General features: G+C 42.3%; 1 protein-coding gene across 5 annotated transcripts; it reads right to left on the reverse strand.

Annotated features, from left to right (window-relative positions):
* Positions 1-3396: 3396 nt before the first annotated feature.
* On the reverse strand, positions 3397-39648 carry MAG (myelin associated glycoprotein). 5 transcript variants are annotated; one of them, XM_087970950.1, is made up of 11 exons: positions 39220-39648; positions 21089-21170; positions 19456-19824; positions 17145-17441; positions 13451-13708; positions 12453-12713; positions 11155-11442; positions 8771-8867; positions 7702-7798; positions 6717-6758; positions 3397-5064 (listed from the first exon to the last, which is right to left on the reverse strand). In XM_087970950.1, the coding sequence occupies exons 2-10, from the start codon at positions 21135-21137 to the stop codon at positions 6726-6728; spliced, it is 1749 nt and encodes a 582-aa protein (XP_087827076.1). In that variant the 5' UTR covers positions 21138-21170; positions 39220-39648; the 3' UTR covers positions 3397-5064; positions 6717-6725. The 5 variants fall into 5 exon arrangements, with proteins under 5 accessions (XP_087827076.1, XP_087827075.1, XP_087827077.1 ...); XM_087970949.1 differs by having other exon boundaries at positions 3397-4852; positions 39220-39639; XM_087970951.1 differs by lacking the exon at positions 6717-6758 and having other exon boundaries at positions 39220-39639.
* Positions 39649-61999: the final 22351 nt, after the last annotated feature.

The following is a 61999-nucleotide window of genomic DNA, read 5'->3' on the forward strand; positions in this document are numbered from 1 at the left end:
TGGAGGAGGAGTCAGTGAGTGGGGAACAGCCTGGAATTTTGCACGCTTACTTATCTCTTGTAGTAAAAAGGAAGGCAAACGGGGCTTTCCCGAGCTTCTGTTCCTGGTGGAAAACTTCTAAGGATTTTAAAATTCACAACAATTTCAACCAATTCCAACTGCATCTTAAAAGTAGATCAGCAGCTGACTTTGGTCATTTTGGGGGGAAAAATCTGACTGGTTTCTATGAGAGGGATCTATATAACTGGCAAACCACCGTTCCCCTTTAAGGACCATGAACATTCAGACTATAAACAACAGCTGAAGGTAGAATGAGACATTCTCCCAGTAAGAAAGCAAGCCACTCACAAGCTCTGTGGGGCTTCAGTCTCACAAAAGGAAAGGTTTATTTGTTCATTGATTTACTGTTTGCATGTTTGGGATACAGCTCAGCTGCTGACTGCAGACAACAGCATGAGAATATTAAGATCTGGGTTGATTTGGGAGCAGTGTAAAGACCCTGTTTCAGAAGTGCTTTAATGAGAGATTAAATTTCTCTTTCTGATACCCAAAAAATTCAGTTTCAAAACATTACGAAAGCTTATGATCTGAAGCATTTCCTGGTGCAGAAAAAAAAATCCTTTTGCCAGGCAAAGATAGGAAAGCCGCGGGGAAAGGAATCCCATGTGCAGACATATATTTTTTAAAAAATCTAAATGGCCATTTTAGCCTGTTGTTCCCCAGAAGCAATGAAATACAACCCCCCAAGCCTGTTTAAAGAGGCTGTTACTGATTGGGGATGATGGCTGTTTTAATTCAGCATATTTGATCCAAGATTTCCAGAATTTGAGAAAAACAAGATCTAAAAGTTGGATAAATGCAGGTGTCCTCTAGGCTTGGTTGCATCCTAAGAAGCAAAAGATGCAATGGTTGAAACTGTTTAGAGCAGATTTTTTCTCAATCTTAGCAAGATGTGTGGATTCAGAAAGCTGGCTGAGGAATTCTGGGAGTTGAAGTCCACACATTTTAGAATTGCCAGTTGAGAAATGCTGCCTTAAAAAAAAAAAGATACCTATGAAGTATGAAAGGATGAACAGGATAGATCTTTCTCCTTATCTATAATACTAGAACTAGAGGTTACTAGCAAAATAATTAACATTGATCAGAGGACTACCGATGTTATAAACCTTGGGAATATGCTGCCAGAAAATGTGATCTTAGCGACTAGTTTGTAAGGCTTTGAAAGGATGCTAGACTAATTCTTAGATCAACGGCCTTGATGCTGCTTTCAGACATGGAACAATCTGTCTCCACATGCTACATGCCCAGGAGCAGTAGTGGGAGAGAAGGCCTACTTCGACTTCTCATCCATGGGTTTCCTAGATGCATCTGGTGGATCAAATGAGACTTGAATGCTGATCGGCCTAAGCATGATCCAGCAGGAATATTTTCATATTTTCATGACTGAATGCAGGGTTTATACCCAGGAACCAGAGGGAGAAATTCTTTTTTCCAATACTACTTTAAGGAAAGCAATCTTAATCTTTGCTAAAATTGCACTGGTACAAAGGATTTCAGATACCAAGATAGAGAGTCATTTTCAGATACTTTATTCTGCTCTTGCCTTTGAGAAGAAGATTCACCAGAGGTCCAAAACGCTGCCAAATCTGCTTGATCAGAAGTGAAAAAGGTCTTCCAGCCAGATCAACAGTTCTTGCTTCAATCATTTACCCTAAGGTATTTGGGTGGCTGCTCTGTCTTACTCATGGGAAGATTGTTAGAGTGTTTTACTTCTATTGGACTTAAAGATATACTTCCACCACTAATACAACTGATCCGTTTGCAAATACCTCACCAATAGAATTCTACCCCTTTTTCTAAATAAGGACCATTCTGTTCAATGAGACTTATTCTTAATTGTTCTCCTGAGCTGCATTCCAAACATAGTTACAAGGACAGTTTATTACTCTCCAAAATATTTATAGATATCAACTCCCATCATTTTTGACCACCAGCTGTAGCAACTGTAGCTGATGGGTATAATCTAACTGTGGAGTGCTATAGGTTTCCTAATGCTTGATTTAATGTGTAACTTTCACTGAGTTCAGCTGAATGGATCCTTGACAAAACAGCCAGATCTTTAGATCATGTTATCAGATTCCAACTATTTACCCCTACAACTGCAGCTTCTAACTAAAGCGTTTGTTTTGTTTTTGTTTTTGAAAAAGGTGCTTTTTCAATAAATAGAAACATGCTTTTGCCTGAAATGTTAGATATTAATCTTGTTAGGAGACTGGAATTAGCTTGCCAGCTGAGAATTACAGCTTTTCTTCACAAACACCAATTGGAACGCCATCTCATTAACTCAGTGATGGAGGGTTCCTTCCCAGCTGGGTTTCATGAATTCCCAACTTTGACAACTTTTTAAAACAATGATTCAGCTATTGCTTAATCAGCAAAATACAGTATCTTTTTCTGTACAGTACAAAAAACACAGGATATGTGTGTGTGTGTTGGAACAGATGGGGATTTGGGAGGAGTCATGATTTAAAAACCAAACCAAAGGTGGAATTTGATTCTGTAAACATTACTCCAATGCAACAATAGACCTAGAGGCTTTCCAAGCAGTAAAAGCTTTTCCTGAGATTATTTTTTAAAAACACAAAAAGCTTCAGATGCTTGAAATCCTAGTTGTTTTGCCCTTTTTCATTGACAGTTGTTGCTAAACTCCTGATGTAAAGAAAGGAATGGGGAAATTAAAAGGAATAATGATTACTAGATTCTTTTGACTTCATCTTCCGGCTGATAACTGTCTGTTTCTTCAGAAAGAAAAAAAACACTAACAACAATACTTTTATAAGGATTTACCAAACTGTGACCATTTTGAGTAGGTTTTGAATGCTGAAGCTTTTGTCACAGGCTTAAAAGCTTTGGAGAACTTAATATATTCATGCCTATAACATGTAACAGTCACACTTGGGTGGCTGTTAACTAAACTATTTCCTTATTGTAATTTTGAGAGAAGTTTTTTAGCTTTTCCATTTCTCCTTATCCCAAGTGGATGTCTAATCAATATTGGTCATAACATCATGGAGTTAGAAGAGGCCAATTAAAACCCCCAAATTCAACCACTTGCTCACTGCAGGTTTTCAAATTAAATGCTCCCCAAATGATGGTTATCTCGCCCCATCATTTTTGCATTTAAAACTGCTTTATGATTGGAAGGATTTGCTATATGACCACGAGGATGAACAGTCAAGGTTTTCAGTATAATCATAGGTCTTCAGCAAATAACGAAGGATCCGAGATATTTCTTCTATAGCGTTCCAGTGTCATCAAAATCAATGGGATTCGTGATGGGTTTAAAACATCAGCCTTCTGTCTTCCTGAGGTTGAACAAGCAGAGGAAAGAGAAGATATTTTGCCCAACAAATTTACTTATTGAAAAGGGCACTTTTTCTCAAAAGGCAAAGCGACAGAATTGATGGATGCTACAGAATACAATATCCAGTTGCTCAGCAAAACACACAGCACTTTCATTAGTCATGCTAACAACAACAGGAATGTATCATTGGGAACTATTATGGGGTGCAGAAGGAAATCCTTGATGAAACAGAACATACATTCTAGGAAACAGAAGTTAGTCTTTCTACTTAACAGATATACATAATGTAAAATTGGATCTAAGCATATCTGGTAAAAATGGCTTGACAATGAAGGTCATTTCCATGCTAGCAATTCATAGCATCTTCTAGAGTCACCCAACCATTGCTATGTCAAAAGGACAGTAGCTGGGCAAGCTTTATATTTCTTCAACCATAGCTGGTGGGTGCCCTGGAGACGCTAGAATTCACTAGGTGATGTTTTCGGTCATCTCATCACTTTGTTTCTTTTTAACCTGAAAACTATGATGCTGGAATCAAAACAGGGTGGTAAAATGTCCACTGTCTTATACATGGAGAAATAAATGATATGCCTAAATGTGCCCTGCTTTCTTTATTTTGTTAAAGACAGAAATGTAGAGAATAACTCTACATGTGAGCTGGAATTTGATTTTTTTTCCAGCTTGAATCTGGAATGTGAATCTGGAATCTGAATCTGGAATGTGGAATGTGAAGTGAACGTTGGACAGATAGAGAGCCAACTCTACTGCTTATGATCATCAGCCTTGATGAGATGGATCAAGACTCTTGGGCATTGTGGTGAAAACCAATCCATTCAATTTCTCCTAGAAACACAACTTCTTTCATGAAACCCTGTCAGATGGGGGATACCCATTAGATCACAGCTGTTCTGGATTTGTCAATTTGATCCTTACGATAATGATCTGGAATCTTGTTCTACTTTGATCGTTTGCTAGCAAATTAGACTAGGTACCCAAGATTTAGCAATTTACCACAGCAGAAGCAGAAAGAGCTACCCTCTCACCATTCTGTAACTATAACCTGTTGGCTGGCCAAAAGGACCAGTGTTTACTTGTGGGGTTTGTGTGTGTGAGAGAAAAGGGGAACCCTAATCTGTGTTAGTTGACCTTCAGTATGTACTCTCCAGGAAATGAAAATGCACCCCGTATTTTGGAGTGCGAACATCAGGATATCAAAAACAGTGGATAATGTGGAGTCCCCCTGAGAGATGATGGATGCCCAGCCCAGGAATGGTGACGGCTTGGGGTCTCGTTCAACTACTATAGTTCCAGTCGGAAGGAAGGCCTTGGTGAGAAGAGGCCTCACTTGACTCGGATTTCAGCATATTCAGCCAACTCCTCGGTCAGGGTATAGCTGTCCTTGGTGGACAATTTGGTGAAGTCTATGTTGGCATAATCAATCCCCAGGTCCTCACGCTTGTTCAACAGCCGTTTGTCACAGCGCCCATACTGGAGGAGGAGGTGAGCAGACAAACAAGAGCAGGTTATTGCTTGCGCCAACTCACTCTCTGAGTTATATCATTTGGTTCATTCCCGTAGAATCAAAGTAGGATTCCAGATATTGCTGAGGACACACTCAGTAGTCCTGGCCATCAGGATCAATGCTAAGGGATATTAGGAAGTGTAGTTCAGCAACATCTGAGGCGGGGAGACAAGTTGAACTGCAAGACATGAGGTGGTAGAAATAAGGGACAGGATGCTATGTATATAGACCACAAATGGAAAGTGTCCACTTAACATGCAAACATTTAACCAAGATGCACTGACAGACGCAACATAATTTTCACCAGGAAGGTTACGACGACAGACACCACAGAAACTTGACAGAAACTATCTTCCTGGGTTTTTCAAAAATATCTGAGTATTTCAGATGTTCAGACACAAGGCACAATATTTGACACAAACATATTGTCACACAAACACATTCAGAAGCTGCTTTTGGAACTGTGTGCAGACATGACAACTGTTAATGCAAGACAGGCCATGTCAAAAAGGGTGATTTTTTTTTTCAAGTTGGAAATATGCTTAGCCAAGATAGAATTTGTTTTCAAATAACAGACGTGGGAAATGCATGCAAAATAAAAAATAAAAAAAAATAAAAAATCAAATTGAAGTGCTATTCGCTGCGAAGATTCTATTTGTGAAGCAGAGCAATACGACAAGCAAAATAGCTAGGTTAAGCCTTTAACAGACTTAACACGTCTATTTTCCTCTGAAAAAACATCTCCCCCTCAAAAGTGAAAAAGCAGAGCAGAAAAAAATCTGGCTGTGCCTTCTTCAGAGATGTTACTACCATATGCCTGGCAGTTGTTTGAACTAAAAATAATAACGTGGACAAAAAATGTGGCCTCCCATGGCAAAAAAAAAAAAAAAGTTAGTCAGACTTTACTGTGATAGAACCTTTTTTCTAAACACCCAAAATGAAAGTCACGGACCAGTTTCCATGAAAGTGGCTCTACTCTGCTTCAATCTTGAGAGGGCATGCCAAGAGTAAAGATGAAGGGGAAATTAAATAATAATAATAATAGAAGAATTGTGATGAGAAAAAAAATCAGTTTCTTTTCCACAGGTTGTGATTCTTCCTCTGAATTCTCTTATTAATTTCTCCCTAGGCTTTGTTTCTAACCAGGATTTTAAAAAAGACCTTGTTATGTATTTCAGTATGTTCTCAGCTTCCTGAAGTTCTTTTTTTTTTTTGAAGGTAACATCTCCTTTGCATCCACCTTGAATTCCTGGTGACTTCATGGAAGTGTCCATACTGTTTCCTTGTCACCAGGTCAGAAAGGGTTTTTCTGTGTCTTCTGAGGTGTTTTTCAACTCTCTAATCAAGCCTACAGCCCTGGAATTCCCTGGAGATGTCCCTTCCAAGTTCATAACCCAGCCCAACCTTGCTTAGCTTCTTACCCCAGACAAGACATTTAGATTCCTACCAGTGGTTGTATGCTACCAGTTTGGCATGGTTCACATGAACCGGTAGTAAAAATCACTACCAGTTGGCCAACCAGGTAGTAAAAAACAGCCTCCAATCATCTGAGAGGAGGAAAAAAAGCCTTCGACAATCAGATGAGAGAATAAAAGCCCGAGGGTCGCTCCTAGCTTTTCGTTTCTTCATCCCGCTTGTTAGGCAAGCGTGCGCGCACACACACGATCACCCACCAAACTGATAGCGACTAAGGTAGGATCCCACTACTGATTCCTACCACGAAGGGACATACAAGCCCATAAAAACATGCATGGATTCATTTGTGGGAAAGGAGGATAGGGCAATGGGATGATGACAATGTTACACATGGACAGGGAAGTCCATACTTACTTGGCCAGGTCAGTGACTTTCCAGGGAGCAGATCTCTTTAGACTATTAGAAAAGGAAGAGTAGTCACTAATGACTCCAAGGGAGAAAGGACAGCTTGGGCAAACTCAACCCTGCCATGAAATGAGTTTGGGGCACCATGAATTATAGTTAAGTCAGGGAGAGAGATTGAAACCGTGGATCTCTGTGGCATAGGTCATGGCCGTGAGACAATGATGTAGGGTAGAATGTCCACCTGAGCTTCTCATGTCTTGTTCTGTCAAGGTCATATCAGGGGTCCACACTTGCTTTTTCTCTGTGCTGAAATCAATAGGTCAGCAAAGCCCAAGTAAGGAAACCATTCTTAGACACGAGTAGTTATGCTACCAGGAAGCACGAAGGAGCACAGTGGCTCGAGTGGTTGGAACGCTGGGCAGGAGGTTAGCAAGCCCGCGTTCGAGACCCGAGAGCTGTTGTGGGGCAGGGTTGAGCTCCCGTCCTTTACTCCAGCTCCTGATGGGGACAAGAAAAGAGCCCAAATTGGGCATCCCCAGGACAATGGTGATGTCACCAGCTAATCCTTTCAACAGGAAGCGGTGCTTCTGAATTGAGCGCAAAAAAACCAGGAAGAAAAAGTACCCCCACTCTGACCATTTCCAAAACAAACATCCATTGGAAGGGCACTTCCCATGGATGGCACTATGGGCAATTGCCTCTACTGCCCCCCACTCCAAAAAAAGGCGTATTGAGAAATTATCCACCCTGCTCCTCTAAATAAGCTTTCCGGTTAGCCTTCTTCTAAAATACTGAGCTGACAGGAGCATACTAGTCCTCCCCTTCCAAAAGATGGGAATGGATTCAGCCTATAAGGCAGAAGCAACTTACAGAAGTTGTGGCCAGGCAACGAAAGAGAGGCAGAGGAGAGATTGTGTGAGAGTGGTGTGTATTGCAGGGAGGGGACCCATCAACGTAGTTCTACCAAGAGCAACTTAACTACAGTTATTGGTACCTCTGATTTTTCCAGATTGCCTGGAGTCCTGTAATCTCCGCTGTAGACAACAGGAGGGTTTTCTGTTTGCCCAAAGCCAGGATTTTCATTGTTTTTTCTGGGGAAACGGAGATAATCACAATAACAATATTAACTGCCCCAATAACGTAAGACTTAGAACAACATAAAACAGGTAGTCTTCAATTTATGACTGGTTGCTTAGTGATTGTTTGAAGTTACAACATATCCTGAAAATGGGACTTACAACTCAGATTCAAAGTACTGATGTTTGTCTCCCACCCACCATGGTCACACAATCACATTTTGGGCATTTGGCCTGTGCATTTATGACAATTTGCAGTATCCTGCATCACACAATGGTGATTTGTGATGTGTTTGCTGAAAACCAGTGTTTACTTTCAGTTCCTGGCCAAAAAAAAAACCCCCTTCCAATAGCAAACGACATGTTCACTTAATGACCATGGTGTTTGTTTTACAACTGCCCCCCAAAAGGGCATAACATTGGATGCAGTCACAAGGAGACCTACTTTATGACCATCACAACTTATGCTCAAAATTGTAAGTTGTAAGTCAAGATTCTGAATTGGCTCTTCTGGAAATTAGTATGGGCTCCTCATTAAGGATAGGTATCATATATAGGTAGATATTGCATATATGTATCACTTTGATTCAGATAATACACCAAAATGTAGTTAAAAGAAGCATTAACTATGGCTTAATACAGTGTTTCTCAACATTAGCAACTTAAAAGATATGTGGACTTCAACTCCCAGAATTCCCCAGGCAGCTTCAACTCCATTCTGGGAGTTGAAGTCCACATATCTTTTAAGTTGCCAAGGTTGGGAGACACTGACTTTAATGCAAAGCTGAGCAATGATGAGTGTGTGTATACAGTGGATTACAAGCCCTCTCCCTCTTGATTTAGTGTGCCAACAAATCCCAATTGGTGATCCACTACCCTGGAAACCCCGCTGTGTGTTTGGATCTCAAAGCCATAAGAAAAACCATTTTCAGTTGGGTGTAAATCAAAGAAAGTTGGGTTTGGATTTCCCTTCTCCCCAAAACTTACTTTTTTCTGGCCTGGCTGACATAGCACACCACAGCTATGAGTATGGCAAAGGCCACAACAGCTCCCACCGGTCCAACCTTTGCCCACATCAGACTGTCTGGAAGAAAGGAAGACACGGGTCAACAGACAGGTTTAAAAATGAATGCAAAGAGAACCCATATAAAGCAAAGTCCTTCAAACTTGGCAAGTTTAAGACTTGTGGACTTCAACTCCCAGAATTCCTGAGCTAATATGACTGTAGGAAGAATTCTGGGAGTTGAAGTCCACAAGTCTTAAAGCTGTCAAGTTTGAAGACCCGTGATATAAAGAGACAAGATGGTGGCGGAAAATAACCCAGGAATATGGGAACAAAGGTTGGGTCATACATGGCACCAACACAAGTTTGTTTTAATGGTGATTGTTGAGTAAACTACAGCTGGATCATGTTAAACAGATCTCACTGTTGCAAAAAATAAACAAGACATCAGTCAATGGAAATTGGACCTCCTGAACTAAAGAGAGGAGCCCCAGAAGTTGGAATTGGAAGAGGATCAAAGGCATTTAATACAGGTAGTCCTTGGTTAATGAGTAGTCAATTAACAACTATTTAAAGCTCTGGCAGAAAAGGCTACTTATAGCAATAGCACTTAAGACTTTGATACCATTTCACAGTGCTTTACAACCTTCTCTAAGCGGTTTTCCAGAGTCAGCCTATTGCCCCCAACAATCTGGGTCCTCATTTTACCCACCTCAGAAGGATGGAAGGCTGAGTCAACCCTGAGCCTGGGGAGATTCGATCTGCCAAATTGAAGGCAGACAGCAGTCAGCAGAAGTAGCCTGCAGTACTGCATTCTAACCACTGCGCCTCATTATAGCAATAGCACTTATATACCACTCCACAGTGCTTTCCAGCCCTCTCTATGTGGTTTACAGAGTCAGCCTATGCCCCCTAACAATCTGGATCCTCATTTTACCCACCTCGGAAGGATGGAAGGCCGAATCAACCTTGAGCCTGGTGGGATTTGAACTGCCAAATTGTAGGCAGCTGGCTGCAGAAGCAGCTTGCACTCTAACCACTGCGCCACAGAGGCTCCTTATGATTATGATTCATCCTTGTAACTGCACCCTACAGTCACATGATCACATTTTAGTGCTTGGGAACAACTAGCTCGCATTTTTGTCTGGTTGCAGTGTCCTGCAGTCACATGACAGCGATCTACAACTTTTTTTTTTGCAGTTTTCCATTTCTCCTCTCTGTCCCACTCTGCTAGTTCATACTCTTTACTCAATAAGGAGTATATTACAGTATATAATCAATACAGTATAACACAAGTATTTTTGGCTTGGAATTTAGGCTGTCTGGAGTCAGAGATAACCAAGTTTGGTCTCTCATTTATATGTGACAGCCCAGCTGATATTTGAAAACTTCTGACACATAATCTTTTGATAGCTTATTTTCCAGGCTAACGTTGGTCAATTAGTTCAACTTCTTTTCAACACTTTGCCTTCTAATGTTATTAATTCATATTCTTGCCCAGGGCGAGACAGCAAGGTATGCAAAAGCTGTGGTTCTTTGTAGCAGTCATTGCCTTCTCACTTGAAGAAGGCAATTGAACAGGAAAGAGCACCACCAAGGGGGAGGGAGACCCAGCATGATCCAGGGGCTGCTGGCTTTTCAGTGGGCCAGTAGCTGATGTATCAGCCTTCTCAGACAACTAGTGAGGCTGTCCCTTGATGGAAGCTCTGGAGCGGCTATCATGGAGGGTGTTGTGTTGGCCACTGGCCCCTCCAGCAGCTGAATCAGATGAGGTGGTGTGGGAGTCAGGGCCATCATCAAGGCCACCTGAGAGCCCCAAGGGAGAAGAGGGAATGGAGCTGTCAGAGATAGAGACAGAGGTGGAGCCTAGGCCGTCCATCAGCTGTCAGATGGAAAGCCAATAGCCCCCAAGCCTGGAGGTGGCTGATGAGGAAGAGGAGGAACAGCTGGGGTTCAGTGCCTGATGTGTGGTTGCACAGAAGGCCGAGGAGAGGAGAGGAGTGGAAATCTATGGGCCGGTCCTTGGGAAGGAAGAGCCACTGCTGCTAGCGAAGCCCCACCCTACCTCTGGGGATAAAAGTCAGGGGTGGAGATGAATAGATGTGGCAGACAACTATTCATCTCCCTGCTGGACAGACTTGTTAGTCTGCTGTGTGTGTGAGAGAGAGAGAGGGGGGGAGGGAGAGGGGGGAAAGGGTGAGAGAGAGAGACTTTTTGCCGTAGCTGCTGGTGCTCCTAATAAAAGGAACCTTTAGTTAACTACAGAGGGTTTGTTGTGTTTGGGAGCCGAATCAGAACAGATGGTCCAATAGACTGAGGAAGAGGACCAGAGGGATCAGAGGTGATGTTTGCCTGCAGGGACTCTCACTGGAGTGATGGAACTGGAGCTGCTGGTTCTTGGTGCCGTAGACATTCCTGGCAGAGCAGACTATGTAGAGCTGAGAATCAACCTCCCTCTGAACAGTCAGGATGCTGGTGACAATGTAGCCTGTTTTCTGGGAGTACACAAACTCCCGGTCAGTCTCATTGACCGTCACGTTGCGGGTGGGCAACTCAAAGGTGATCATAGCTTCTGGGTTGGCTTTGGCTGCACAGATGCATTTTACTGTATCCCGAGCGGCTGTGCACTTGGAGTCCGGAAGAATACGGGGAGCAACTATGGAGAAAAAATAAAGAGACTGAAGTGCAATTCGGGATGAACTAATAGCAATAGCACTTATATACCGCTTCACAGTGCTTTGCAGCCTTCTCTAAGCATTTTAAAAATGTCAGCATACTGCCCCCAACAATCTGGGTCCTCATTTTACCAACTTCGGAAGGAATGGAAGGCTGAGTCAGCTGGTTAGGATCCAACTCCTGGCAGTGAGCAGAGTTAGTCTGCAATACTGCGTTCTAACCATTGTGCCACCATGGCTCTAATAGCTTTCTTGGACTGTAGAAGTCCTCTATGGGAGCTCCTCCATTTATGGAAAGCCATACAACAAGGTTGGTCCACACTCTTGAGATGTCTACTTCCAACAAATACATCGGGGGAAAGAGAATAAATGGGGAGAGGCATAGCTCCAGGTCTACAATAACATAGAGGAGGAATTCGCTAGTTCCTTTTCTCCAGCTTTATCCAAATTTACTGCCAACCGTTCCTCAAAACTTTAGGAACAGATCTTTCCCGGAAATGCCAGAGCTCATAGCTGAGCCTTCTGCATTCAAAGCACTTGATCTACCACCCAGTGGTGGGATTCAAATTTTTTTTACTATCGGTTCTGTGGGCATGGCTTGGTAGGCGTGGCTTGGGCATGGCAGAGGAAGGATACTGTAAAATTTCCATTCCCACCCCACTCTAGGGGAAGGTTACTGCAAAATCCCGTTCCGTCCCCCACCCCACTAACCTGCTTTCCAGCTCCATTCTCCTCTGCAGGCAACCAAAGAAGACCCAGCCGATCAGCTGGGACTCAGTGGGAGGCAGAGAAGAGATGGGGGCAGGGCCAGTCAGAGGCGATATTTGCCGGTTCTCTGAACTACTCAAAATTTCCGCTACTGGTTCTCCAGAACTAGTCAGAACCTGCTGAATACCACCTCTACTACCACCACACTCTACCCAATTCCAAAACACACTTGAGATATTTAGAACTAAAAAAAGGGCTCTCGGGGCACAAAGCCAGTGCTTACATTCAACGGTAAGGTTGAAAGCAGTGCTGCTCTGGCCAAACTGGTTCTCTGCTGTGCACCAGTATTCACCGTCATCTTCGTGCGACACGGATTCGAACTCCAGCTCCACCTGGCTTTGGTAGACCCCCATGGCTAATGGCTTCTTGTCCTTGAAGATGGTGACCGTTGGGTCAGGGCTGCTCTGTGAGCTGCAGGAGATAGTGACAGGCTCTCCTTCAACGGCCACCAATGATCTGTTGACGACTGGTTTCCAAGGAGCATCTGCACAGGGAGACGAAGTCAAGAAGAACATGCATTTCATTTTAAGCAAAACATGGTACAAAATGGTCACCCCCAGCTAAGAACAGATTCCTCCTCCCAGAATGGTTCCAATGACATTCTTTCAAAGATTTAGCAATGTTGAAACTTGACTTACATCAAGTTATTCTTTCTTCAAACTTAGCAATAACTAAACAGATACTGCATGGATAGCCAATGGTCTGCGGCTAACGTGTGACCCTCAGATCTTTTTCTCTGGTCTCCAGGAAAAAAGAAATCTGTTTAAATTCTGTTTCTCATGCTTTTGACATCTTGCCACCACTCCCCAAACTGCTGGTATGTTTCCTCTTTGCATTGGGTAGACGGGGCTGAAGTTACATTGGCCTGATCTTTCCTCTTCGCACAAGGTAGACCGGACCGAAGCTTCGCTGGCCTGATCTTTCCTCTCTGCATTGGGTAGACCAGGCCGAAGTGATGGGGGTAGATTGGGACCGCCCCATGGGCCAGATCCAACCATATCGCAGCCCGAATCTGGCCCGTGCATTAACACGACTCAAGGCTTCCACACATTTTAAACGACGTTATAGAAACCTTGGGTAGGAGTAATGGGTTTCAGGTTATCCTGAAACTAGAGCTGTTGGACACGAGATGGGTGGCAAATAAATTTGATAAATAAATAAAATGAATAGGCTTTATCCCAGAATGGTGAATGCATTCCAGAGCCCCAGATTAGCACTCACACAGCACAGACAAGGCAAGGGAGTGGTTGTCTTTGCCATAGATGTTCTCCGCCACACAAGTGTAGAGGCCATCCTGCAGGTGAGTTACATTGTCGAGGTAGAGTGTGAGGTTCCCAGCCAAGTCCTCATGGAGAATTTCATTTTCTCGGAGCCAGGAAATCATGGCTGTTGGACTGCTGTCCACAATACACATCAAGAACACGTGAGTGCCATGGAGGACTTCCGTGGAGGAGTTGACTTGCAGGATGCGGGGTGGGTCTGCAAAGGAGAGATAAAGAGGTCACCTTTGAGGTGCATATCCAGTTTTCTTTCTGCAGCAGATAAAGGTAGTAAGAAAGGTATCGGCCAGGTATGGTCAAAAAAGTCAGGATGGCAGTCATGTTAGGGCAACCAGGACTTTTGTTGTTGTCTTTTATGGGCATTGCATCCTCATCCTCATCATTATCATCATGACTCTCGTGGTGGCACAATGGTTAGAAAGCACTACTGTAGGCTAACTCTGCACACAGCCTGGAGTTCGATCCTGACCAGCTCAAGGTTGACTCGGTCTTCCATCTTCCATGAGTCAGTAAAATAAGGACCCAGATTGATCGATTTTTTTTTAAAAAAAACCTTTTTTGGATTTTTATTTTTAAATGTACATCAATATCAATACCTGAACAGTGTGGCTTCTGGGTATAATTCATTTTTATACAAGTAGCAATAATAATAATATTAAGAATATTTATTACATTAAACAAATTTATGTAATCCTAATATTCATCTCAGAAATAGCTCTTGTGGTGCAGTGGTGGGAATGCAGCATTGCAGGCTAACTCTGCCCACTGCCAGGAGTTCGATATTCAAAGGCTCAAGGTTGACTCGACCTTCCATCCTTCCGAGGTGGGTAAAATGAGGACCCAGATTGTTGGGGGCAAGATGCTGACTCTGTAAGCCGCTTAGAGAGGGCTGTAAAGCACTGTGAAGCAGTATATAAGTCTAAGTGCTGTTGCTATCTTGACTTTCTTGGTCACATCCCGCTTAGTACTTTTCCCCCTTTGTTCCCTATGTGAACAAAAGCAGAGTTGGACCTATTTTATTCCATTAAATGGTGAGATCGCAAGGCTTGATGTCTAATTAAAAAAAAAAAAAACTTTTCCTTATGTTTGTGTGTAACTTTTCCCTGTCTACCTCAGCTTTTTTGTTAGTTTGTGAACCAAAAGCAGTTTCAGAATTTAAGAGGGAAGATGACAATGGGTGAGAAGCTGTGATTAGCATGTTAGCTCATTTTTCATTTAAACTCATATATTCCCAGTTACTTGTTTTCCCATGGAAGAGAAAGTGACATTGATTAGAGATGAAGGAAGTCTCATGAGAAATGAAATATGCATGTTTGAGGAATGTGACTTGCAAAACAGGTCATCTTTGACAATAAAAAAGGAAAAAGAATACATTAAAATTAAACCGGGAACAAAAAAAATCTGCTTTTCACATGGCTCAGGGGCCAGGAATCCATTAATTACCACATAATTAAGTGCTAAACTGACTGCTAATCCCTTCCACTCAGCAATTTTCTATGACAGAAGCTTGAGCCATCTAATTAAGATGATGGACTTTTAACATTAGAAAATGTTAAATGTTTCTTTTACTATAGTTATTTTATGGAAGGCACAGTTGTGGTCCTGATGTTGGGCATTTCCAGATACTACAGGTAGTCCTTGACTTATGATCTCACAATCAAACCCAAATTTCTGTTGCTAAGTGAGTTCTGCCCATTTTATGATCTTTCTTGCCCCAGTTGAATCACTGCAATTATTAAGCTAGTAACATGGCTGTTAAGTAAATCTAATTTCCCCCACTGACTTTACTAGTCAGAAAGTCGCAAAAGGTGATCACATGATCCCAACACACTGCAACCGTCGTAAATACAGGCCAGTTGCCAAACATCCAAATTTTGATCATGTGACCCTGGGGATGCTTGTAAGTGTGAAAAATGGTCATAAGTCATATTTTGGACACCATTTTGACTTTGAACAATGACTAAGCAAATGGTTGTAAGTCGAGGGCTATCTTTATAATAATAAATATAATTGATTAAATGTTGAACCATGGTTTTAATTCTGCTTTTAGATGGTTGCAGAAAAGCAATACCACAGCAGAATGTGTCATAGTAGGGAGGTAATTCAATAGCCCGAGTCCATCAAGTCTTGTTGCAGAAACTGTCAGCCTCCAAGAATCCTTCTTCTGCTTATCTTTCCAGCTGCCATAGAAGGTGGGGGGGGAGAATAATTGGACTTTGTGGGGGGAAGAGTGCTGGAGGTTTGAGTTGGTGAAATGTAAACATTGGGATGTTTTCTTGACTAGGCTTACTTGCTTACTGCGCAGATGTAGCCTCTTATCTGTCTAAGCCAAGGTCAACCGTCTTGGCATACCAGATATCTGAAACACCACCTGAAGATACCCCACATGACATTATACACATCTCAGATTGGATGGCCAGTTTGAACTATTGTGGGTGGGAACATGGGATAACTTTGCATATGTGATCTTCGCGCCAATTGCCTCAGATCTTGTATTCTTATGATGCTACCACTTCAATTTTCAGTAAAAGTCCTTTTCTCTATAACAGTGGAGTCTAAGGTTTTCTTTCTCGGATTTTGAACAGAGCCTCACCTGACAGAAACCCTCCAGTGTTCTCCAAGATTAAGATGACAGGTGTCCACTTACACGCAATATTAAAAATGTAAAATATAAAAGTTAATATATTTCTATGAAAGTTTTATTGATATACAAGTTAACATATTTATGTTTCAATATAAAAATATATAAAAGCTTCCAATATTTGAGGGGCTCCTACAAAGAAGAGGAGGTCAAACTATTTTCCAGAGCAGCAAAAAGCAAGACAACAAACAATGGTTGGAAACTAACCGAGAGAAGAAATCTAGAACTAAGGAGAAATTTCCTAACAGCAAGAACAATGAACCAGTGGAACCATTTGCCTTCAGAAATTGTGGGTGCTCCATCACTGAAGGCTTTCAAAAAGAGGAAAGAAATGAGATAGGATCAGGGGTGGGCTGCTGGGGGCTTGCAGGGGCTCGAGAAAGCCCCTAGCTAAGACTCTGCGGGGCTCGGAGAGCCCCCCAAAAGCCTCAGAAAGAGAAGCAGCAAGGGAAAGCTCTTAATAGGCTTAATTGAACTTCTGGGCATTCAGCCAAGAGCAGTTCACACCTCGTAAAAGTGTTGCAAGCTAGATAAACAATCCACTCAGTGCTTGCAAGGGAGAGCCATTGAGAAAATCAGATAACATAGCCATGAGCCTCCAAGGGGATGAATTCCCAAATAATAAGAATCATGTAACTGTCTAGAAACTCCACTAAGACTCCAAGATCCCTCTCACAGTCATTGCTATAAAGCCTGGTTTCACCCAGTCTTTTATTTAAGTATTAAATGCATGAAATAATAAACAACTTTTTAGTATATTATCTTTTTTTAGGTAATTAGGGCAAAGAAGCGATGTCGAGTTGGCCACACCCACCCAGTCATATGCCCACCCAGCCATGCCCACCCAGCCAGCCATTAGGGCAGAGAGCCCCTTGCTGAAAAATTTGAAGCCCACCCCTGGATAGGATCTTGTGCTCACGCAGGGGGGTTGACTAGAAGACCTCCAATATTCCAACTTTATTGTTCTGTTATATATACTACTTATCCAACTCACATTTGACGTCCAGAGTCGAGAAGCCTTCAAACTCAAAAGTGGTGTTGGGGTAGCTGACTTTGCAGCCCACCTCATGTCCGTGGTTCTCACGCAATGGTAGGAACTTCAGGATGGAGATGAGTGACCAAGTGCTACCTTCTTCCTCTATCTGTGCGTAGACGGAATGCTCAGCCAAATTCTCATGGTTCATCCATGTGATGACAGGTTTCATGTCTGGGCAATTGTCGGGCACCTCGCAGCGCAGCTCTGCATCTGAACCCTCCACCACTTCTGGAGGATTCAAAATGGTGGGCTTGTCTACGGAGTAGAAAGAGACAGAGAATATGGAGAAAACGGAAACTCCCCTTTTCCTGTCTTCTCCTTCAATTGAGAGGGTACTAAAGAAGCCGTTGACCGGTTGTGTCCTCCTTTGGGAGAAAGGTAGATGCAGTCTGATGTGACCAGAATGAACCTTACATTTTAGGTTACATTCTTTTAAAATGCCAAAGCCAAATAGTCCTGTGAGCATCTAGTTTGCAGTAGTGGTGAATATCTGTAGCTCGGGTGTAGGATGAGGGTGAAGGTTCGTTCTCCTACTAACCACACGAAGCCCTTATAAACAGAGGAACACAGACAGTGACATCCCTAAACTCCGCTGAAGATGTTACCTAGCCTGGTCACGAAATGTTTGGAAACCAAGCCACAAACTCGGAGAATGAACCTTCACCCCCATCTAGTAAAGCAGGGGCATCAAACACAATTTCCATTGAGGGTCGCATCAGGGTTGTGTTTGAACTTGGGGGAGGGGGCTGGATGGGTGTGGGCAGCCTGAGGTCACCATGATGGCCTCCTACATCCCAGTGCCAGCGAGAATGGAGCCTGGGGAGGCCATGTATGGTTCCGTTTTCAGCCCTAATGGCCTCCTGCAGCCCTCTGCCAGCGAAAATGGAGCTTGGGAGGGCTGTGTGCAGCCTGCCCAGGCTCCATTTTAACTACGATGGCCTCCTGCAGCCCTCTGCCAGCAAGAACAGAGCTTGGGTGGGCCTCCCCAGGCAGGCCTCCCTGGCTCCATTTTCACTGGCAGAGGGCTGCAGGAGGCCGTTGTAGTCAAAAATGAAGCCTGGGGGGGCCGCACACAGCCCTCCGAAGCTCCATTTTCTCTGGCAGAGGCACCGTAGGCCAGTCCTTTGCTATTTCCATGGCTGCCCCGCAGACCAGATCTAAGCACTCTAAGCCTTGAGTCTGACATCCCTGTAGTAGATTATATATCATAAATAGAAAAATAACTGTAAGCTGCAAGCAAATTTCAATAACGAATCAATATTTACTTACCTAAACAAATAAAGGAGGAAGGACTGTAGGAAGGCAAAAACAACAACAACAACAACCCAGTGGGAGCAACTTTTGACTTCCTGCCGGCTTCCCCATTGACTTTGCTTATGGGAAGCTAACAGAGAGTGATGAAAATCCCAGGAACACTGCAATGGCCGCAACTTTATGAACAAATCTGATCACCATGAGAATTTCAGCACCACAGAAGTAATGGGTCCCAGATTTTTTTTATACACATTCTTTAAGTTAGCCAAATTTAAATAGCTGGATTAAAAAAAATAGTTGCAATAAAATTCAAAGTTTGTGCAACATATACATATAGGGTACATATACACAATACAATGAGAGTTTTAGCAGTATTAACAGTATTTAGCAGTAGTAACTACTATTAAATCAAATCCACGTACTAGGAACTGATACTGTAAGTTAGTGGAACTCTGGATATATAAGAGGTTAGCTTCTTTGGAGAATACTAAAAATAATCCTTTTGAGCTAAGATTGTGCCATTGTGGAGAAGAATTTATCAAATCCAGGTCCTGTTACTGTACCTCCTCTGTAAGGAGCTAGGGCTCACTGTATAATTCTGGCCAAATACCTAGGCAATTCTGATTTATTTTATCTATGTTTATTCTTACCAAACTAGTGTGATTTTGTTTCTTGAAAGCAGATAGCTGTGGAATTGCTTCTGTTTGAGTTTGCAAACTCAAACAAAACAATGCATCATGTTTTATATTGTATGTATGCTGAGAGCTTATGCACCGGAGACAAATTGCCTTTTTGTCCAATCACACTTGACCAATAAAGAGTTCTGTTCTGCTCTGCCCTTCTCTGCCCTGCCCTGCCCTACCCTACCCTACCCTACCCTACTCTACGGAAGCCTCCTACATCCTTTAATTGTTGCTGATTCCCATACTATTTGAAAGGGCTCACCAGCTTAGACCCGACTCTTTATAAGCAAGTTGGAATTGGTATTTCCCACCACCATTTGCCTGATACTCACTGATGACCTCAAGGTTAGTGTGCTCCGGATAGGTGTATTGATTGTAGCCACCGAGGTCTCCCCGAAAGTAATACTTCCCTGAGAGTTCAGGGCTGAGACGGGAGATCTGGAGGGTGCAGTTGCGGAAATTCAGCTCTCCCAGCAGTCTACTGCGTCCAACGTAGCTCTCGTGGATAATGTTGGTGCGGGATTTGTAAACCACTGGCGGATAATTCTTGGGGTAAGGGCTGTTGAAGTACCAGATGCCATGGATGGTTGGTGGACGCAGCTCTTCTGGGTAGCTGAAGCGACAGGGGATAACCACACAGGTGCCCTCAAACGCAGTGATGTGTTCGGGCATCCAGGCGCTCCACGGTCCAGCCAAGACCCCTTTGGAAGGAGGCAGAAGAGAATCACAATGAGAGAAACCCAGGTTGCGTGGTGGGCGATGGTCCATTTCGGTGGGTGGGGCTGTCTTTTTGCCGGTTGGTGGGGGGGGTGGGCGTGGTGGGTGTGGCCTAGTCAGCCTCCTGCACCACAGTGTGTGTGGGGGGGTGCGTTTTTGCACTCCCCGGGCTCCGGAGGCTTTCCTGAAGCCTCCGGGAGGGTGAAAATGGCCTCCCCAGGCTCCGGAGGCTCTCTGGAAGCTGGAAATGGGCCCATTTCTGGCCTTCCCGAACTTCCGGGAGGCCCATTATTCACCCTTCCTGAGGCTCCGCACACGACCTCCACTTACCTGCATCCAAAACAGGCCGCATGGGGACTTCTGGGAGGGGCAGGGTGGGCGGGGCCAGCCAGAAGTGGGATTTGGGGTGGTTCTCTGAACTGCACAGAATCTTAGCTAGGGCTCTCCCAAATCCCTGAGAACCCCCATATTGGGTATGATGAATAGATAGTCTTGAGGTCCCTTTCAGGTCCCTCCCTCGGAGATGTGTTACCTGTGGCTCACCTGTCTTTGAATCAGCAGGAAAGGCCATGGAGATCATTTATCTCCATGGCTGAAAGCATCTCAGCAGTGAGACTTGAATAGTGTTGCTAGCTCTACAGATTTAATGGGAGACAGTTTCAGGGTGGAGACTGGGGAATTCATGATTTCCTTCCCCTGAGACTGCCATCACTTACTGGAAGGAAAAAACGGTTGCCACCAATTGTTGTCCATAATGAACAACCAGGCAGGGTTGGGGGACTCTTAAGTCATCCACATATTTTCTTTGGGGGAGGGGAGAATACCCTATTTATGCCAAACCACATACTTCCTCCACCAGATCTCTCCGATGATCCAAACCCATGCCTCCCTGCCTTGCTCTTTGTATTCCTGTTCCTTCCACTACTGAAAAAAAGCACTAAAGGGAATAACAAAGGTGTTATCTACTCTATAGCAGTGTGAATTTTTCAGCCTTAGCAAGTTTCAAGATGTATGGATTTCAACTTCTAGAATTCTGGGAGTTGACTTCCACACATCTTAAAGTTGACAAGCTTGATAACTAACTCTTAATAGTTAATTCAGTGAAAAATAGGAGCCCCAAGATGCACATCGTACCGTCGTGACGTCAGCCCCTCCCTCCCCACTTCTTGGGTTTTTGATGGGTCATCGCCATGTAATTTGGGAGGATGTTACCAAGACAGAACTCTCTTTTTTTTGGTCCAAAAGTACCTTCAGATAGGACCCAGAAGGCCAGCAACGTCTTGCAGAAGAATTTCATGTTGTTTATTTTTGAAGAAATGTGTAGGTCAACCTAGAGGAAAGAAGGAGAAGTAGGATGACATTGATAGTAAGAGGACAATTGTTTGGTGTAATAGAACATTCCCTGGAGCAGTGTTGCCCAAACTTACCAACTTTAAGTTGTGTGTATGTCAATTCTGAAAATTTGGGGAATTGAAGTCCACACATCTTAAGATTGTCAAGATTGAGAATCCTTGCCTTACTGATCCCTTCCATTGTGATTTCTCTTCCATAGAGAGACCTCCTACAAAAGAAAATTGCTAGCTAGACCTCAGGCATGTACAGCATCAGACCATCAGTAAGGAGAAACTGGATTTGTGCCAGTACAGCAGAAGTTGTTTCCTGTTTGCATTCCATAACTAGGTCAGTTACAGCTAATATGCAGATCGTATGCATTCGCTGTGCATTCATGCAAAGACCATATTCAGGCAACTAAAGGGTTTAAACAGTGTTTTTCAACCTTAGTTATTTTGTGTTGATTTCATTTCTCTGAATATCCACCCATTTTCAAATGACCAAGATTGAGGTTTAAGACTACTGAATGCAACCTGAACCTGAGGATGCTCAGAAGGAAAATTGGTTCATCCATGTGTTGATGTTTTATACAATCTTGGTGAGAATTCATACACAAACCTCCTCCTGCATACATGTTCAGTGCTGGAAGTTGAACAGGGGCTGTCGTAATCACACTGTATTCATACATTGCCTAAGCTGTAATTTATTTATTTTTATTTATTTATTTATTTGATTTGCCAATTGTTTACAAGATAATAAGTATAAGTGTATACATGGTTGTGAATACATGAAATGGGTACATATAAGAAAAATAAAAGAATAAGAGAAACAATAGGACAGGGACGGTAGGCACGTTGGTGCGCTTATGCACGCCCCTACAGGCCTCTTAGGAAAGGGGTGAGGTCAATAGTAGACAGTCTAAGGTTAAAGTTTTTGGGGTTTGGGGAAGAAACCACAGAGTCAGGTAGAGTATTCCAGACATTGACCACTCTATTGCTGAAGTCGTATTTCCTGCAATCAAGTTTGGTGCGGTTAACCTTGAGTTTGTATCTATTGTGTGCTCTTGTGTTGTTATGGTTGAAGCTGAAGTATTCATTGACAGGTAGGACATTGCAATGTATGATTTTATATACCATGCTTAAGTCAGACCGAAGACGGCGTAATTCAAGGTTTTCAAGTTCTAGAATTTCAAGTCTGGTGGCATAAGGTATTCTACAACGAGTAGAGGAGTGGAGAACTCTTCTTGTGAAATATTTCTGGACTTTCTCAATTGTGCTAATATCAGATACGTAGTGTGGGTTCCAGACTGATGAACTGTATTCGAGTATTGGTCTAGCAAATGTTTTGTATGCTCTGGTTAGTAGTGTGATATTACCAGAGAAAAAGCTACGTAGGATTAGGTTAACAACTCTTAATGCCTTTTGGCTATGTAGTTGCAGTGGGCTATAGCAATTAGATCATTAGAGGTGAGTATTCCAAGGTCCTTTACAGAGCTTGAGTCATCAACAAGATCTTGACTATTCAGCTTGTATTTTATTTTCTGATTTTTTTGCCAATATGTAAGACAGAGCATTTATTTGTTGAGATTTGAAGTTGCCATTTGTTTGACCACTCTGATACATAGTCAAGATCTTTTTGTAGGGTAGCAGTATTGTCTGTGGTATTGAACAGCTTTACATCATCAGCGAAGAGAACGCAATTGCTCTTAATATGATCACAGAGGTCGTTTATGTAGAGTATGAAGAGAGTTGGTCCTAGAACACTGCCCTGGGGGACACCACTATTGACAGGTACTGGATTTGATAGTACGCTCCCGATTTTGACCATTTGTTGTCTGTTTGACAGGAATGCTTCTATCCAGTTATTCAGTTGTCCAGAGATACCATAGGATTTTATTTTTAGGAGTAGTTTGTCGTGTACCACTGAATCAAAGGCTTTACAGAAGTCTATGTAGATTGCGTCTATTGCTTTGCCCTGGTCGAGTTGTGTCGTCCATATGTTTTTGCAGTGTAAGAGTTGCAGATTACAGGATAGTTTTTTTCTGAAACCAAATTGTTTATTGGAGAGTAGGTTATTTGTCTCTAAGTGAAGGATGATGGATTGGTTAATAATTGATTCCATGACTTTACAGGTGACGCAGCATAAGGAGATTGGCCTGTAATTTTCAACTAGGCTTGGGTCTCCCTTTTTGAAGATGGGGATGACTGTGGCTTGTGACCATAGGTTAGGCAAGGAGCTGGTTCTGAAAGATTTTTCAAAGATTATGCTTAGAGGTTTGGCTATGGCAGTGGATAGCTTTCTTAAGAAGTAGGCACATATTCCATCCGGTCCAATAGATAGAGATGGTTTTAGGTTGCGTAGTGCTTTTTCAACATTGTCTTCTGTGAAATCGATATGTATTAGATCATTGTTGTTATCTGTGGTACGGCTATATTATCTTGTGTAAAGCCAGCCTACTTGTAGCTTATGCAGAGAACTGTGGTTAAAGAAATACTGGCTCTTGGTGTGATGGGTGAACCCTATCATAGAGAAATGAACAATGTTATCCAAGGTATTTTTGTTGGATGTTTATCCTGTACAGTAATATCGATTTCTTTTTAAGTTTTGCAAAGCCAACTTGGGAGAGATGTTCTCCTGGAAGTTGGAATGTACTGTAATGCTTATATAACAATATTTTTTCTTTAAAAGAAAAATCAAGACATTGTTTTACTTTGTTCGCTCTATTGTGCCACCAGAGGGAAGCAGTACTTCATATATTCTCCATTGCCTGATCGTGCTCTTAGGGCAAGTGTGCAGAGAACTGTGGCAGCTTTGAAATCTGATTTCCATCCTTCAGCCCAACTGTTGGAAGACTCTTTGTGCATCAAGGAGAAATGTTTTCCAGTATGAAAGTAAAAATATTTAAAAAGTCCTGTTTGGGGTGGGGTAGGGAAGAGAAACTGGCTGGGCTCCAGTTTTGCTAACCCATCTGACATACACTCCTAGTGCAACAGCAACCTAAGAATTGATAATCCCAGACTATTGGTCATGGATCCTGGACTGTTGCTAGCAATGCAAGGTAATCCAGATTACCTTGCAAGGTAATCCAGAAGCACAACCAGGAGTACCAACTCTGTCTTTACTATAAGGTTACATTAACAAAATCTTGGAAGACTGAAAGTTTTTTCCCTTCTTTCCTATTACTCTCTGGAAAACTGGGGAGGAGCCCTTCTGAAATGAATAACAGTAACAGACTTAGAAGGGACCTTGGAGGTCTTCTAGTCCAACCCCTAGCTCAAGCAAGAGACCCTATACCAGTGGTGGGATTCAATTTTTTTAATACCGGTTCTGTGGGTGTGGCTTGGCTTGGTGGGCATGACTTGGTGGGTGTGGTAGGGGAAGGATACTGTAAACTCTCCATTCCCTCCCACCCCACTAACCTGCTTTCCAGCTCTGTTTTCCTGTGCAGGGCAACAAAAGGAGACCCAGCCAATCAGCTGGGACTCAATGGGTGGCAGAGAATAGATGGGGGTGGGGCCAGTCAGAGGTGGGATTTGCCGGTTCTCCAAACTACTCAAAATTTCCGCTACCGGTTTTCCAGAACTGGTCAGAACCTGCTGAATAGACCTGGTATTGACCTCTGCCTTTAAGACTGACTTCAACTCCCAGAACCTGAGCTAACATGACTGGAGGAGAATTCTGCCCTATACCATTTCAGACAAGTGGCTGTCCAGTCTCTTCTTTAAAAACTTCCAGTGATGAAGCACCCACAACTTCCAAAGACAAGCCGATCCACTGGTTGATTGTCCTCACTGTTAGGAGGTTTCTTCTTAATTCCAAAGGTTGCTTCTCTCCTTGATTAGTTTCCATCCATTGTTTCTTGTCCTGCCTTCTGGTGCTTTGGAAAATAAGTTGACTGCCTCTTATTTGTGGCAGCCTCTCAAATACTGGAAGACTGCTATCCTGCCACCCCTAGTCCTTCTTTTCAATGCTTCACACATGCCCTTCCTCTTTCTGGAGGCTGAGGTTACCTCTTGAATGGTTTTACAAACTGTGGTTCTCCCTCCTGCCTCCCAAAAAAATTCCCACGTATCATTACAATCCTTGGGAGAAGATTGGCAAACCGCCATATTTCTCTTCCCTCGACTGGCTGATGGAAATTTGCACACCACCCAAGCAGAGGCTGAAATTTCAGGAATATCTTGAATTTGAACACACAGTTCCCGGGGAGGGATCACACCTTGTATTAAACCCCATTTTGCTTATTGAACAGAAATGCGCTGCTTTGGCCCAGCGAGTTACAACGCTCAATCGTTGGGATTCACCAGTCAGACAAACAAGGCCTGGGAGGTAATGATAGGAGCTGAGCTGGAGTTGCCCAGGGAAAGAAGGCTGAGAATATCAGCAATGAACTGTCACTAAGTTGAGAAGTACCGGGATGCCGGTGGGGGAGAGATAAAAAAAAAGTCAAGAACAGAATAACAGAGTTGGAAGGGACCCTGAAGGTCGTCTAGTCCAACCCCTTGCTCAAGCAGGAGACCCTACACCATTCCAGGCAGAGTGGCCGCCCAGCCTCTTTTTAAAAGCCTCCAGTGATGGAGCATCTACAATTTCTGGAAGCAAGACGTTCCACTGGTTAGTTTTCTCACTGTTAGGAAATGTCTCTTTAGTTCTAGGTTGCTTCTCTCCTGGATTAGTTTCCATCCATTGTTTCTTGTCTTACCTTCTTTGGGGCTTTGGAAAAATAGGTTGATGCCCTCTTTTGTGTAGGGCAGCCCCTCCAATATTGGCTCACTGCTGCTGTCACGTCATCCCTAGTCCTTCTTTTCACATTCAAAGATGTTGATGGGAGCTACACTACATCTTTGTGCTCAAAGCGCAACGCCTTTCATGGTACACATCATTAAAAAGGAAGGAGATCTGAGCACAGGGTTGTGGCCTCCAAATAGACATTTTTGGCCCCTCTCCAGCAGAGTATAAAGTGAATATTTTGGCCCCCCTCCTGAAAGTGTGATGACCCAGGGTCAAACACAGTCACAGAAAACAGATGAAGTCCCTTTTATTCCTTCACTTTGCTTCCAAGCTCCGAATGTCCTTGACGGAAGACAAAAAAACTCCCACAAACAGTTACAAGAAGGAGGAAAAAAGCAACACAAACCAGGCAAGATAAGGGCTGGAGGACGTCCACAGATAACACACACTGGGAAGGACGCCAAACTCAGAGAGGAACCATAAACTAGAGATATTTCCACGCTTTGTTTCCAGCGCTTGCCCGTATGCATGTCCGTCCTCTTATTCAGTTGTCACAGCTGCAGCCCATGAAGAGGATCAAGGCCCTTTCCTTCCGAGTAGACCACGTCTCTCCCTTATCCTCTCCTCCCTGCGTGTCCTAGGATGGGGAGGGGATGGGCCTGGGTCCTCCTCTGACTGCCCAGCTGGACTCTGCCATTCCATAACCTCCTCCACAACCTCCGGAGCCACACCTCCACTCCCTGTCGGCTGTTCCTCCTCTCCCTCAGAGTCAGTCTCCACCAGGGACATGACAGAAAGTATAAAGTGAACCACGGAAGAGGAAGCTAGAGAAGTCCACGAATTAACAAAAGGTTCACACGAAGGAGTTGCATTATTTACAGTGGCAAATAATCCGCTGTCTTTCTGCTTGACTTTTAAACATATAATTTTACACAGTTAGAAAGAAGCACCAAGGAAGAAACAATGCTTCTTCCAATACTGGCAGGGTAAGATACGGAGAGTAACTTACCTCGACTTACGGCAATTGGGACTAGAATCTTCACTGAGGAGCAAGGCGGTTGTAAAGTCAGTCATGCCCTGATTTTACGATCTTTTTTTTTTTTTGCCACAGTGAAGTGAATCGCTGAGGTTGTTATGTGAATCATGCAGGCCATTAAGTCAACCCAATTCCCCCATTGACTTTGCTCGTTGGAATTCAATTGGGAAGATTGCAAATGGCAATCATATGACCTTGGGAAGTTGCAACCATTATAAATACAGTATATGCTGGTTGCCAAGCACCCAAGTTTTGACCATGTGACCGTAGAGATGCTATGACAATTGTTAAGTGCAGGGACTGGTACTGTACTAAGCCACTTTTTTCAGAGCCCTTGTAACTTCCGATGGCTGCTAAACGAATGCTTTTAAGTTGAGGACTGTCTGTATATAAACAGGCAGCAAATCACATACTCCCTCGAGAAGTTGGGTATTGAAATGTCTGCAAGCAAACAGCCAAGCCCAGGGAGCTCCAAGAACCTCACAATATTATTTATGTGTTCAATCAATATATTGGGATTTAATAAAGATTCATGACCAGCTAAATGATCTCTAGTGTTGGGAAAGATTGAAAGAAAGAAGAGAATGCTCAGCGGTAAGTCAGTATAGACTCAGATACAGCACTGATGGAAGAGCTGAAGGACCAGATCTTCCTGAAGAAAAATATGTGTGCTTGATAAGAATCAACATCATTTCCGTGGCACACAATCAATTAAAATTTTCAATGCTCTGCACGAAGTCCTTAAAGAATCCAAAATTATGCCCACACAAAGAAATCCCATTGCGGGATTTAATGTTTAGTGCTGAGGGAAACGCATGCTTTCAAATTGTAACAACACTACATTGAAATAATATATTATCCCCACAAGGGTATCTGTATTGCCAGATGGAATAAACAATATCAGATGTGCAAAATCCCTCCAGTTGTGTGTCTCCGGAACCAATGACAAATCGAAATGTCTTTGTAGCTAAGGCAACTGATTATTCACCTCCAACTTCTGTTTCTTTGTCCTCAGATCTCCTGGCAGCTTCCTTTTCTGCCCCATCACAATTATAGTTAAGCATCCTGCAGGGAACATCATGTTTTCATTTTTTAAAATATATATATATAAGGAGCATGTTTCTAGTCCTTATGTTCCAGGAGGAAATAGATTTACAATTTAACACTGATGTCTCTTTAAATCTTAGGAAATGAAATGGCTGCCCTGGTATGATTCACAGATCCTTTCCCTGTGGGCTCAGATTATAATTAATTAGTGATGTTCTTGTACTTGGAAGCGAAATAGATATATTTCCAAGCAAATAAGCAGAAGGCAAGAAGGTGAAGTGTCAACCAATACCTTTTTTTGCAAGAGAAGAATGTCACAAATAGATCACTTGCTAGATAGTTCAAAGATTTATAGGTCAGGCTATTGAAGGTAGCCAATCAGTAAACTCTGAAATCACCAGGATTTCTTTTATGAGTTTTTATGAGCCTCAGTGATGTGCTGAGAAAAAAGGGAAAGATAATCAGAAGACTTATCAAAGAAAATAACGTGGAACCTGGCGTGATCTAAATACTGCTGGTACTCAATTTCCTGCTGAAAAAAAAAATCATTTGGGGAAGAAGGGATGACAAAGAGAAATGGATTTTTTTGTGGATGTTCAGTAACAAATTCAGCTCAGTTCTGACAATCGGAACCAGACTCTAATTGAACTAGGGATTCTTGAAACTTGGTCTATACTTATTTGATTTACTTGGAAAGTCTACAGTGTAAAGTTTTTTTAAAAAAAATTATACATTTTTGGTTAACATATATAAGTGCTTAATAAGCCATGTATTCTTTGAGTCAATTTACAAATATACAGTATTGTGATAACAGTAATAGCATTCTTTCCTTATATATAATGATACTCTTCCAATTTCTAATTTCTACCTTTCTTATCTAATCAATGGTAAAACAATTCCCAAGTTAAAAAGTATTCTGTGTCTTCTTTGTCCTTTATCTTTAATGTTAACCTATCCATTTCTGCACAGTCTAATATTTTTCTGATTATATTTTCCTCTGCAAGGGTTTCCTCATTTTTTCCAATGCTGTACAATTCTCACTGCTGTCAAGACATGTAATATTAAATATACCTTCCCTTTGTCATATTTTTCTGGCAGCATACCTAACAAAAACATTTTTGGTTTTAGGTCTATATATTGTTTTATCATTTTCTCTAGCCAAGTATGTATTTTCGTCCAAATTTTTGGATGAAAATACAATGTAAAAGCTTGATCTCCTCATCTTTAGACTATTCTGGGGCATGCTTATCTGAACTTCGGAGCAGAAACACAGCTTCCAGGGGCAACCATACACCGGCACTATTTTGTTAGAGTCCCACTCTAACAAAATTTTATTTGGCAGGCTGATTTGACAGCTCCTGGTTCTTCCTCTGATAAGAAAGGGCACTGGCTTAGAGCAGAACAGCTGCTTTGTCTCCAAAGCACATGGACTCCATTTTTTCCCACCTCCAGTTGAGACTCTAAAATCTCTCCAGGAGCTTCTGCAAAGCAGGTTAATTGTAGTCATTGAGTAGACTTAGGAAGTACGTAGTGGGGCGGAAAAATGCCTCCAGGCTAAAGGGAATGTAAATGGGGGGAAACAGATGCACTCAAGAGCAGATTTGGCATTTTTCGTTCTTCCTGTCTTGATTTGGACTCCTTAAAGAAGATGGGAAATGCGCAGCCAAGACTGAGAAAGCCAGGCCTGCTGATCATAGCAGTAGGACTTAGACTTATATACAGCTTCACAGGGCTTTACAGCCCTCTCTAAGCAGTTTACAGAGTTGCCCCCAACAATCTGGGTACTCAATGAGGGAAGGCTGAGTCAACCTTGAGCCGGTGGGGATCAAACTCCTGGCAGGGAGCTGAATTAGCCTACAATACAGAAGCGTTCTTTTTTTATTTTTATTTGTAGCATTACATTAATTTTGCTTCAAGGAACAAAACAAGTTCACAATTATTTATGTAATACTTTTTTTTAAATGCATGGGATAAGGCTTTAATAAAGTTAATTCTCTTAAACCTGAGAATTGAGGAAAATGAGATTTATTTATTTTTATTTTATAAAATGTTTTTGTAGTCCCTGGGAATGTTAGCAAATGAAAGAAACACATAGGACACAATAGTGCCAATGTTTTTTTCTATATGCCTTACAATATATAGTCCCTTAATACACTATGGCTACCATGGCTCATGGTTCAAGAGCAGTTTTGGTGCATCGACTAGGGTACAGCTGGGTCACTTTCAATTCTAGCTCTAAGGCTTTCGTATCCTGATGGGTAGACCTTTCCTTCAAAATGGGGGCAGACTGTTCTGGCTGCATTTTGGTCTCCTGTTCCCCTTCCCCACTACTCCGCCCTCCCGGGTTCCAGCTGCTTGCCCTAAACCTACCGCTGTGCCCCCCTTCTCTGATCACCCGCAAGGCCCCATATGATCTTCAGCCCCAGGGAACATATTCCCAAAGGGGGCCAGCAGCAAAAGGAAGAGCTGCTTAGGGAAGAACAAACAGACACACATTGTTGTTTGCCTGCCAGTAACACCCGCTTGCCAGTGTCTTTCACAGCCTCGGGCACAAGGGGTGCTTTGATCCTGGTGGGGTGGGGCCCTTAACAAAAGGCAACCTGTGTGGGTCTCTCAATGCCCCTCTTGTCCCAGGCCTCTTCCCTTTCTCCCTGCCAGCAGCCCCCATCTCTGCAAAATCCACTTGATTTCACCTCCACCCAGCTTCAGGATCAAGGGCCCACCGCTTTCCAAGGATGCACAGTGGCCTGGGATAGAAAACCCACTATTTCAGAAGAGTTCCTGAGCAATCTCCTCCCTTGAAGACAAACTCTGGGTAGCTTACCTTCTGTTGAGCCTCCCTCCTCTGTCCCAGCAGCTCCGATGCAGTGACACTTAATAAGAGACACTGAGACTGCTGTAACACATAATCCAGGGGAGTGGAGGGCTAATGATCACTAAAGAGTTGGCTCTTCGCACCAGGGATCTAATAAGTTAATACAACTTTATAATGTTTTGATAAGACCACACTTGGAATACTGCATCCAGCTTTGGTCACCACAATGTAAAAAAAAAAAAGAGGTTGAGACTCTGGAAAGAGTGCAGAGAAGAGCAACAAAGATGATTAGGGGACCGAAGGCTAAAACAGATGAAGAACCATTGCAGGAATTGGATATGTCTAGTTTGGGTGTCAACAACCCACGGCTCTGGAGCTACATGTGGCTCTTTGGGCCCTCTGCAGTGGCTCCCTATTGGGTGATCCCATCACTGGTGGGCCCCGCCCCTCACCCTCCCTTCCCATTCACTCCTCGCCTGGCCTGAGAAGTTAAACACAAAAAACCAAAATGAGAGAGAGAGAGAGAGAGAGAGAGAGAGAGAGAGAGAGACCCATTTCCCACAGAAAACACCGGGAGCCATAAAACCTGGGTAAGTGTGGCGGGGTATGTGTGTGTCATGTGACTGGGTGGGAGTGTTGTTGGGTTGGCCACACCCACCCAGGTTTTTAGGCTCCCGGTGTTTTGTTTTCTGTGGGAAACGGGTCCAAATGGCTCTTTGAGTGTTTAAGGTTGCAGACCCCTAGTCTAGTTTAATGAAAAGGACGAGGAGTGATATGATAGCAGTGTTCCAATATCTAAGGGGTTGCCACAAAGATGAGGGAGTCAAGCTATTTTCCAAAGCACCTGAGGGTAGGACAAGAAGCAACGGATGGGAACTAATCCAGGAGAGAAGCAACCTAGAATTAAGGAGAAATTGCCTGACAGCTAGAACAATTAACCAGTGGAACTGCTTGCCTCCAGAAATTGTAAATGCTCCAACACTGGAAGTTTTTGAGAAGAAATTGGACAATCATTTGTCTGAAATGGTATAGGGTTTCCTGCCTAAGCAGGGGGTTGGACTAGAAGACCTCCAAGGTCCCTTCCAACTCTGTTATTCTGTTAAGGCAAATTAGCCACCTCTGAAAACTGAGGTCACTCCATGGGATTAAAAAGTCAAGATGGCAGCCGCAAGATGTGAATGAATGTCAGGCTAGAGTTGCCACTATGTCCCTTTTTTACATCTTTGTATGAGCTCAAATAAAAAAAGGGTTGACGCTTTGGTTGCATCATTATGGCCGCCATCTTGACTTTTTCAACCTCTTTCTCTCTATACAGGATGCTGCCTTCTTACTCCCCTTGGTAGAATCCTGGAGCTGGATTTGAGAGTTGCCACTTTAATTTCTGACAATGGTATCAATTCGGGCAATTCCAGCAACGAGAAATTTTGTTCGCCTTCAACAAGGTATCTCACAGCAGCTTAGCATGCTCCATCCCTCACCAGGGTGTGCAGATCTCTGTGGTCTGTTTACAGTTCAAAGAACACCCAAATCCAGAAAATGGGGTAAATGCCATAAACTGTGGTTAAAAACTGTGGATAAATATGTTGCAGGCTCACAGCTGGAGAGAACAGCTTGTTTTCTCCATTCCCTCCAGGTAAACATCTGTAACTCTATAGAAGTAGGAAATCGTTTTGGTTGAGGATGTCCTCAAATAAAGAACCAATTCTGTCTGGGTTTGTGTAATTTGTGTGCAATTGCTACTCATCCAGAATTAAAGCTAAGTTTGTTTCCTTGTACATGTTGTTAACCAGAAAGTCATAACTCCACAAACAGGGCACCTTCCAGGATTTCTAGTTACTCCTGATGCAATAGATATGTTTTCTTATCAGCTTGGCTTGAACATACAGGCAATTTCTGCCCTGCTGTGCCCACCTCCCTAAGCCTAATAAAGCTGCCAATTTTCCTCAGCCCAGCACCATTCATTTCCTGGCCTTGTGCACATGCCAGGAGGCTGAAGCTCGCTTGGCAAGGCGGTTGGGCTGTGGGTGTCCGTTCTTTTAACTCCTGCTCTTTCAAAGCTCTGCAGATTTTGCCCAGGTTACCTACACAGCAAGGTCTTTATAACAACGGTGTCAACGAGACTGGCACGGAGCTGAAGACCAATCAGGGCTATGCCCGTTCGGGAAGGGGTGCAGAATAAAGAACCAGAGGTTTGTTATTTGTCAAAGATCCCTGCTTTTTTATGGTGATTCTTATCAAGTCAGTTTTTGACTCCTTTCTAAGACTGAGGGGATATAATAACACTCAGCTGACTTTGTACCGAAGACAGGACTGGAATTCCTGGTCTCATGGTTCCTAGCTTGATGCCTTAGCCACTACAACCAACTGGATCTCTCTCTTTTTAAGTTTTAATTGTTTTTATTTTGTTCTTTATTATCTCATTTTAGCCTGGGCTGTCTGTTTAATTTAACGCTTTTAGCTGTTTTTAGCTTTCTCCCCCCCTACCCCCACCTCCAACCCCAGTTTTGTATGTTGCCCAGAATCCATTGTAGCTGAGTGGCTAATACATTTAAATAAATAAAATAAAAATAAAACAAAAAAGGAGGATTGAGAGAAGTTGGGAAAGCAGGCAGAATAAAAAATTGCATTTTGGTCCAATGGTTAAAGATGCTGAATTAAAAGCTAAGATCTTAAGTTCCAATCCCATTTAGGCCTGGAAGCTGATTGGGTGGTTTTTGAGCCAATCAATCTCTTATCTCAATCCTAGGGGCAAGATCATTGGCAGGTCACTTCTGAAAACTTGGCAGGAAAACTGGAGGGAGTAGCCAGGGATCATGGTTGACTTCATGAATGGAACAAACAAAATGCAACTTCTAAGCAGATCTAAGATAAAGAGGGACTTACTGTCTGAAAAAAACAGGCAAGAAAATAATTTTAGACATTTTTTCCACAATTGGTCTGTGTCTATGGTTATTTTCACTGAAAACATGCCACAGCCTGTTCATGGAAGTGCTTTCTTTTTTTCTGTTGACATTTTCACCTAAACCTTTGACCCTGAAGATGGATAATAGATGTTTTTCTTCAATCTGCTTCCATTGCTCTTGTCCCACTGGATTACTTTAGGACAGTTCGAAATCATTTAGGACAGTGCTAAATCATTATTAAAAGCACAGCTTGAAAAGCACAAAGGATGGGTGTTTTTGCTGGTATGAAGCACATGCCCAGGTCAGTTCTTAGATGTGAGAGACTAACCTCTGCAGTGCACAAACCACGTTGAATTTCATAAGCTTGCTAACGTTTTAGCTGCCTTTACAACAGACGTAACAAAATCTTGCAAATCGTGTTATAAAAAATCACCATGCTAAGACCCCAAGGTGCTTTTTCAAGAGGCAACTGGACCTTCTTGTTTTTTTCTTTTGAAGACATTTAGCTTCTTATCCAAGAAGCTTCTTCAGCTGTGACAGGATAGTGGGGAATGAAAGAATTTATATTCCTTGCAGACAGCTGGTCGGTTGCAATCTTTTAGGATGCAGAAAATCCAGTCACCTCTTGAAAAAGCACCTTTGGGACAATTTCTAAAATGACCTGGATGACTGAGAATCTCTACAATACTAAGACATGTTTTAAAAACAAAAAGATGTGAGGGAAAGGCTTTAACCCAATATTTCTCAAACTTGGCTCCTTTAAGACGTGTGGAGATCGGCTCCCAGAATTCCCCAGCCAGCATGCATTGACTGGGGAATTCTGGGAGTTGAAGTCCAATGGATCTTAAAGTTTGGGAAATACTGCTTTAAGAGAAGCTGCTGCCCTTGAGTGTGTTTGAGTGTTCCTCTCTCAACCCATCCTTACAGGGCTATTGTGGTATGAGTAAGACGAAGCAAGGAAAAGGCACAATATGTGTTCAAGGAAATAAATACAATTATTTTCTACCTTTGTTACGCTAAATCAGATTGCTTTTTAGCTATAGCTTGTTAATGAAAGGTAGATTGGCAGCATTCACACAATACATTAAGGCATAAGCTGAGATTTATAAACCCTAACAGTTGAATCTGACCATGTGCTAAATCCGAACTAAGCAAATATCATCTGGGTTAGCAGAATGTACAAATCCAGTCTCCACATCTCACCTGAAAGCATGGAAAAGAGACCAATGCCTGAAGAAGAAAAAAATGACACAGGCTGGTTGAGTGAAGTGGTTTTCCTCATCTGATTCCCACATGAGTTAACTGGATTTAAAGTACTATAAGTCAGGGGTCGCCAACCTTTTGGACCTCAGGGACCACCAAACTCATAATTTTAAACCCCGTGGACCAGAGACCCTAGGAAAATCCCCCCAAAAAGTCTGCAGGAAAATTACCCACCCCGTTTTCCTACCGATCAATCATTCTTTATTTAGGATCACAGGATACCGCCTCCAGCTCCATTCTCGGGAGGGGGAGAGAGACTTTAGGCTTCATGCAAGGAAAGCAGCAGAAGCAGCAGAAATCTTTCTTTATCTCCCTCAAACTCTGCCAGTAATGAATCTTTGCCGGCACAGCCTCTTGGAGCAGGAGGCCTTGCAGGGTCCCAAAGACTCGTTTCTGGCAGAGTTTGGGGGAGACAAAGAAAGGCTTGCTGTGTGCAGCCAAAAGCAGAAGAAGAAAGAAGTGGAAAGAAGCAGCCCAGTGCCCAGGCGAGGCACGTGGGGCAAGTGGGGCAAGTTCCCCCACTCCACCCTTCCCGCCCCCCTCACTACCTTGTGTTGTTCGCAATGCAAGGGACGCAAGCCTTGTGTTCCCACAGGCCATGTGGGCGGCGCAGCCTTGTATTCCCGTGCAGCCTGGATTAATTGCTTTGGGGGTGCTTTGGGAGTGACATTTCTCTGCAGACCAGCAAATTTTTCTCACGGACCACCGGTGGTCCCCGGCCCACTGATTGGCGATCACTGCTATAATTGATATGAATAGAGTCACTGCAACTGGAATGGGCAAACAGTAGATGGCAGCAAACAGTCAAGGGCTTCAGAATCTCTTTTGCTGCCATCTGCTGGTTTACCCAGATATGACAAAATCTAAATATGGCTCACATAATTCTGTTCTCCAGCACTGTTCTGTGCTTTCCCACTCCATCTGCTGCCAAGGCAGCTGTCTCATTTTCCTTAATTATAGAGCTGGCCCAGAGCTCTTGCTTGTCAATCTCACATAAAATTATTCTCTTAAAGTATCCTCCATTCAGCATGCTATACCCATTTATCCAAAACCCTTATGAATTCAACAGACTGTCTTCTGAACAGACCAGCACAGAATGGCATGATTAATGACAATGACTAAAAACCAGTTCAGGAAACCTGAGTCCCCCCAGTTCCTACATCAACCAGATGAAATATTTCAGCTACTTTTAATTCTAGATTTCCATTTTAAGACCAGTCATTTGTCCAGAGTTGAAATAATTATTGTCAGATTTTTAAAAAGTCATGCAGTAAATACTTTAGAAATATCCTATGCATTAATCATAGCTGAACTCCTGAGTGCATTAATTAGGGCATGTTATCTTGAACAAAATAGAGCTTATTTCTGAGTAGATGCAGACTGGCTTGTACTATGATCTAGCATTTCTTTTCAAGGTTCTTATCTCCACGCTTAAGTCAAGCCCATTTAGCTGTCTCCACCCTACTTTCTGCCTGTCCATCTGCTCCTGTCCCACCATCAATATAAAGGTGATGAAAAGATGGCTTATATCTTTAAGGTGGGATGCCCATAGCCAAACAAAACTGCTAGCCCTGAGGAAATGCAAGAGATATGGGTGATTCTTGAAAGAACAATTCACTGAAAACATTTATAGAAAAACCTCTGAGGGCTCAGCCATTCCTGTAATCTTTTCCAACCTCCTGTTCATCCATCAGGATGGACTACAATGCCCGTCACTCTTCCCAGGAGCTGTGGATAATGCCTGTTTCTAGCCCAACATGCCAGGCAACACTAACACAGGGAAGGCTGCTTCAATCTTTGTTCCCAGGACATAAGGAAACAGACTTAAAGGCGTTTCAGATTATTTCCCCACGATTTCACTTGCTATGCCTGTTGAAGTCTTGGGTAAAGGTATTTTCTCAGCGCCTGTTTCTCTGGTCCTTTTCATTAGAGCAGTGTTTCTCAACCTTAGCAACTTTAAGATGTGCGTGGACGTCAGCTCCTAGAATTCTCCAGCCAGCAGGGATTGTTTGTTTGCAAAGTAAATATGGATTTATTTATTTTTGTTGGCAAAGTAAATATTGCTGCTATAGAGCTCAAGTCCACCTTTCACGTATAGTGTACGGACAAGGCAGAGATAAGGGACCAGCTCAAGCAACGTTGCTATCTCAGAATCAGCATAGAGCTGGAAGGGACCTTGGAGGTCTTCTAGTCCATCCCTCTGCTCAAGCAGGAGATCTCAAATAAGAAGTGGCCCCTTGCTCTTCCCTCTCTCCCTCTGGGGACTTTTTCCAGCTATATCCTCTTCTCCCAGATCCCTCCAAAGGAACGGGCAATTCTGTTTGTGCCATCAGCTGGCCCGAAGCAAGGGAATCTGGAGCTGCCTTTTGACGGGAATCCGTACTTCAGATCCTAGGGTCTCAAAGGCAGCGAGGGACTCAGGCTAAGTCTCGAAGGAAAGGGAAGGCCTCTGCATCCCCCCCTTCCCCAAATTTTCCAATTGCTCCAAGGCCCCCTGGGGAATGGCAATCGCAAAGGGATGATTTCTGCTGGCAAAGAGGTTAAGCTGACTCAAGGTCTCAGCAGCCCCGTTCTCTGGAACCTGATGGGACCCAATCACGGATAAGATTCCTCCATAACCTGGCCAACTGCTTCCGAATTGGATGCTTTAGTTTGCAGAAAACTGCCAAAGCTAGAGACAGCTTTCAGTTGGAAGGAGAAAACAAGTGAGAGAGAGGGGGGGAGAGGGGGGAAAGAGAGGGGAAAAAAGAGAGGCATAGGGAGAGGGAGAAAGGGGGGAGAGAGAGGGGAGAGGAAGGGGGAAGAGGGAGAGAGAGGGAAAGAGGGAGAGAGGGGGAAAGGGGGGAGAGGGGAGAGAGACAGAGGGAAAGGAGGGTAGGGAGAGGCAGAGAGAGAGGGAGAGAGGGGAGAGTGAGTGGGAGAGAGAGGGAGAGAGAGAGGGGAGAGAGAGAAAGGGGGAGAGAGAGGGAGAAGAGAGAGAGAGGGAAAGAGAGGGGAGGGGGGAAAGGGGGAGAGACGGGGAGAGAGACAGAGGGAAAGGAGGGTAGGGAGAGGCAGAGAGGGGAGAGAGAGGGGGAGAGGGAGAGGAGAGAGAGAGAGAGAGAGAGAGGAGAGAGAGAGGAGAGAGAGAAGGGGAGAGAGGGAGAGAGAGAGGAGAGAGAGAGGGAGAGAGAGAGGGGGAGGGGGGAAAGGGGGAGAGAGGAGGGAGAGAGAGAGGGGAAAGGAGGGGAGGGAGAGGCAGAGAGGGGGAGAGAGAGGGAGAGAGGGGGAGAGGGGGAGAGGGAGTGGGAGAGGGGGAGAGAGGGAGAGGGAGAAAGGGGGGAGAGAGGGGAGAGAGAGGGGAGAGGGAGAGAGAGAGGAGAGAGAGAGAGGGAGAGGGGAGAGAAGGAGAGAGAGGGAGAGAAAGGGGAGAGAGGAGAGAGAGAGAGAGGGGAGAGGGAGAGAGGGAGAGGGAGAAGGGAGAGGGAGAGAGGGGAGAGAGGGGGAGGGGAGAGGGAGAGAGGGAGAGGGGGAGAGAGGGAGAGGGGAGAGGGAGGGGGAGAGGGAGGGAGAGAGGAGGGAGAGGGGGAGGAGAGAGGGAGAGAGAGGGAGAGAGAGAGAGGGAGAGAGAGGGAGAGAGGGAGAGAGGGAGAGAGGGAGAGAGGGGGAGAGAGAGAGAAGGGGAGAGGAGGGAGAGAGGGGAGAGAGGGGGAGAGAGAGAGGGAGAGGGAGAGAGAAGGGGGAGAGGGAGAGAGAGGGGGAGAGGGAGAGGGGGGGAGAGGGAGGAGGGAGAGAGGGAGAGAGGGAGAGAGGGAGAGGGGGAGAGAGGGAGAGAGAGGGAGAGAGAGAGAGGGAGAGAGAGGGGGAGGAGAGAGAGGGAGAGAGAGAGAGAGGGGGGAGGGGGAGAGAGAGGAGAGAGAGGGAGAGAGAGGGGAGAGAGGGAGAGGGAGAGAGGGGGAGAGGAGAGAGGGAGAGAGGAGAGGAGAGAGGAGAGAGAGGAGAGAGAGAGAGAGGAGAGAGGGGAGAGAGAGGGGAGAGGGGGAGAGGGAGAGAGGGAGAGAGGGGGAGAGGGGGGAGAGGGAGAGAGAGAGAGAGAGGAGAGAGAGAGAGGCGAGAGGGGAGCGAGAGGGAGATGGGGGGAGCATTTAGAATAAATTAGGCAGCCTTTTTGTCATTGATAAACAGGTTGGGATGAAGCTAGGGACAAACTCTTGCGCTGGAAGTACAAGAGGAACCCTCTGGATGCATCCATACCACTTTTGACCCGCCTTACCTTTCAACCTTCTACGGCTGTCCTTGCCCATTCATGCCTTCCACTCTGAATTCCCCAGGCCGGGTGGGTGGGTAGGGTGGGTGGGGAGAGGAGATCTGGAATGGCAAGAGCCACGTCTGAATGCCTTGCAGGTAGGAGAGCCCGAGGTTGCCGTCCAGGGGAGCCACCACCGGAAACAAAGCCCAACTGCAAGGAGCTTCTTAGGGAGACTGAAGACTCGGCCTCGAGGGAGGAGGCAGCCTTGAACGATGTCCAAGTCTAGCCCGTGACCTTAGTTTGCAGTCCTTGTCAGTTCTGTCCTCCTGGGATTAAATCCTGGTTTCCCCAAAACGGGGTAAGTGAGAGCATCCACACTTAGTATCTGGGCAAAGCTGGCAGCATCTTCCCAGGAGCCACGAGTATTGGTGGGTGCCCAATTATGTTAGCTCTGCATTTCAGCAAGCAGAGCCCACACACAAATTCCACTGGCTGTGTGCTTGGTGTGTGTGTGTGGGGGGGGGGAAAGAGTGAAGACAGGCTGCTGCAGGAGTGGGGGGAATGTTTGGCTTAGTACATTGGTTGCCTCTCTCGCAGCACATCTCGCTCTTGTGGGTGGTTACGTTTGAAGCTGGCCCTGGTGCTCCCGAAAAGGAGCAGATTATTCTTTTCCCTCCTCACCGGCTCTCTTGGACTGTACCATTATCCGCAGCCCTCGGTTAAATAAGGGTTCGCTGGGAACAGACTGCTTGTCTGACACCGACGACACCGTTAGCAGGCGAGCCTTAATTTCCAATCTCGGTTCTGCGAGAGAGGGACAGCCGCGGATGGAGAGGCGAAGGGAGCATCAGCTCTTTTGTCTGTCAAGGCCAGCGCTCCCTGACCAAGCCTTGCATCTTCCCATCACCTGGCTAGTAGTACCTGACTAGTCCTCATCTCCTGGAGCACCGAGGCATGCAGTGCGGTTGCTCTCTGGTGCCCCAAAGAAAGATACAGGGAGTGAGGACACAGTCTTAGCATCATCATTTACCGCTTTTATTCATTCACCTTAGCTGTGCCACCAAATGCTGTACTGATTCCTGCGGGTCAGTCATGTTGTTTTTGTTTTGCAGGTGGGGTTAGGAGCTGGCTGTTTTAAACGCCACTTTGTGTTTAAGAGGAAAATTGCTCCATTCCATTTGCCTAGCCACAAGGCATTGCATCCAGGTGATTGGACAGCATGCCACCCAAACAAAGGAGAGGGCTGGCTGGGAAGAGACAGAGATGCTCTATTCCTCCTATGCATGGTAGAGGAATCGGGTTTTCAGAACTCGCTAGGATTTTCTCCCCTTTGTAGAGTTTATCTCCTCTGCTTAGCTATTATACTGAACACTTGGGATTTTATGCATAGAAGTATGGACTTCATAAGCAACTGTATTTAAACCCAGAGGCAGAGGAATAAGGAGGGCACTGCACTAAACTGTTGCAGTGCAACCTTGATGTATATGTCTGGCTGATGGTGTGAATGTGCTATGTCCTATTCAAGTCCTGGTCACTGGTATAATGCAGGGATGATATTTGTTTATCACATGGAACACAGATGATGCTCTTGAAATTGTTTTCCACAGGCTCTGTGTGTATTTGTTGGTGTGTGTGTGTGTGTGTGTGTGTGTGTGTGTGTGTGTGTGTGCATGCGTGCGCCTTCCCACTATAGTGGGAAGAGGGAGAATGTTTGAAGAATGTGCTTTGGGTATGTTAGGAATTCCTCAAGGCTATGCTAGGATAAATGAAGGCACTGTATATCAGACCAACACAATGCAGTTCCTTTTTAATGGCCTGAAAATCTTGGTGTCCTCTAGCTGGGGAATTCTGGGAATTGAAGTCCACATCTCTTAAAGTGGCCAAGGGTGAGAAACACTGCTCCACAGGTTTTAGCAACCTGCTATGTTTTTGAGGAATATTATTTTACGATTTTGTTTTGTTTGTTCAATTGAATTTATAAGGGGCCCAGCTCCATAGAGCAGATAATCAGAGTTGGAAGGGACCTTGTAGGTCATCTAGTCCAACCCCCTGCCCAAGCGGGAGACCCTGGCCTACACCATTTCTGGCAAATAGCAGTCCAATCTCTTCTTGAAGGTCTCAAGTGATGAAGCTCCCACTACTTCCGAGGGCAACTTCTGTTCCATTGGTTGATTGTTCTCACTGTTTTCCAGGTTGAATCTCTCCTTGTTCGGTTTCCATCCATTATTCTTCCACCAAGTAATCCTTCCTAGATAGGTTGGACTGCAGCTCCCAGATTGCTTTGGGTCAGGATGACTGGGAAAGTTGAAGACTGAAATCTAGCAGGCCCAAGGAAAGGAAAGGCTGGCTCTTACAAGATAGGAAGGGACATAGAACATCAGAGTTGGAAGGAACCCTGGATGTCTTCTAGTCCAACTGCCTTCTCAGGCAGAAGATCCTACACCTTTCAGACAATTGCTATCCAGTCTCTTCTTAGAATCCTCCTGCAGCACACAAGGCAAACTGTTCCATTGGTTGGTTATTCTCACTGTCAGGAAATTTCTTCCTTAGTTCTAGGTTGCTTCTCTCCTTGGTTAGTTTCCACCCATTGTTTCTTGTCTTGTCTTCTGGTGCTTTGGGAAGCCAAGCCACGCCCACCAAGCCATGCCCACAGAACTAGTAGTAAAAAAATTAAATTGAATCCCACCACTGCCCCTAGTCCTTATTTTAATAGTCTACACATACCCAATTCCTGCAACCGTTTTTCATATGTTTCTGGAAATTGTTGCATAACAATTTCTATACCTTGTTCGTCTGTTTGATTCAGGGTTTATCAGGTGTGCTGGTAGCTCAAGGTTTTATAGTCAACTAGTTGGGTTCACTAGGAAAATGGACTCTTACAGTTAGCCAAGAATTGTGGCATTCTGGATCAGTGTTTCTCAACCTTATTGTCTTGAAGACAATATATGTATATGTATGTATGCATTTGCATATGTATATGTATATGTATATGTATATGTATGTGTATATGCCTTCCAAGGCAAGATCTGCTGGCAAGGGGAATTCTGGGAGTTGAAGGTCACACATCTTCAAGCTGCCAAGGTTGAGAAACACTGTTCTCGATAATCCCTATTGCATGGCTATTTCTCAGTGTCTGGACTACTACATGTTGGCTGGGGAATTCTGGGAGTTGAAATGCACATAATTTAAAGCTGCTAAGGTTGAGAAACATGGCCTCAGGTTTAACCGATTAGCAGAATTGGAAGGGACCTTGTAGGTCATCTAGTCTAAGACTGAACTGCCATTTGTCGGGGATGGTGTAGGGCAGGGGTTCCCAAACTTGGCAACTTTAAGACTTGTGGACTTCAATACCCAGAATTCCTGGAGAATTCTGGGAGTTGAAGTCCACAAGTCTTAAAGTTGCCAAGTTTGGAGATTCCTGGTGTAGGGTCTCCTGCTTGGGCAGGGGGTTGGACTATATGACCTACAAGGTCCCTTCCTACTCTGTTAATCTGTAAAGACAGAGCATTCTTGGAGGTCCCCAACTGTGCTCAACCTCTTTGATTCTTCCTAGATAGCTATGTTAGGAGAAATGGGTGTGTTTTTCATTCAAAAGGCTTTTGTGCTGAACTCTGAGTCACTGGCATGAATCTTGACTTTCGTTTCAACCCCCTGCTGCCTGCAGTTTCTACAGCTATTCTGGCACAAGGAAGTCAGGATTCGTTCCTAATTATTACTGTGAATTTACATGAATCTGCACAGCATATGGGGAGCTGCTTTGACTTCCTCTGAGCATAGCTCCCTTATGGCCGGACTCAGGCGCCATGCACATTGCCATGACAAGCCTCTCCGTGTCAATTTCACACTTGAGTAAACAACCCCATACTCAGCCCTAATTCTCTGCAATGCTCACCGAAGTTTGCAAGGAGGTAGGGAGAGATCTGGGGGGAAATCAGCAAAATTACATACCCATATAAGAAAAAAAATGTGGTAGTTTCAGGAGGACAAGTTTGCTAAAAGAGCATTGAAGATGGAGAGCTTGGTCTCCATGATATAAAAAAAAGGAAGTTGAGACTCGCAAGAGTGCAGAGAAGAGCAACGAAGATGATGAAGGGACAGGAGGCAACATATGAAGAATGTTTATGGAGACTCTCCGTCATCCACGTCCTGGTTGTCCCAAAGGTGCTTTTTCCAAGAGGCAACTGGACTTTCTTTGTTTTTCTTTGAAGACGTTTCGCTTCTCATCCAAGAAGTGAGAGCCGAAGAAACTTCTTGGATGAGAAATGAAGTGTCTTCAAAGAAAAACAAGAAAGTCCAGTTGCCTCTTGGAAAAAGCACCTTTGGGATAGGAAGAATGGTTGCAGAATTGGCTATGTCTACTTTAATGAAAAGAAGAACTAGGGGTGACATGATAGCAGTGTTCAATATGCAAGAATTGAGTATGTCTAATTTAATGAAGAGAAGAACTAGGGGTGAGATGATAGCAGTGTTCCAATATGTAAGAATTGGGTATGTCTACTTTAATGAAGAGAAGAACTAGGGGTGACATGATAGCAGTGTTCCAATATGTAAGAATTGGGTATGTCTACTTTAATGAAGAGAAGAACTAGGGGTGAGATGATAGCAGTGTTCCAATATGTAAGAATTTGGTATGTCTACTTTAATGAAGAGAAGAACTAGGGGTGAGATGATAGCAGTGTTCCAATATGTAAGAATTGGCTATGTCTACTTTAATGAAAAGAAGAACTAGGGGTGACATGATAGCAGTGTTCCAATATGCAAGAATTGAGTATGTCTAATTTAATGAAGAGAAGAACTAGGGGTGACATGATAGCAGTGTTCCAATATGTAAGAATTGGGTATGTCACTTTAATGAAGAGAAGAACTAGGGGTGACATGATAGCAGTGTTCCAATATGTAAGAATTGGGTATGTCTACTTTAATGAAGAGAAGAACTAGGGGTGAGATGATAGCAGTGTTCCAATATGTAAGAATTGGGTATGTCTAGTTTAATGAAGAGAAGAACTAGGGGTGAGATGATAGCAGTGTTCCAATATGTAAGAATTGGGTATGTCTACTTTAATGAAGAGAAGAACTAGGGGTGACATGATAGCAGTGTTCCAATATGTAAGAATTGGGTATGTCTACTTTAATGAAGAGAAGAACTAGGGTGAGATGATAGCAGTGTTCCAATATGTAAGAATTGGGTATGTCTACTTTAATGAAGAGAAGAACTAGGGTGAGATGATAGCAGTGTTCCAATATGTAAGAATTGGGTATGTCTACTTTAATGAAGAGAAGAACTATGGGTGACATGATAGCAGTGTTCCAATATGTAAGAATTGGGTATGTCTACTTTAATGAAGAGAAGAACTAGGGTGAGATGATAGCAGTGTTCCAATATGTAAGAATTGGGTATGTCTACTTTAATGAAGAGAAGAACTAGGGTGACATGATAGCAGTGTTCCAATATGTAAGAATTGGGTATGTCTACTTTAATGAAGAGAAGAACTATGGGTGACATGATAGCAGTGTTCAATATGTAAGAATTGGGTATGTCTACTTTAATGAAGAGAAGAACTAGGGGTGAGATGATAGCAGTGTTCCAATATGTAAAGAATTGGGTATGTCTACTTTAATGAAGAGAAGAACTAGGGGTGACATGATAGCAGTGTTCCAATATGTGAATTGGGTATGTCTAGTTTAATGAAGAGAAGAACTAGGGGTGAGATGATAGCAGTGTTCCAATATGTAAGAATTGGGTATGTCTAGTTTAATGAAGAGAAGAACTAGGGGTGAGATGATAGCAGTGTTCCAATATGTAAGAATTGGGTATGTCTAGTTTAATGAAGAGAAGAACTAGGGTGAGATGATAGCAGTGTTCCAATATGTAAGAATTGGGTATGTCTAGTTTAATGAAGAGAAGAACTAGGGGTGACATGATAGCAGTGTTCCAATATGTAAGAATTGGGTATGTCTAGTTTAATGAAGAGAAGAACTAGGGGTGACATGATAGCAGTGTTCCAATATGTAAGAATTGGGTATGTCTAGTTTAATGAAGAGAAGAACTAGGGGTGAGATGATAGCAGTGTTCCAATATGTAAGAATTGGGTATGTCTAGTTTAATGAAGAGAAGAACTAGGGGTGACATGATAGCAGTGTTCCAATATGTAAGAATTGGGTATGTCTAGTTTAATGAAGAGAAGAACTAGGGTGACATGATAGCAGTGTTCCAATATGTAAGAATTGGGTATGTCTAGTTTAATGAAGAGAAGAACTAGGGTGACATGATAGCAGTGTTCCAATATGTAAGAATTGGGTATGTCTAGTTTAATGAAGAGAAGAACTAGGGGTGACATGATAGCAGTGTTCCAATATGTAAGAATTGGGTATGTCTAGTTTAATGAAGAGAAGAACTAGGGGTGACATGATAGCAGTGTTCCAATATGTAAGAATTGGGTATGTCTAGTTTAATGAAGAGAAGAACTAGGGGTGACATGATAGCAGTGTTCCAATATGTAAGAATTGGGTATGTCTACTTTAATGAAGAGAAGAACTAGGGGTGACATGATAGCAGTGTTCCAATATGTAAGAATTGGGTATGTCTAGTTTAATGAAGAGAAGAACTAGGGGTGACATGATAGCAGTGTTCCAATATGTAAGAATTGGGTATGTCTAGTTTAATGAAGAGAAGAACTAGGGGTGACATGATAGCAGTGTTCCAATATGTAAGAATTGGGTATGTCTAGTTTAATGAAGAGAAGAACTAGGGGTGAGATGATAGCAGTGTTCCAATATGTAAGAATTGGGTATGTCTAGTTTAATGAAGAGAAGAACTAGGGGTGACATGATAGCAGTGTTCCAATATGTAAGAATTGGGTATGTCTAGTTTAATGAAGAGAAGAACTAGGGGTGAGATGATAGCAGTGTTCCAATATGTAAGAATTGGGTATGTCTAGTTTAATGAAGAGAAGAACTAGGGGTGACATGATAGCAGTGTTCCAATATGTAAGAATTGGGTATGTCTAGTTTAATGAAGAGAAGAACTAGGGGTGACATGATAGCAGTGTTCCAATATGTAAGAATTGGGTATGTCTAGTTTAATGAAGAGAAGAACTAGGGGTGACATGATAGCAGTGTTCCAATATGTAAGAATTGGGTATGTCTACTTTAATGAAGAGAAGAACTAGGGGTGACATGATAGCAGTGTTCCAATATGTAAGAATTGGGTATGTCTAGTTTAATGAAGAGAAGAACTAGGGGTGACATGATAGCAGTGTTCCAATATGTAAGAATTGAGTATGTCTAGTTTAATGAAGAGAAGAACTAGGGGTGACATGATAGCAGTGTTCCAATATGTAAGAATTGAGTATGTCTAGTTTAATGAAGAGAAGAACTAGGGGTGACATGATAGCAGTGTTCCAATATGTAAGAATTGGGTATGTCTAGTTTAATGAAGAGAAGAACTAGGGGTGAGATGATAGCAGTGTTCCAATATGTAAGAATTGAGTATGTCTAGTTTAATGAAGAGAAGAACTAGGGGTGAGATGATAGCAGTGTTCCAATATGTAAGAATTTAGTATGTCTAGTTTAATGAAGAGAAGAACTAGGGGTGAGATGATAGCAGTGTTCCAATATGTAAGAATTGGGTATGTCTAGTTTAATGAAGAGAAGAACTAGGGGTGAGATGATAGCAGTGTTCCAATATGTAAGAATTGAGTATGTCTAGTTTAATGAAGAGAAGAACTAGGGGTGACATGATAGCAGTGTACCAATATGTAAGAATTGGGTATGTCTAGTTTAATGAAGAGAAGAACTAGGGGTGAGATGATAGCAGTGTTCCAATATGTAAGAATTGAGTATGTCTAGTTTAATGAAGAGAAGAACTAGGGGTGAGATGATAGCAGTGTTCCAATATGTAAGAATTGAGTATGTCTAGTTTAATGAAGAGAAGAACTAGGGTGACATGATAGCAGTGTTCCAATATGTAAGAATTGAGTATGTCTAGTTTAATGAAGAGAAGAACTAGGGGTGACATGATAGCAGTGTTCCAATATGTAAGAATTGAGTATGTCTAGTTTAATGAAGAGAAGAACTAGGGGTGACATGATAGCAGTGTTCCAATATGTAAGAATTGGGTATGTCTAGTTTAATGAAGAGAAGAACTAGGGTGAGATGATAGCAGTGTTCCAATATGTAAGAATTGAGTATGTCTAGTTTAATGAAGAGAAGAACTAGGGGTGAGATGATAGCAGTGTTCCAATATGTAAGAATTGGGTATGTCTAGTTTAATGAAGAGAAGAACTAGGGGTGACATGATAGCAGTGTTCCAATATGTAAGAATTGGGTATGTCTACTTTAATGAAGAGAAGAACTAGGGGTGACATGATAGCAGTGTTCCAATATGTAAGAATTGAGTATGTCTAGTTTAATGAAGAGAAGAACTAGGGGTGAGATGATAGCAGTGTTCCAATATGTAAGAATTGGGTATGTCTACTTTAATGAAGAGAAGAACTAGGGGTGACATGATAGCAGTGTTCCAATATGTAAGAATTGAGTATGTCTAGTTTAATGAAGAGAAGAACTAGGGGTGACATGATAGCAGTGTTCCAATATGTAAGAATTGGGTATGTCTAGTTTAATGAAGAGAAGAACTAGGGGTGACATGATAGCAGTGTTCCAATATGTAAGAATTGAGTATGTCTAGTTTAATGAAGAGAAGAACTAGGGGTGACATGATAGCAGTGTTCCAATATGTAAGAATTGAGTATGTCTAGTTTAATGAAGAGAAGAACTAGGGGTGACATGATAGCAGTGTTCCAATATGTAAGAATTGGGTATGTCTACTTTAATGAAGAGAAGAACTAGGGGTGAGATGATAGCAGTGTTCCAATATGTAAGAATTGGGTATGTCTACTTTAATGAAGAGAAGAACTAGGGGTGACATGATAGCAGTGTTCCAACATGTAAGAATTGAGTATGTCTAGTTTAATGAAGAGAAGAACTAGGGGTGACATGATAGCAGTGTACCAATATGTAAGAATTGGGTATGTCTACTTTAATGAAGAGAAGAACTAGGGGTGACATGATAGCAGTGTTCCAATATGTAAGAATTGGGTATGTCTAGTTTAATGAAGAGAAGAACTAGGGGTGACATGATAGCAGTGTTCCAATATGTAAGAATTGGGTATGTCTACTTTAATGAAGAGAAGAACTAGGGGTGAGATGATAGCAGTGTTCCAATATGTAAGAATTGGGTATGTCTAGTTTAATGAAAAGAAGAACTAGGGGTGACATGATAGCAGTGTTCCAATATGTAAGAATTGGGTATGTCTACTTTAATGAAGAGAAGAACTAGGGGTGACATGATAGCAGTGTTCCAATATGTAAGAATTGAGTATGTCTAGTTTAATGAAGAGAAGAACTAGGGGTGACATGATAGCAGTGTTCCAATATGTAAGAATTGGGTATGTCTAGTTTAATGAAGAGAAGAACTAGGGGTGACATGATAGCAGTGTTCCAATATGTAAGAATTGGGTATGTCTAGTTTAATGAAGAGAAGAACTAGGGGACATGATAGCAGTGTTCCAATATGTAAGAATTGGGTATGTCTACTTTAATGAAGAGAAGAACTAGGGGTGACATGATAGCAGTGTTCCAATATGTAAGAATTGGGTATGTCTAGTTTAATGAAGAGAAGAACTAGGGGTGACATGATAGCAGTGTTCCAATATGTAAGAATTGAGTATGTCTAGTTTAATGAAGAGAAGAACTAGGGGTGACATGATAGCAGTGTTCCAATATGTAAGAATTGAGTATGTCTAGTTTAATGAAGAGAAGAACTAGGGTGACATGATAGCAGTGTTCCAATATGTAAGAATTGGGTATGTCTAGTTTAATGAAGAGAAGAACTAGGGGTGAGATGATAGCAGTGTTCCAATATGTAAGAATTGAGTATGTCTAGTTTAATGAAGAGAAGAACTAGGGGTGAGATGATAGCAGTGTTCCAATATGTAAGAATTTAGTATGTCTAGTTTAATGAAGAGAAGAACTAGGGGTGAGATGATAGCAGTGTTCCAATATGTAAGAATTGGGTATGTCTAGTTTAATGAAGAGAAGAACTAGGGGTGAGATGATAGCAGTGTTCCAATATGTAAGAATTGAGTATGTCTAGTTTAATGAAGAGAAGAACTAGGGGTGACATGATAGCAGTGTACCAATATGTAAGAATTGGGTATGTCTAGTTTAATGAAGAGAAGAACTAGGGGTGAGATGATAGCAGTGTTCCAATATGTAAGAATTGAGTATGTCTAGTTTAATGAAGAGAAGAACTAGGGGTGAGATGATAGCAGTGTTCCAATATGTAAGAATTGAGTATGTCTAGTTTAATGAAGAGAAGAACTAGGGGTGACATGATAGCAGTGTTCCAATATGTAAGAATTGAGTATGTCTAGTTTAATGAAGAGAAGAACTAGGGGTGACATGATAGCAGTGTTCCAATATGTAAGAATTGAGTATGTCTAGTTTAATGAAGAGAAGAACTAGGGGTGACATGATAGCAGTGTTCCAATATGTAAGAATTGGGTATGTCTAGTTTAATGAAGAGAAGAACTAGGGGTGAGATGATAGCAGTGTTCCAATATGTAAGAATTGAGTATGTCTAGTTTAATGAAGAGAAGAACTAGGGGTGAGATGATAGCAGTGTTCCAATATGTAAGAATTGGGTATGTCTAGTTTAATGAAGAGAAGAACTAGGGGTGAGATGATAGCAGTGTTCCAATATGTAAGAATTGGGTATGTCTAGTTTAATGAAGAGAAGAACTAGGGGTGAGATGATAGCAGTGTTCCAATATGTAAGAATTGGGTATGTCTAGTTTAATGAAGAGAAGAACTAGGGGTGACATGATAGCAGTGTTCCAATATGTAAGAATTGGGTATGTCTAGTTTAATGAAGAGAAGAACTAGGGGTGACATGATAGCAGTGTTCCAATATGTAAGAATTGGGTATGTCTAGTTTAATGAAGAGAAGAACTAGGGGTGAGATGATAGCAGTGTTCCAATATGTAAGAATTGGGTATGTCTAGTTTAATGAAGAGAAGAACTAGGGGTGACATGATAGCAGTGTTCCAATATGTAAGAATTGGGTATGTCTAGTTTAATGAAGAGAAGAACTAGGGGTGACATGATAGCAGTGTTCCAATATGTAAGAATTGGGTATGTCTAGTTTAATGAAGAGAAGAACTAGGGGTGACATGATAGCAGTGTTCCAATATGTAAGAATTGGGTATGTCTAGTTTAATGAAGAGAAGAACTAGGGGTGACATGATAGCAGTGTTCCAATATGTAAGAATTGGGTATGTCTAGTTTAATGAAGAGAAGAACTAGGGGTGACATGATAGCAGTGTTCCAATATGTAAGAATTGGGTATGTCTAGTTTAATGAAGAGAAGAACTAGGGGTGACATGATAGCAGTGTTCCAATATGTAAGAATTGGGTATGTCTACTTTAATGAAGAGAAGAACTAGGGGTGACATGATAGCAGTGTTCCAATATGTAAGAATTGGGTATGTCTAGTTTAATGAAGAGAAGAACTAGGGGTGACATGATAGCAGTGTTCCAATATGTAAGAATTGGGTATGTCTAGTTTAATGAAGAGAAGAACTAGGGGTGACATGATAGCAGTGTTCCAATATGTAAGAATTGGGTATGTCTAGTTTAATGAAGAGAAGAACTAGGGGTGAGATGATAGCAGTGTTCCAACATGTAAGAATTGGGTATGTCTAGTTTAATGAAGAGAAGAACTAGGGGTGACATGATAGCAGTGTTCCAATATGTAAGAATTGGGTATGTCTAGTTTAATGAAGAGAAGAACTAGGGGTGAGATGATAGCAGTGTTCCAATATGTAAGAATTGGGTATGTCTAGTTTAATGAAGAGAAGAACTAGGGGTGACATGATAGCAGTGTTCCAATATGTAAGAATTGGGTATGTCTAGTTTAATGAAGAGAAGAACTAGGGGTGACATGATAGCAGTGTTCCAATATGTAAGAATTGGGTATGTCTAGTTTAATGAAGAGAAGAACTAGGGGTGACATGATAGCAGTGTTCCAATATGTAAGAATTGGGTATGTCTACTTTAATGAAGAGAAGAACTAGGGGTGACATGATAGCAGTGTTCCAATATGTAAGAATTGGGTATGTCTAGTTTAATGAAGAGAAGAACTAGGGGTGACATGATAGCAGTGTTCCAATATGTAAGAATTGAGTATGTCTAGTTTAATGAAGAGAAGAACTAGGGGTGACATGATAGCAGTGTTCCAATATGTAAGAATTGAGTATGTCTAGTTTAATGAAGAGAAGAACTAGGGTTACATGATAGCAGTGTTCCAATATGTAAGAATTGGGTATGTCTAGTTTAATGAAGAGAAGAACTAGGGGTGAGATGATAGCAGTGTTCCAATATGTAAGAATTGAGTATGTCTAGTTTAATGAAGAGAAGAACTAGGGGTGAGATGATAGCAGTGTTCCAATATGTAAGAATTTAGTATGTCTAGTTTAATGAAGAGAAGAACTAGGGGTGAGATGATAGCAGTGTTCCAATATGTAAGAATTGGGTATGTCTAGTTTAATGAAGAGAAGAACTAGGGGTGAGATGATAGCAGTGTTCCAATATGTAAGAATTGAGTATGTCTAGTTTAATGAAGAGAAGAACTAGGGGTGACATGATAGCAGTGTACCAATATGTAAGAATTGGGTATGTCTAGTTTAATGAAGAGAAGAACTAGGGGTGAGATGATAGCAGTGTTCCAATATGTAAGAATTGAGTATGTCTAGTTTAATGAAGAGAAGAACTAGGGGTGAGATGATAGCAGTGTTCCAATATGTAAGAATTGAGTATGTCTAGTTTAATGAAGAGAAGAACTAGGGGTGACATGATAGCAGTGTTCCAATATGTAAGAATTGAGTATGTCTAGTTTAATGAAGAGAAGAACTAGGGGTGACATGATAGCAGTGTTCCAATATGTAAGAATTGAGTATGTCTAGTTTAATGAAGAGAAGAACTAGGGGTGACATGATAGCAGTGTTCCAATATGTAAGAATTGGGTATGTCTAGTTTAATGAAGAGAAGAACTAGGGGTGAGATGATAGCAGTGTTCCAATATGTAAGAATTGAGTATGTCTAGTTTAATGAAGAGAAGAACTAGGGGTGAGATGATAGCAGTGTTCCAATATGTAAGAATTGGGTATGTCTAGTTTAATGAAGAGAAGAACTAGGGGTGACATGATAGCAGTGTTCCAATATGTAAGAATTGGGTATGTCTACTTTAATGAAGAGAAGAACTAGGGTGACATGATAGCAGTGTTCCAATATGTAAGAATTGAGTATGTCTAGTTTAATGAAGAGAAGAACTAGGGGTGAGATGATAGCAGTGTTCCAATATGTAAGAATTGGGTATGTCTACTTTAATGAAGAGAAGAACTAGGGGTGACATGATAGCAGTGTTCCAATATGTAAGAATTGAGTATGTCTAGTTTAATGAAGAGAAGAACTAGGGGTGACATGATAGCAGTGTTCCAATATGTAAGAATTGGGTATGTCTAGTTTAATGAAGAGAAGAACTAGGGGTGACATGATAGCAGTGTTCCAATATGTAAGAATTGAGTATGTCTAGTTTAATGAAGAGAAGAACTAGGGGTGACATGATAGCAGTGTTCCAATATGTAAGAATTGAGTATGTCTAGTTTAATGAAGAGAAGAACTAGGGGTGACATGATAGCAGTGTTCCAATATGTAAGAATTGGGTATGTCTACTTTAATGAAGAGAAGAACTAGGGTGAGATGATAGCAGTGTTCCAATATGTAAGAATTGGGTATGTCTACTTTAATGAAGAGAAGAACTAGGGGTGACATGATAGCAGTGTTCCAATATGTAAGAATTGAGTATGTCTAGTTTAATGAAGAGAAGAACTAGGGTGACATGATAGCAGTGTACCAATATGTAAGAATTGGGTATGTCTACTTTAATGAAGAGAAGAACTAGGGGGTGACATGATAGCAGTGTTCCAATATGTAAGAATTGGGTATGTCTAGTTTAATGAAGAGAAGAACTAGGGGTGACATGATAGCAGTGTTCCAATATGTAAGAATTGGGTATGTCTACTTTAATGAAGAGAAGAACTAGGGGTGAGATGATAGCAGTGTTCCAATATGTAAGAATTGGGTATGTCTAGTTTAATGAAAAGAAGAACTAGGGGTGACATGATAGCAGTGTTCCAATATGTAAGAATTGGGTATGTCTACTTTAATGAAGAGAAGAACTAGGGGGTGACATGATAGCAGTGTTCCAATATGTAAGAATTGAGTATGTCTAGTTTAATGAAGAGAAGAACTAGGGGTGACATGATAGCAGTGTTCCAATATGTAAGAATTGGGTATGTCTAGTTTAATGAAGAGAAGAACTAGGGGTGACATGATAGCAGTGTTCCAATATGTAAGAATTGGGTATGTCTAGTTTAATGAAGAGAAGAACTAGGGGTGACATGATAGCAGTGTTCCAATATGTAAGAATTGGGTATGTCTACTTTAATGAAGAGAAGAACTAGGGGTGACATGATAGCAGTGTTCCAATATGTAAGAATTGGGTATGTCTAGTTTAATGAAGAGAAGAACTAGGGGTGACATGATAGCAGTGTTCCAATATGTAAGAATTGAGTATGTCTAGTTTAATGAAGAGAAGAACTAGGGGTGACATGATAGCAGTGTTCCAATATGTAAGAATTGAGTATGTCTAGTTTAATGAAGAGAAGAACTAGGGGTGACATGATAGCAGTGTTCCAATATGTAAGAATTGGGTATGTCTAGTTTAATGAAGAGAAGAACTAGGGGTGAGATGATAGCAGTGTTCCAATATGTAAGAATTGAGTATGTCTAGTTTAATGAAGAGAAGAACTAGGGGTGAGATGATAGCAGTGTTCCAATATGTAAGAATTTAGTATGTCTAGTTTAATGAAGAGAAGAACTAGGGGTGAGATGATAGCAGTGTTCCAATATGTAAGAATTGGGTATGTCTAGTTTAATGAAGAGAAGAACTAGGGGTGAGATGATAGCAGTGTTCCAATATGTAAGAATTGAGTATGTCTAGTTTAATGAAGAGAAGAACTAGGGTGACATGATAGCAGTGTAAATTAACATGTAAGAATTGGGTATGTCTAGTTTAATGAAGAGAAGAACTAGGGTGAGATGATAGCAGTGTTCCAATATGTAAGAATTGAGTATGTCTAGTTTAATGAAGAGAAGAACTAGGGGTGAGATGATAGCAGTGTTCCAATATGTAAGAATTGAGTATGTCTAGTTTAATGAAGAGAAGAACTAGGGGTGACATGATAGCAGTGTTCCAATATGTAAGAATTGAGTATGTCTAGTTTAATGAAGAGAAGAACTAGGGGTGACATGATAGCAGTGTTCCAATATGTAAGAATTGAGTATGTCTAGTTTAATGAAGAGAAGAACTAGGGGTGACATGATAGCAGTGTTCCAATATGTAAGAATTGGGTATGTCTAGTTTAATGAAGAGAAGAACTAGGGGTGAGATGATAGCAGTGTTCCAATATGTAAGAATTGAGTATGTCTAGTTTAATGAAGAGAAGAACTAGGGGTGAGATGATAGCAGTGTTCCAATATGTAAGAATTGGGTATGTCTAGTTTAATGAAGAGAAGAACTAGGGGTGACATGATAGCAGTGTTCCAATATGTAAGAATTGGGTATGTCTACTTTAATGAAGAGAAGAACTAGGGGTGACATGATAGCAGTGTTCCAATATGTAAGAATTGAGTATGTCTAGTTTAATGAAGAGAAGAACTAGGGGTGAGATGATAGCAGTGTTCCAATATGTAAGAATTGGGTATGTCTACTTTAATGAAGAGGAAGAACTAGGGGTGACATGATAGCAGTGTTCCAATATGTAAGAATTGAGTATGTCTAGTTTAATGAAGAGAAGAACTAGGGTGACATGATAGCAGTGTTCCAATATGTAAGAATTGGGTATGTCTAGTTTAATGAAGAGAAGAACTAGGGTGACATGATAGCAGTGTTCCAATATGTAAGAATTGAGTATGTCTAGTTTAATGAAGAGAAGAACTAGGGGTGACATGATAGCAGTGTTCCAATATGTAAGAATTGAGTATGTCTAGTTTAATGAAGAGAAGAACTAGGGTGACATGATAGCAGTGTTCCAATATGTAAGAATTGGGTATGTCTACTTTAATGAAGAGAAGAACTAGGGTGAGATGATAGCAGTGTTCCAATATGTAAGAATTGGGTATGTCTACTTTAATGAAGAGAAGAACTAGGGGTGACATGATAGCAGTGTTCCAATATGTAAGAATTGAGTATGTCTAGTTTAATGAAGAGAAGAACTAGGGGTGACATGATAGCAGTGTACCAATATGTAAGAATTGGGTATGTCTACTTTAATGAAGAGAAGAACTAGGGGTGACATGATAGCAGTGTTCCAATATGTAAGAATTGGGTATGTCTAGTTTAATGAAGAGAAGAACTAGGGGTGACATGATAGCAGTGTTCCAATATGTAAGAATTGGGTATGTCTACTTTAATGAAGAGAAGAACTAGGGGTGAGATGATAGCAGTGTTCCAATATGTAAGAATTGGGTATGTCTAGTTTAATGAAAAGAAGAACTAGGGGTGACATGATAGCAGTGTTCCAATATGTAAGAATTGGGTATGTCTACTTTAATGAAGAGAAGAACTAGGGGTGACATGATAGCAGTGTTCCAATATGTAAGAATTGAGTATGTCTAGTTTAATGAAGAGAAGAACTAGGGGTGAGATGATAGCAGTGTTCCAATATGTAAGAATTGGGTATGTCTACTTTAATGAAGAGAAGAACTAGGGGTGACATGATAGCAGTGTTCCAATATGTAAGAATTGGGTATGTCTAGTTTAATGAAGAGAAGAACTAGGGGTGACATGATAGCAGTGTTCCAATATGTAAGAATTGGGTATGTCTACTTTAATGAAGAGAAGAACTAGGGGTGACATGATAGCAGTGTTCCAATATGTAAGAATTGGGTATGTCTAGTTTAATGAAGAGAAGAACTAGGGGTGACATGATAGCAGTGTTCCAATATGTAAGAATTGGGTATGTCTACTTTAATGAAGAGAAGAACTAGGGGTGAGATGATAGCAGTGTTCCAATATGTAAGAATTGGGTATGTCTACTTTAATGAAGAGAAGAACTAGGGGGTGACATGATAGCAGTGTACCAATATGTAAGAATTGAGTATGTCTAGTTTAATGAAGAGAAGAACTAGGGGTGACATGATAGCAGTGTACCAATATGTAAGAATTGGGTATGTCTACTTTAATGAAGAGAAGAACTAGGGATGAGATGATAGCAGAATTGGGTATGTCTAGTTTAATGAAGAGAAGAACTAGGGGGTGACATGATAGCAGTGTTCCAATATGTAAGAATTGAGTATGTCTACTTTAATGAAGGGAAGAACTAGGGGTGACATGATAGCAGTGTTCCAATATGTAAGAATTGGGTATGTCTACTTTAATGAAGAGAAGAACTAGGGGTGAGATGATAGCAGTGTTCCAATATGTAAGAATTGGGTATGTCTACTTTAATGAAGAGAAGAACTAGGGGTGACATGATAGCAGTGTTCCAATATGTAAGAATTGGGTATGTCTACTTTAATGAAGGGAAGAACTAGGGGTGACATGATAGCAGTGTTCCAATATGTAAGAATTGGGTATGTCTAGTTTAATGAAGAGAAGAACTAGGGGTGACATGATAGCAGTGTTGCAATATCTAAGGGGCGACCCCAAACGCCCCAGGAGGTCAAGCTATTCTCCAAAGCATCTAAATGCAGGACAAGAAGCAATGGATGGAAACTAATCAAGGAGAGATCAACCTAGAAATAAGGAGAAATGTCGAGAAAGTTAGAACAATTAATCAGTACAATAACTTGCCTCCAGAAATAGTGTGTGCTCCAACGCTAGAAGTATTTAAAGATTGGACAATCATGTTTCTGAAATGGAATAGCCTGAGTAGGGGGTTGGACTAGAAGATCTCCAAGGTCCCTTCTAACTCTTGTTATTCTGTTACCAAATGGTGTATATGGTAGTGCTCATGGCTTTTTTTCTCTACCAATTCTCACTCTGTTTGATGGAAAAGAATTTGCTTTACATTTTTCCTAACCAAAGGAGATAAGTTTCTCCAGGAAATTCTGATTGGTGAGCAGATATTTTTGCATTTGTTGCATCTGGACAGAGGTGGTCCTGAGAGCTTGTCTTTCTTTCACATGCCATTTCCCCCACACACACAACCAAGTGTCCCAGGGGGTCACGTGATCAGCTTTTGTGACTGTGATGACCCAGGGTGGGATACAAAACAAACATAGTCACAGAAAACAGATGAAGCCCCTTTTATTCCTTCACTTTGCTTCCAAGCTCCGGATATCCTTGACGGAAGACAAAAAAACTCCCACAAACAGTTACAAGAAGGAGGAAAAAAGCAACACAAACCAGGCAAGATAAGGGCTGGAGGACGTCCACAGATAACACACACTGGGAAGGATGCCAAACTCAGAGAGGGACCATAAACTAGAGATATTTTCACGCTTTGTTTCCAGCACTTGCCCGTATGCATGTCCATCCTCTTATTCAGTTGTCACAGCTGCAGCCCATGAAGAGGATCAAGGCCCTCTCCTCCTGAGTAGACCACGTCTCTCCCTTATCCTCTCCTCCCTGCGTGCCCTAGGATGGGGAGGGGATGGGCCTGGGTCCTCCTCTGACTGCCCAGCCGGACTCTGCCCTTCCCCAGCCTCCTCCACAACCTCCGGAGCCACACATCCACTCCCTGTCGGCTGTTCCTCCTCTCCCTTAGAGTCAGTCTCCACCAGCGGCATGACAGTGACCTTCTGGCCAGCAAAATCAATGGGAAAGCTAGATTCACTTTACAACCATGTTATTCACTTAACAACTGCAATGGTTCACTTAACAGCCATTGCAAGAAAGTCATAAAATGGGGCAAAACCTCACTTTAAAAAAATGTTTCACTTAGCAACATAAATTTGGGGCTCGATAATGGTTGTAAGTTGAGGACTACTTCTATAGATTTCGTTAAAGGCTTCTTTCCCATTATTTAAGCAGGATGCCATGATTCATGATGCTCAGGCTAGCGTCTTATTATAGTCCGTTCAGCAAGAAGTATTTTGTCTGTTTATGACTTGCGACATTGCTATGATTCATAATAAACTTTCAGGGCATGGCAGGCTATGAAGAAACCAATGAAATTGCATTAAATCATCTGATAGGAACAGAATTAGCCTAACGGTCTTACTCTTACATAGAAAAAGTACACAGCAAATATTGGACTATTAATCATGAATTGGTCCGCAGCTTTATCCTCCCGCCTTCGATAAAGGCAGCATTTCAAACTGCATAAAGCAAAATGCTGCTTCTCCCCCAAATTAAGTGAAATAATTTAGTGGGGGTAAGTTTGAGTGAAAAAATCTGAGACTGAAAAGAAATTTGGAGGTTTGTAAGCATATTATTATGCCGTTTTGGTACCAACCTTCCTCCTCCTCCCCTTCCCCCGCCCCCAAAACATCTTCAATTCTGTTTGTTGGGGGAAACGACTTTCAGTTCTAAGAGAAAAAAAAACATTCTTATAGCCAAAAATGCAGGGGTTTTGGACAGCCAAGGAGACCCTTATGAGGCTGTGTTTTGTTTTGTTTTTAAATTTTACAACCATCCCTTCAGAAGCTTGCAGCATTCCTATCTTCCTACATTTGCGGTGATTTGCAAAGGAAAAGGCAGAAGGCCTGGGGAGATTCTCAGTCATCCAGTTGTGTCAAAAGTGCTTTTTCAAAAGACAATTGGACAGTGGTGGGATTCAAAATATTTTACTATCGGTTCTTTGGGCATGGCTTGGTGGGCATGGCGTGGCTTGGTGGGCGTGGCAGGAGAAAGATACTCTAAAATCTCCATTCCCTCCCCACTACTTGGGGAAGGTTACTGCAAAATCCCCATTCCCTTCCCACCCCACTAACCTGCTTTCCAGCTCCGTCCTCCTATGCAGGGCAACAAAAGAAGACCCAGCCAATCAGCTGGGACTCGGGAGGCGGAGAATAGATGGGGGCGGGGCCAGTCAGAGGTGGTACTTGCCAGTTCTCCGAACTAATCAAAATTTCCACTACCTGTTCTCCAGAACTGGTCAGAACCAGTGGTGGGATTCAATTCTTTTTACTACCGGTTCTGTGGACACAGCTTGGTGGGTGTGGCAGGGAAGGATACTGTAAAATGTGCAGGCAGAGGTGGTATTTGCCGGTTTTCCAAACTAGTCAAAATTTCCGCTACCGGTTCTCCAGAACTGGTTAGAACCTGCTGAATACCACTTCTGCAACTGGACCCCCCCAAGTGGCCTCAACAGCTCTCAGGGAGAATGCTAAGACCAGAAGACTGCAAAGTACCCACCATCCTGCTAGAACTGATGAAGCTTCTTGGATGAGAACCGAAATGTCTTTTTCTTCTTCCTCAGGGGAAAAAAAAAAACAAAAACCCCAGCCCCACTGCCTTTTGAAAAAGCACCTTTGAGGCAATTATGAGGCAGAATTTCTCATCCCTATCAGCTTTAAAATATCTGGATTTCCACTCCCAAAATTCCCCAGCTAGTATCTCTAACTGAGCCCCTCCACCTTGGTTGTCCTCTTCTCTTTTCCTTTTTCCATCATTAGAGTCTTTTCCAGAGAATCAAGTGTTCAAAATGGGATAATTGGAAGCTGGTTATTTGCACTTTGAATGAGAACTTGGAATTTTAACTGAGTATTTTTATTTTTAGGTGAAAATTGGCCAGATACATTTTGAATCAGGTACCGTAGGAGGCTCCTGCCTTTAAACGGATCCTGAGTGAAAGCTAAACTGGTTTCATTTAGAGTTCAAATAAGGACACATAGAGTAAATAGAATAATATTTTAGTGTTTGCTGTCCAGTTTCACAATTTCACTCTCAGGCAGTCCCAAAGGTTCTTTTTCTTTTTCAGAAGGCAACTGGACTTTGTTTTATCTTGAAGGCTTGTTTTATTTTCTCATCCAAAAAGCTGAAGAAGAAGTTGAAGAAGCTTCTTAGATGAGAAGTGAAATGTCTTCAAGGAAAAACAAAGTCCAGTTGCCTTCTGGAAAAAGCACCTTTGGGACAACCGTGACCTGGATGAATGAGAAGCTCCAAAGACATTCACTCCCAGGCTTCACCCTATTAAGAAAAAATATTGGAACTTCCGGTTTGTCGGCTTCGCTAGCGGCAGGGATTTGCGATCCTGCGCGATCCCTGCCGCGCTAGCCGTTTTGGTGCCTCCGATCCATAGATCTGGAGGCCAAGGTTGCTACGAAGAAGCAGCCGAAGATAAGGAGGAGCTGGTGAGGGGTTTGGGGGTGTTGCAGACCCCCTTCCCAGCCGGCAAAACCCCCCTTTCCCAAGACGGTCGAGCGGCGGTCTGTAATGGCCGCCTCAAAGAAGCCAGCAGCTGGGTAAGACTGAGCAGGAGGAAGAGAGGAGAAAGTGGTAAAGAGAAAGTTTTTGTGGCTAACCCAGGACTTTAAGAGGCGTTTAATCCTGAGAACGATGGTTTTCTGAAAAATACTTTGTTTCCAGAGGAGGATCTCAAGCGGCAAAACTGAGTGCTGAAAGGGAAAGTTTACTCTCCTTCCTTATGGAATCAACAAATGGCCATTGAGAAACCTGTTTTTTGTTTTTTTTATAAAAGGTAAAGACTTGGCTTCTTGTTATAAGTGGGAAGGAAGAGGACAAAATATATATATTAAGATTTTGTTGGAGGAGATGCCTTGAAGATCTTGAGACCAGAAATTAATTGCAACAAGGTTTTAAAATACAGATTGGAGGTTTTTTCCTTTCCCTTTGATACCTTACCAGGAAGAGAAAGTGAGAACTTTGTGTTTTGTTTGGACTGATTGACTCTCTCTGGAATTTTGGGGAATTGCTCTAAATTTGAAACACTTTGGTTGCTTTAAGAAGAAGAATAAAGAATGGCTTTATCTGCTGATGAACTTAGAGAATATGAAGAAAGAAAGGACGCTGTGAAAAAAGCCTTTCTCTCTCTAGAAATGGCGTTTGTTAATTATCAAATACAACAACAGATGGAGGAAATGGAAGGAGAAGAAGGAGAAGAAGGAGAAGACGCCATCTTCAATGAATTTAAAAATTTAGTTAAGAGAGAAAGGAGAAAGAAAGGAAGGAAAATGAAGGACTTAAGATCTAAAAAAATACTTAAGAAAGGAAAAAAATAAGATGCAAAACCAATTCAATGTTAATGTTACTGAGCAAAAGGAGAAAGGAATACAACAGAGAGGGGAAGTTGGAGGTAAAAAGGTTAGGTGGGATAAGAAAGGAAGGGAAAAGGGAGGGAAAAGCCACAAAGGTATAAAACAAGATGGGAAAAAGGAATTTTTTTTAGGGATAAAGGGTAATGTATAATTTCTTTAAAAAAGAAGATTCTGCATGGTACATAAGATGGTATGGTAGTATTTGTATTAGAAATAGAAAATTAGAATGTTATAAGAATCTGAAATGTTTAGTAATGATAGATTTTAAAATTTAATAAAAGATTAATAAGAAAAAATATTGGCCTATTAAGTACATTAACCTGATTATTGGAAATAAGTTTTACTGAAAGCAGTGGTTTTCACTTCTCAAGACAGAGTTTGTCATGCCCTTGTTGGACTGATTCTGAGGGGGAGATTGAGCAGCTGACAGGGAGTGAGAATGTGGCTCCGGTGGCTGTGG

The sequence above is a fragment of the Notechis scutatus genome, chromosome 8 (assembly GCF_049901735.1).
Source record: "Notechis scutatus isolate UNSWTSFEM ecotype Mainland chromosome 8, rNotScu1.2, whole genome shotgun sequence".
In the NCBI taxonomy this organism is placed as follows: Eukaryota; Metazoa; Chordata; class Lepidosauria; order Squamata; family Elapidae; genus Notechis; species Notechis scutatus.

Excerpts from the sequence above, each read along its gene's own strand:
- MAG (XM_026685287.2), bottom strand. The coding sequence starts at position 21,137 with ATGAAATTCTTCTGCAAGACGTTGCTGGCCTTCTGGGTCCTATCTGAA. Across the intron at positions 12,714-13,450 it reads CCTTGCCTTGTCTGTGCTGT|ATGCTCCTTGGAAACCAGTC; the intron begins GTGAGTGCTAAT and ends CTCCCTGTGCAG. Across the intron at positions 7,799-8,770 it reads GTCAGCCAGGCCAGAAAAAA|AAAAAACAATGAAAATCCTG; the intron begins GTAAGTTTTGGG and ends CCGTTTCCCCAG.